The following is a 72,089-nucleotide window of genomic DNA, read 5'->3' as shown; positions in this document are numbered from 1 at the left end:
GAAAGAAAAGTTTTATAAGGATGTGTTCCTAGGAAATCCCACCTATTTGCATGGGAAAGTGCTTGCAGTGATCTGATAAAGCAAGAGAACTGGGCTCCAGAACTTTTGTTCAGAACAAGTACGTAGGCCATGTAGACCACTTCCCCGGCTCAGTAGGTTGCCCCCCAGTCCCCTTTCAGTGCAGTGATAAGTGCTTTAAAATACATGTAGGCAGATTCTTTAGATATAGTCTACAGAGATATAGGTACATCTGTGGTGTATTTCTATTCTAATGTTGACTGTCCTAAAGAGCTAGGATTATGCAACTGTACTTAACAACTCAGCTGAATACATTTTAATTCCAGGATTTTTCTTATGATGACCATCTCAGTTTTCCTTTGCTTATATTTATCCTGCCTACAATCCTAAATATTTCCTTTCCCCGATCCCTCTCTTCTTGGTATTCATGTCACACAATTATTTTAGACTGTTAACATCTTTCTATTTCAGCATCCCAAAATTAAACCAGATTTAGAATCTTCTCCCATAAATCAAACACAACATGAACAACTAATACATTTCTTAAAGGTGGCTGCTCTCACAGAGCTGGACTTGAGAGGCTGACAAACTCACAGCCTAGGACTTCACAAACTAGGTCAAGCAACTGTAATTTCAGCTGTGCATTTCCTGCCTATTTTCCCCACATGAAAACATACATTAATAAATTGATGCTGAGAAACTCCAAAGAGCAAAACACAGAGTTTAGCCAGCTAAAGAAAAGGCAGAACCTCAATTTGAACACGCAAATCTGAAAATGTTTTTACCCTTTGATTTCTTATACTTTTTTTGTTTTGATAACAGAGGGAGAAGAAATCCCTCAGATGCATGATACTATAGAAATTTGCTTCTCTGCAAGTGTGAAAGCACTATATCATAAGGGGAAGGCAGGAGATGTCTTTGCAGGTTCCAACCTACTATTTCATATTTATCATGTAGACTCCTTGGATTAAGAAGCTGGCATGTCTCGAACATATCCTACTTGCTTGAGTGCCATGTTATTTGAAAGAAACATTCAGTGCTTCATGTTTCTTCTGTATTACAATAGCATTAGCTACAAACCATGCATGGAGACCCATTACTTTGACTCAGAGATATTTGGCTCTCCAGGCTAAACAACCACTAACTGTCTCAGAACAAGGACAGAAATTAAATGCACAGCTGACTCTTTACTACTAAAGGCTGGAAAACAGCATGTCCACCCTTGAGCTTTCAAGAAGGTCTATGGGAAAATAGTGTGCAGGAATAAAGGAAAGGCATGGGAATTACCTCGCAAGACAGTATGATCCTCTAGTTGCTCAGGAATTTAGAGGTGAGATGTAATTAATCACTACAACTAATTCATTGTTTAACCTTGAAAAAATCCCTAGTGATTGATTCTGTGCTCAGGTTTTCCTGCACACATATTCAGAATATAAGGCAAAGTAAGACTCACCCAGATTTTTAAAGGCCTTTAGGAACTCTCAAAGCTAAAAACCAGACTATCTCTGAGAGTACTCCACTTTTTAGGAGGTAAAGCACTAATTTAACTATAGCCACATTACTAAGTCTCCTCACACATAATTTCCAAGCTTAAGTACCAGTTGCAAAGAAGTCATACCCCAGATATGAGAGCCCTTTCTCACTACCTCATTGTTCCTTCACAGCACAACTGTTGCAATAACCCTGAGGACAAAGCCAGGAAGTCTGTGATACACCCCAGGCCATGACCATCACAGCTTTCAGCTGAAAAATTTTGAGGGCAGTCAGCCTGAAGCAAGGGACGATAAGTGACTGTCATCTTTGTTGTGGGATATTTGCTTGAATGCCAAATGCTGTTTTAAAGATTGTTATTGTAGCTCCCTTGACAGTGCAGAACTGATCATCAGCACTGAAAGTACAAACATATTTGAGCTAAAAAAAAATGTTCTCCTACAGAATGCAGTAGAAATAGGCTAGGGGACAATGCATATGAAGGCAAGTAAAAGCTCCTATGCTCTTTAAATTCCCTGGTCCCTGCCACCACATTGTCTGGAACTGAATTGGTATAAGCAATATGGTGTTTCCAATTTGAAAGAAACCATAAGCCCAAAAGATATTCACTACCACCCCCCATTCCCTAAAGACTAGCACAAGTCTTTTTCAAGAGCACATACCTTACGCTGTGTCCAGACCTTTATGTAAAAAAATACCAAAAAATAAAACCTCTTCTTATATGTCTCTCCAGAGGCAGCTCCACAGCCAAGCCCTCAACTGGGAACCACTAGTATAGGAATCAGAGTCCTTTTGTGCCTGCTGTGTTGAGGCATTGTCAATTTATACCTGCCTCAGGTTTAATCTAGCAGTTAGAAATTATATGGTAAATTAAGGAAGGCAGGAGAATTCCCTCTCAAATAAGGCTATTATTAAATAAGAGAAAAACTGAGTGCTAAATGAACTAAGCATGTTATTTCTGCCCTCATAGAATGCCAAACAGACTAGGCATTGTAGAATTCTAGGGGTTTCATTTGCAAAGACATCTTAATGCCTTCCTTTCTCAACTTTGCTAATGCTGTGGTCGGTATTTTGCTGTGCAAATCCACTTTCTTTCAAAACTTTTCTTCTGTCTTGAAAACCATGACTGGCCCAGCCACAAGCAATAGTCAAAGATCAAGTCTTTTTCCAAAGCTGACCAGCATCAAGACACATGTGTTCCTCTGTGGTGAACTGCACAGCTCTACCTGGTCTAAGAAAAACAACCCCATATCACTAGTATCTGAGGATGTCTCGTTTGCTCCAACTAATGCATACATGTATCTTTTTACTTACCAAAACCAGCAGAAGACCGATCAGGTCTGGGTTAATACAAGCAGGTGCTTTTCATTGGCTAGGTATAAGCTCCACCTTATCTCTTCAGTAAAAAACCACCAGCCCATAACCATCCTGTCCTGAACAAGGAATTCAGTTTTATGGGGAGAGCTCAAAGGGAGGGCATTCACTGAATGACAGCCCCAGGGGAAGGCAAGGATTTAGCAGGTCTGATGAGATTTCTACTTGTTCTGGGCTGCAGATTAGAAGAAATTTAAAGTAGGCCTGGCAGTGTATAAACAAGAAAAGGTACAGGTCCAGAGCCTGCTGCCATTCAAAGACAAGCAAGAAGCATTAGCCTGTATTAAGGAAGACAAGAATAAGCCTAGGGTTTTTTTCTTAATGCCTGACACCTGAAACGAAGGTTCTTCTTACATCATTTCCAAATATTTTTGATTTTGGCTTAGTGTCTGTTTGATGCAGCAATAAAGCAAAGCTCTCATATTTTGCATACTCAGAGAGCTCCCAAAACACTAATGGCAGAATCTCAGTCCCATTTATTCCAGTTCCCAAAACTGGCAGGTCAGCCTCTTCTGGGAATCTGATCATTATTAAATTAGCTGTATGAGAGCTGAACTCATTAGAAATTCAGCCCCTTAACATAAAAAGAGCATGAGATGCCTTTTCATTTGTGGGTGTGCACATGTGTTTTAGGGTAAGGAGTAAAGGCTGGTAATGTTTGAACATGTGTCCAGAATTTAAACAAAAAAGAAAAGAAAAGAAAAAAAGAAAAAGCATTGTAAGGCAGTTTCACAAGCGTCAGTTAAAAACCAATGAAATCTGTCGGCCTTATAAACTGAGGGCCAACAAAACAAACAGCAGTACTTTGTTCCCTATAAGTGAACACAGGTTCTGATAGTACCATTTGTTTTTAAGCCATAGGCTACATGCTTGGTAGGTCTTCTCTTCACTGGCAAAGCTTTTTGATGCACTATTTATCCAAGTTTCGGTTAGGGTTATGCCAATTCCACTTGATCTGACCCTTTTTCCACACACAGCTCAGCACATGCCACCCAGGCAGCACTTGTCAGCAGTTGTCCTCTGACCACCTGCTACAGAAAGACAGCAAGAGCTAGTCCATGTCCGAGCTTCACATGAAAGCCCAGAGTGCAAGGACTGCAGTTGTAATAAGCAGAACTGAGTCCCTGCCTGGCATGAGCTGGTGAAATGCAAGGAAGAAAAAGGGATTTGCACAAACTAATACTTTGAAAGAGAGTGGGGAAATACCACTCCTCTTGTGCAAGCTTAACAGAAATTCAGCAGTGCTCAGGGCCACCGGGGCCCGCCTGGCAGCAGTCTTCAGACGTGTGTTAGAGAATCTCTAGTGCAATACCAATTCAGAGAGCACTGTTCCAACTGCTGGGCCCTGATCATCTGACATCCTGCAGCTGCCCAGTTATTCAGAGAAAAAGCCAAACCCAAACTCTTAGGAAAATGCCCATGGATCAGAATGCTGCTTAAACAACAAGGCCTACCTTTGCCTTTGGCATGAAAGGTAGAGATCCATAATTACATAAATGCATAGGGAAATGTCCAGGAAAAATGTCAGACCTGGAAGAACTAGAGTTGAAACAGAAGCTATATGACATTGCAAGAAATGAAGATTTATTTTTAAGTAACAAAGTTCTCCAAAGGAACAGCTACATTTTCCTTGCTTCTCTGAGTAATATTAGTGGTGAAAAGATTCTCATCTTTTATGGAAATAAGTCAAAAAAGCTAAATTGTTATTGTAACTGTTACCAGTATCAACTAACATCCTGCAAGTAACTTCCAGAGCATCTTATTAGATATTCAGTGAGTATTTAGTATACAATGTTGTCTGAATTACCAGTTTCCTTCAAAGACCTACAGTGGCAACTTTAACACATATTTTTTCTTATTTTAAGCAGAGGATAGGCTCCCACAAAATGCCAGCTTGTATGCATCCCAAGCAAAAAAATCTCAATTATATTTGCAAATATCTATTTACAAAAGACCAAGACAGAATGGTGGCTATTGATTTTCCTACCTGAGCTGTTCAAAATCCTACAACTACTCTAAGCCTTATTTATATGTAAGTGATTTTTAAAATAGATTTTGGACTAGTCAGTGTGGTCTAAGGTTTAAAGGAAAGAGCTGAGAAACAGGAAACGTGGGAGAATTGGGTTGGATGAAAGCCTGGATAAAGGCATGTGGTTTGTTTGCATGATTTTTAGTTAATAACAAGGGAGATTGGGTGTCTCAGAAAATTCAAAAAAGGGAAAGAAAGCTTTATACAACAGAAAAAACCTCAAAACCAAAAACCTTCTTATGAAGGTAACTGAACTTGTGAATACTAGTGGAAAGTAGTTACGTGTCTCATCATTTAAAATTGGAATGGAGAAAGCCCTAGAAAATATTCTCCAGGGAACAACCTAGAATCAGAGAATCATAGAATGTTAAGGATTGTACAGGATTGCAGAGATCATCTAGTCCCAAACCCCCCCTCCCATGGGCAGGGACACCTCCACTAGATCAGGTTGGTCAAGGCTTCACCTAACAGCTCTGCCAGGGTTGGGGCATCCACAGCCTCCCTGGGCAGCCTGTTTCAGTGCCTCATAGCAAAGATTTTCTTCCTAACACTAGCCTAAATCTCCCCTCTTTCAGTTTGCATCCGTTACTCCTTGTCCTACCACTACAGTTCCTGACAAAGAGTCTCTTTCCCGCTTCTCTGTAGGCTCCCTTCGGACACTGGAATGCTGCTATGAGGTCTTCATACAAGCTTCTCTTTTCCAGGGTGAACAGCCCCAAATTTCTCAGCCTGTCTTGATAGGGAAAGTGTTCCAGTCCTCTTACCACCTTGGTGACGCTCCTCTGGCCTTGCTCCAACAGGTCCGTGTCCTTCCTATTGGAGGCACCAGAACTCTGTGCAGCACTCCAGGTGGGGTCTCAAGAGAGCAGAGTAGAGGAGCAGAATCACCCCTGTCATCCTGCTGGGCACACCTCTTTTGATGCAGCTCAGAACTGGGTTGGCTTTCCAGGCTGTGAGCTGATGGCTCACATTGAGTTTTTCATCAACCATCACCCTGAAGCCTTTTTCCACAAGCCTGCTCTTAATCACTTCTCTGCCCAACCTGTAGGTTTGTCTGGGATTGCTGTGACCCAGTTGCAGGACCTTGCACTTTGCATTGTTGAACTTCATGAAGTCTGCATCTGCCCACCTCTCAAGCGTGTCAAGGTCCTTTTGGATGGAACCCCTTCCCTCCAACGTGTCAACTGCACCACTCACCTTGGTGCTGTCAGCAAACTTACTGAGGGTGCACTCAATCCCACCAGAGATATTGAACAGTACCAAACCCTGAGGGACACCACTTGTCACTGGTCTCTACATGTACAATGAGCCATTGACCACAAGTCTTTGTGTGAGGCTATGCAGCCAGTTCTTCATCCACCAAGTGGAGACAGTGAAGTCCTGTGTCAGTTTGCAACACAATGCCTAGAAGGGCTGGGTCTGTCACTGCAGCAGTGTTGGAACAATATAAACAAAAATCTATCAGCTGAGTGTTCTTGTCCTTCCACTGATACCAACCAGTGACAAAAAAAAAAGCTGTACAAAATCCTTTTAATGTATTATGGAAACAGTAAAAACCCATTCTTTTACTGTTTTCCCAAACCTGCTGGTCTGTGTTAGGTATGGGAGGTTTAACGTGTTTTGTAATGGTTAACCTACTTAGGGCATGTTCAGATATTGTTCTCTGTGTGTGTGTGTGTGTGTGCACAAAGGTCTGATCTTTTGACAAATGCTTGGAGAGCTGCCCATTATTAAGGCAATGATTTTTTTTTTTAAAGGAGACACTCGAAAGATTCGGAAATAAGTCTGCAGGAATATGACATTCAATTATTTAAGGTAAAGAAAGGGCTAATTTTTGTAACATTCTACTGTTACACTGCTGATTCCAAGGCTATCTCTATTCTTTGGTCCTCTGTGATGCTTACCCTCCTCCTAATCTGCAGACCAACACAAGCTTGAAGGGGTTGAAGGCAAGAGCAAGGCAAGTAAAGCTATGACCTTTTGATGAGTGCTACCAATAAAGCTCATCTGTTTTCTGCTTTTTTCTTACCTTTTTTTCTGAATATTAGCTCTGTGCTCACATTTTTGTAATAACTTCCCAGTTTAAAAAAAATTAAAATAATTTTTTTTCTGTTTCCTAAATTAAGCACATATAAGTAAGTCAATCTTCAGTTGTACTTCTTACTTTCTTTGAGACTGGATTACCAGGTATTTATTAGGATTTATTTGCAACTTTAGGGATAAGGACAACAAGAATTTATTGCTTCTTTCCTGAGAAACTTGTGATTTAATCAATTATCATAGTTTTATATCACAGCAAGGCTTCTTTACCTGAGAATTATGAAGGTCAATCACACAACTTCACTACATGGAAAATATTATTTGGTATACTTGACATCTGCAGAAACTAAGCTAACATTTTAGCACTGAGAAAATAATTTACCAAACAGCCTTTCATTTTGAGTCTCTCATTGTGCAGGCTGTACAGGCATTAGAGGCTTCATCTTAGAGGTGAGAGTGCTAGCTCTGGAGTGAATCTGGTACCAGATGCTTAATTTAAATCCAATTCACCTAGTGCCTAAGTTCCAGGTATTTTCACATGATGAATTCAAGACTTTAAATTAAATTTAAAATTTTTTTAAATGTTAAGACAAACCTTTTTGTAAAAACAATAAAAATAATGAAATTGTTTACATCTCACTGAAATGCAACTTTAATGCTAGCTTACTAATCATGTTAGTATTGTTAATTAATCACTAAAATATTGTCACTTAAGTATTGTTGCTTAAACTTCAGATTTTCTATTGAGATATAGTTAACCTTATAATAATGTAAGATGAGTTTCTTCTGAAAATTTTGTCTTTTACAGCTTACCTGTCTTAACTTGGTCACAATTATCTAAATTTTTTCTTGTGTAAAATGTCAGTGTAGAATGTCCTCCTTAAATATTACACTTTGAGTGTGTAGAGTGTTAAAACATACTTCTCAAAGTCTGTTCAGTTTGGGTAACAATCATGTGAGGCTGTAGGGTTACTGTATATCACTGGAGACAGAGTTCCTGGATTCTTATGAAGGAGACTTTCACTTGTAGGATTTTCCTTTCTTTCACTCATTCCTTCATATTCTGGCAAATTTGCTCATTTAGAGATGCAGGGAGAACACAGAAGAAAGACAAAAAAAGAGTTAGTTTCAGCAAGATTCTACAGAAATAACTAGATAGAAAGTCATAATGAAAGTTCAGCTGGCCACGGGGTTGATTTCACCCATAGCAAGAAAAATCTTCTGAAAATAGAGACACACTGGGTGGCATGTATTTTCCTTTAACATGCTCTGGCTTCTTATGGAGTACTTCGTTTAAAGAATTTATCCTCCATGTTCATCAATGCCTCCATCCTTATGATTAAAAAGCTGATAAAGTCCTAACCTGTGGAAAGTACTATTACAGCTGACATGATGTGGTTTCTTTCTCAGAAAAAAATGCTCATCTGCAAGTATTCAACAGCTTACATGAGTGTTATTTTTCCTGAATACTTCTGCTTCAGAGTTTTTATGTACAATATATCAGGTGAAAAATGTAAGTCATTCTTGGTATGGCTATCTCCTTTTGTTTAAGTGTGATCATGTCTTCTTTTTTTACCATGGGAAAAATACGCGTCTGTGTGTCTCTGTGTGGATGTATCTCTATTCTTTACCACATTCTGAAATAGCAATTTAAAATGTCTTGACATTTTCCACAAAAGAAAAAAAAGCAATAACAAAAAACCCAACAACTTTGGAAAGAGTTCATGGCTGGAATGTTTCTGGGGAAAAAAAATTCACAGAAGATTATGTTTCAAAAGAGAGTGATGAATAATGGAAAGTATGAACTGTGAAGTCCTATTATATCAGTTGTATTTAGGTTAACCACATTTAATTTTTTTAAGTCCATAAATTCTTGAGAAATTTTAATCACATGATGGACTTATTTGTAAACTAAAATACTGCCCTGAATGCGACACTGATTGTTGCATTCTGTTGTGACTCATGTGCATCTCTGGTTCAGGCTGCCAGGAGTCAGAAAGCAAAGTAGTATGTAGTGACTAAATTTCCAATAGAGTTATCCTCAGGACACTCCATAGCTTTTTTTTTAAACACACTAATATATGAAAAATAAAAAGAGGGTGATATAAAACAATCTTTAAGTTTGAAACTTATCACTGTTTTCTTTCATTCTGTTAAAAGTAAAAATTACATAGTCTAAGCACACTTACACACTTAACAGGAATATCCTATATTTTTGTTGCCCACTATATTCAAAATAGGTATTCCAACAAATGTACACAAAAACCTTTAAGACAGTATGTGAAAGCCCTTTTCCTTAATAAAAATACTACTATTACTTCTGAATTTTTCTTCAAAATTACAATATCCTGTTCTCCAAATATCAGAAGTAAACCTGCATGCATGCTACATCTACATATATATATGTATTTTCAAATTGAATTCTTTATTGCATGTCAATGAAAATATAAGTCTACAGTAAACTCAAAGCCACATCAAAGTATTGCCATCTGTTTTTCTCTTCTACTGACAAGACAAAGAGGTTTAAGATATATTTAATTAAAACATGATCAGTGATTAAATATATCATGAGTGACAACATATGGTAGTAGTCACAATTAAAAAATAGTTGCTTGGGTTCCTATTTATCTGTCAAGTGAACTGGTTTATCTGCTGATCATAAATGAATGTCAGATGTAATCTAATGGCTTTTTAATAGAAGGAAGCTTGACAAAATACTGGCAGATGGTATTCTGTGTAATGATCCAGACTGCAGTAATCTCGGTAATGACTTATTTTATCTATTTACCTGGCCCCAAACAAAGAAAGGAGGGGGAAGGAGGGGCCACAAAAAGATTCAAGTAGCCTGGGCTGCTTTGGCATTGTAAATGTTCAAATCACTGAAGCAGCACATTCACTTCTGTAGTGGGAGAAAACATGAAATTGATTAAAACAGTATAAACGCAACAGGAAGATCTTCCTCCTCCGCAGTCAGTTTGGGAATGGAAACTTACCTAGTTCTCATGGACTTTTGGGGTTGTTTTTTTTTTGTGTTGTTGCTCTGAAGTGGTCAGTTGAGGGGAAATTCTGTCCTTTAAAGGAAAAACATCTCATTGCACCACTGGGGCACTCCAGCAGGCTTTTTCTCAAGGAGTGGTGATCCACTCCAAAACAGAAGCAATAACAGTAAGGAAGGCTTTGGAAGCCACAAAGGACTGCCGTGTGCCCTGAAAATCTTCCTTTTGCCTCACATTGACAGGGATCATGATACAGGACAATGATTATTTTTGTGTTTTCCCTCAACGACTCACAGGAGAAACTCTAAACAGCCATCATGAACTTTAAGGACCATCTCCTGACTTTGTCACAGTTACAGTTCCTGAAACCTGAAAAAAAATACTTGTGTCTTGTGAAATTCCATGTCAGATACTGAAAGTTCCACTGAAGTTAGAATGTGATGATCTAAGTAAATACAAGTGGAAGCTTCATGAAGATTTTCATACATAATAAATATATAATAAGAAAATTGTTGCAACTACCATTAAATAGTAAGTCCTATTGGAATAAAAAAAGGTCTGTTGGACTTTTCTTCTCCCTACCTCACCTACTGTGATACTTCTGCTGCTGAAAATAGTGCTAGGAAACTTGTTGATCTGTTGACTCGGAAATAACCATTCCAATAAAAAACAGGATGACGTGAACTTCAGCTCAGCACCAGTGTCATACAGTGTAAATTAAGATGTCACTACAATCTGCTCAGGAGGAGCTGGGTGTGATACTGGACTGTTTGCCATGGTACTGGACAACAGAGAAGCAGCATTATACTGAGTTATACAGATGGTGGCGACAGGCAAGAGAAATACCCTGAGAAAATAGCTCTAATGTTTATGTGCACTTTCAGTCAGGCATCCAGCCTTTTATCAAATTAGTCTATAGTAGAGATGTACTTCTGTTTTTGAGGTGCCTTGAGAAGCACAAGTGACAAAGTTGTGTTATTTACCATTAGGTGTGTTCAGTCTTCATGTGAACTACTGTGGACAGTTTTAGCACTGCTGTTCAGCCAATCTGTGAAGACCTGCAAGGATCACGAGAGACAATTTCTGCAGCTAGCAATAATCTGCTGCTCCTTCCATAGCAGCATCAGCTACAAGATTTTTTTTCTCATGAAGCAAGTGCTTTTCATTTACAAGCATAGTCCACCAATTTCTGGTTTGGAAGAACTGGTCTAATTTCCCATGAATCTCCGAGAAAACCTCAGAAAGATTTGTCTCATAAGACATCTGCTCAGGTCTAGTGTATGGGAGTCACTGTGCTCAGACCTTCACCCTGCTTGAGGCTGGAGCGTTGTTATGAGTTTTTACAAATGGTTGGCAGACATAGGGAAATACAAACTCTGGTAGCTAGGGCTGAGATGAAAACCTGTATGTTCACTCCCAGTCTGCAGAAAGCTTGTTTGTTTTGTTATAATCTGCCCAGAAAGCCAGTTTTAGTTCTGCAGGCTGCCATGAAAAAAATATGTTTGAGAACAAGCCCACATGCAGATGATGATCACTGAGAATACACAGATAAACAGAAAAAAATACTGTATTCTCCCGATATCTCACTTGAACTTCTGACAGCTGACATCCTGACATCATACTTGAAATGAAGACCTCAGCTATTCTGTAGCCTTAAGTAAACTCCGCAAAACCAAAGACTCAAATGGGGGAAACATCACCAATGGTATGACAGGTTCATGGGAAATCAGGTGCAGGAAGGATATAAGGAAAAAAGAACAGGGTTAAAGGACATCCAAACCCAATCAATTCCTAAAGAAGAGAAGGCTTTTAAGAAAACTTCCCCTCCTATTACCTGAACACCTAACCAGTACCTAACCCACAGTAGCTTTTCTGCAAATAACAAAAATACACATATTGAAAATATGGGATACACTGACTTACAAAGAGCATTTTTCCTGCCTGCTACTTCTTTAATTTTATGTAACAGGAACTATCTTAGAGACAACTAAAACTTCTGATGTATTCATATGTTTCATATATATGACTTAAATTGGATTCTCCTTCTCCAGTCAAGTCACATAACAAGGCTTACAAATCCTTAATCCTTAAGGATTTTGAATATGTGTTTCCATTTCACATTAGCCCTCTAAGACACATTTAAACTCATTGATTCACTAACATGAACATTAGAAGCACACAAGCATATAGAGTGAGTTGACTTATCTGTAATCAAAATTTTTAACTAAGATCTAGGTCTTTTGTTTGAAGACTATATTTGGGAAAGGTTTATTATGCCTCAGGAATTCTCTGTCAGAAAGCAAGATCTTGAGCAGTAGTCAATCATCTTGAGATATTGCTCCATAAATAATCTATTTTTTTGTTCGTTTGCTTCTACTATGGACATCACCTATTCCAGAAAAACCCAAAACACTCTCACAAATATTTAGGAGTGTCCAGAGTCTAATTATTTGTTAACAAGTCATTTATTAATGGTCCTATTTTCTAATGAAACTGTTATTTCATCGCATCTGCCTTCACCTGATTTACACAGCTGTGAAATAAGAAGTGAGAAAGGTATTTTTATTTCTTCTGAAGTACTGAATAGCTCCTTATAGCAACAATTGATATAAGGGTTGTATTCACAGGCAGACTACAGGAATATTCTCACAACTCAAAATTATCCTTTCAGTACTTTTGGGAGTTATTTTTGTTATATGAACTAGATAATCTAGAAAGAGTTATTTATTTGGTTGTTTTAAGGCCTGTAAAGTATACTGTAATGAGCAATTCTGTTTGGGAAACTAGAATGTAACCTTTTACATGGTCTTCCTTTTGGTGATTTGTTTTTTTCCTTCTTACCTATATTCACAATCAGTTTTTAGATTTAGGGTCCTATAAAACTTATTGTAACAAAGGATGACAAAGAAGAGGGAATTTCTAAACTACAATTAAATCACAAAGTGAGTTTGTTTAAAAAGTTGCTTGTTGCAGTGGGGATCCTGCAACACGCATATATCAAACCAGGAGTCCCGTGGAAAGGAAATATATACGGACAGACAGATTCTTGATAGCTGTTTCAGAGATGTTTATTTCTCCAGCCGCATGGCCGGGGCTGTGCTCAGGAACTGTTCCAGTCACGGGACCAAGGGTCCTTCTGCCCGCGCAGGGAACACAAACCAACCAATGGGAACGAGGCTGAGCAGGGGCAGGGAAGCCCCGTGTCTGTGCCCTCAGGGCCCCTCTCCCAGGGCTACACGGCAGGGGAGGGACCCCAACAGTTGCTGCACATTTTTAATTTGATTTTTTTTTCTTGTAGCTGCTATTCAGCTGTGGTTTTAATTTAATTTGATCTTTTGCCTGTACATTGAAATGGGAGTTGCATTTATAGCTGATGCATTCATAACCGATTTGTCCAGGTTTCATGTGCTGTATACAGCTTGGCATGCTTTATTCAAGCACTTTTTTCTTTTGAACAGTGCAATTCTGTGCAGACTCAAATACTGTCCTTGTAGTTCTCTGTTTCCCTCCCCTTTACCTTTCTTAAATTTGAGTAGTCAGATAGTAAATTAGTCCCACCACTTATAAGAGACTTTTCTTGTATTGCTTAAGATCTAGTCAGGGTGGCATAATCTTTTGTATTAAATATAGTTTTAAGTTTTCTTGGTCAAATGTCAAGATTCCACTGTGTATTAGCAACCAGTATTAGAATAAAACACAGAAGAGGTATATTTTCCTTTATCGTTTATTATAATACAAGAAAAACAAATCTAGAAAGCACATTTCATGGAGCACCATATTGCAACAAAATTCTGCTGGCTCTCCTGCAGTGTATTTTTGACACTTAAACTATGACACACACATAGTCAGTACACACAGGCACCTACACCACGGCGATCTTATTAACAGACCCAAAGAGACGCCTCTTTCCAGTGTAGACACACTAAGGTGCACAGAGGAATGCCAGTGTGAGGGCATCTGAACACTAACTGAGCTGATCACTCTTTTGTTAGCGATCTTCATAAGCACACAAGCCCCCTCTGTCTCACCCCAATCTCTCTTCACTGAGGACTCCAAATTGGGGCCAACTGAATATGGATTTCCCACAGACATGGTGTCGAGTCGTACAAAACTGGCCAATATTCCCTACCTGACACCTCTTACTCCTTTGGTTATAGTACTGAATGAAAGTCTTAAAAACTCTTAAATCTATACTCCACATCACAGAAAAGCCACTTTCACACATGCAGAAACATAACTTCCCTCTGCACACACCTGGATGCATAGCACAAATACCTTTTTGAGAAGCTTTGTAGGTTTCCCCACCAAGATCACCTTCCTAAAAATCACTGCATTTTGTTTTTCAAAGTGTTCAGACAGTTGTTCAACAACATATTTCATAATGTATTTTCTTCTTTTTAATATATGGGGCATGTTTTCCTGCTGCCTTAAATTTATGTCATTGTCTACACAAGGAAAGAGCAAAATTCTATAGTTTTTCATCTGCAAAAAATGTTTTACATTCCTTTTATACAGTGCTAAATACAGATGCTAAGCACAGAACAATGTAGGATGATAGCCCAGAATAGCTTTTTACGTTGCTCAAAATGAAAAATACTGGAAGTTTCCCACACTAATGTTGAGACACAGTATTGGGGTCTCTATTATATACAGTAGCCTTCCAGAATACCTTCAGGCACCTATTTTGTGAGCCTTTGCTCAACATGTATGTCACACTGGAGCACCTCAAGTAATATAGTATAGTGCCCTGACAGTGAGAATGAGACAGAAGCAGCCTCAGAGCACACTAGACCAGCTGTGAAGTACAAGGCTAGCAAGGTAGTAAAATTTCTACCTGGTCCCAAAACAACTGTTGCAAAAATTTTGGGATATTGGATACATGGCCACTTTTACCATCAATTGAGGATAATGTATGACATTTAATTAAAACATTTTCAATAATTTTTTTTAATTTTCTAAAAAAAAAACCAAACCAAACCAAACCAAAAAAACTTATGTTTCTATCAGCCTCCTAGAAAATCCATTTCCTTTTTTTTTTTCCTTTATGTCCATTTGTCTTTGAAGGAAGCCCTGCTTTCTGACTAGAAGTTTTCTGGGGAAACCCAAGGTTTTGCAAAATGCATTTCTGTCTTGATAATCAGTGAGGCTGGAATAACTATAAATTTTAGGCAGGACAGTCATATATGTTGCCAAGAAAGAAAAGAAATTATTGTGTATTTTTATTTGTGGAAAATAAATGTGTTTTTCCCATTTACAGGAGACAATTTTATAATTCCTGTATACTATGTGATAAACAGGCATCTATGAATTATAAGACAAAATAATGGAAATTAAAAAGGAGAGAATGGACTTGAAAAATAATTGTAACTTTAAATATGCAAATGATATTAACAAACTGAATTACTAATTCAGACTCTTTCCTCTGAGCTAAAGGTATGTTTCAACAGCTGTGCTAAACATTTGGCTAGCATTTCCCATATAAACAGTTCAGACTTCAAGTGTATAATGAGGAAAAGATGAAAAGACTTACTAGTTTAAGTTTTACAAAGGCTATGGAGTTGCTATGGTTTAAAAAAGTTTCAGATTACTGAAGAATAGGATATAATAAGGAAAAGATGCTGTGCTGGGTATATCAATGCAGATTTTCAATTGGATTAATGTCTACATCTTTACTCACCTGAGTAAAAGGACAGTGTAGCAAAAATAGAAGAGATTCAGAGGCAAGGAAAGAATATGGACTTGTATAAGTATATGAGTTATTGTTTGTCTAAAGAAACAAACAAAAGGTATGCAAATTTCTATATAGATTATATAATGACCAACATACAGAAGAAAAATTAGGATGTGTTTAGTGGTTTAGCATATAACAGCAAGAGAAGAGAATGACATTGAAGAGCAGCCAATTTAAATATGAAAGAAAAAAATCTGTTTTCATTTTGTTTTCTTTGATCTTAAATGGGATGGTTTTTTTTATTTTAGTAAGCCTCACAAAATATTTAAATCTCAGACCTCAAAATCAGCCTCTCATAGGGATGATGAGACATCAACAATAACTTTAGACAAGGGAAAAATAATAAGGGCTGAAGCTAATAAAAATTCTGTAAGTTAAAAACTATTGCACCTTCCCCTGAAGCATCTGATACAGTCAGAGGTAGGATACTGGATTAAATAAACCATGTCGTTTGGCTATGTTACTGTTTCTATGATAATAGGTTTTAAAAATTCAGTTATACATCCCAGTTAGTCATGAAGATCTGTAACAATCTTCCACACTGAGCTATGATTTACAGTAACAGGTAGGAGAGAATAATTATTATTAGTGGTCTTAAACACCACTTATATATGCACGCATATGTATACACATACATAAAATTGTATTCTATACATATGGATGCACATATAAATGCACACACACACACAGACACAGGCCTTCTGAGAAGTGGGGCTCACCAGGAGATCTGAGGAACACTCTTTACACCCTTCCTTCGGTGCACATTACCAACTCTGTAAGTGCATGTGTGTATTAAACAGTGTATGGAGGAAAATGTGAGAAGAATGGGAAGCATGAACCTGAGTATGGGAGAAATTACCCATGTTACTGCCACTATTTCAGATCTGTGCTTGAAAACACATTTCTGAATTCCTCCTACACTGGCTAAGTTGACCAACAGCCAAGCTAGAGGAAGTTCACAATATTAATGGGCATTGTGAAAATTAAAGCACCTATGTATTTTCTATTTTTTCCTATGTTAGTATCAACACATCATATTACTGACAATGGGCAGGAAGAGAAATTAAAAGACCTAATGTGATTTTTGCCACTTTTTCTATTTATCTGTTTCATGTTTCTGCCAAAGATGAGAGAAAACTTGGATAGTCCCATCTCCGTATGGGTTTTCATTTATCAGCTCTAATAGGTTAGCTCATTATAAATATGACTTTTCATTAGGCTTGATAAAATAATTTTAGTTTTAGAAATACCTAAACTTAATATATACTCTAAGTTCACAGTATCTCTTTAAATATAACAATCAATTCCTCATACTCATTCATATGAAAGTTCTGCCATCTTTTACACTTATTCACATTAATTTGTCCTCCCTGTTTCTCTTCTGGGAAGGTTTTCAAGAACATGAGTGAAACAGACTTATCAGCTCATCTGGTAGCAGAACTGCAGCTAATCATTTCTAAGTCTGCAAACAACTTTCAGATTAAGGTAGCTATAAACTAGTTTTGGGTATCTAAGATAGCAAAAGTCAGCACGACTACATTTAACAGGGTAAATGACAGGATAGGTTTCCATTTCAATGAGGTAAAGTTGTGCATAAGTTTCCCCATCCCCAAAATACACCTGCAAGGTCATTATCTCACATTAAAAAGAAAAAAAACCAGAGAGAAATAAGTTATTTTTTTAAAAAGCTAAAAGTGAAATTACCTTTAGGCCTATTGCTAGACAGAAAGAGATGGAGGTGGGTAAAGAAACAGAGGTGAGAACCAGAGAATATTGATAAATGTGTGTTGTTAGCTCTGAGAACCAAGGGTTTGGTTGGCTTCAGCTGAGTTTTGTCTCAGGATACATGCTCTAGATGGTTCTCAGTGTTGTGTTATAAATAGTGCAGGTATTTCAGTTTTCAAATGGTAATGGGCTTATTTGATCACCTTTGTCTTTTTGGTCCAACTCCATAGATTTTAGCATCTTTCTCAGCAGGCACAGGCCTGCACACTGGATACAAACATGTAGGTAGCATTACATAGTTAATATGCTGTGCAAAGGTGTCCACAGAGAGTACAAATACCAGCAGACAAAGGTTCATCTTGCTCTGAACAGCCAGTCTGCCTGTGCGCTGCATTGCATGTGGTTCCTGCAGTCTCTGAACAATACATTTTCTACCGAGAGGAAAATTGCCACACTGCACTGCATCTGTATACAAAGTAATTGCAAACCCCCTGCTCTTCCCAGGTTCCTTGTATTGGCCACAGGGGTGTAAAGAAGCATTTCTGATGTAAAGTACAGCATTGCCTTTCCATGGAATGCCTTCCAAGCAGAAACCCTTGCTCTGCCTCATCCCAGGACTGGAGCTTCTGAGAGACAGGTCTTATCTCACCACCCTACCTGCTTGCCAGCAGCACCTTTTTGGAGAAGCCTGTTCACCTCTTCTATCCCATAGCAAGAGCAGGAGTGGGATTTTTTCACTTGACAATGTTTCTGTGGAGCTAGATTTTTGTTTAATTTTCTTTTCCTAGTTAACATTCACTTGACATTGTTATCAAATGTGTTCTCCTGCAATCATTGGAAAGATTTTATTCACACTAGCATATGTTTTCTTTTTTTTCCCTTTTGCATCACCTTAAAGGGACACATCTGTTGACATAACTTCTGTGGAGAATGGATTTCATCTTTTGCTGAAGTTTTGTTCCAGCCAAAGCCGAACCTCTTGAAGGTTGTAGAAAAAGGGGCCTTTGCCTCCCAGGTAGGCGATTTTTTGTCTCTGCACAATGCATACTCGCTCAAATGAAACCCCGTAGGCCACATTGGCATTGTTGTCCATGCAGTCAGCCACCACCTGGCACTGAGGTGGCAAGGAAAAGTGCTCTAGGAGCTGGTGAGCAGCTGCGCATCTCTCTTCCTGGCTTCTGTGTTTCTTAACTTCAAATGAAGAGGGAGAGATTCCAGGAGCAGCCCAGCCATCTGATGGGTGAGCTTCATCAATGTAGACCAACAGAAAGTCAGCCACACCAGAGAACTCCTCCACCAGCTTGCTGAAGGCTGACAGCTGGCTTGTGAACGGTGGTCAAGTAGCTGAGCCAAAGTTGACCACCAGTGGCCTCTCGGAGTTGGCAAAATCCAGAAGGTGGCATTTGGTTCCACACTTGCCACCAACATTCTTCCAGCTGCTACTGCTGCCATCACTGTCCTTGGCTATGTGGATTACACTGGAGTTTGGGGCTTCTCCTCCCAGTTTGACCTGTTGGCAGAACAAATTAAAACACAGCAAGTTAGTGTGACTTGCTTGTGCAGTATCCTTATGACAACTTTTTTCAAAATAGTCACCTGTTCAGAGTACACCTAACAAGTCACATAGGGACAGAGCAAATCATCAAAAGCAGCAGCTTCAAAATGATTGTCTTGTCCAGCTGCACTCACAGTTCAGGAAAATGTGGCATGCCTGACAAGTATGCTACTTCATTCATGTTAAAAAATTTGATAAGAGGTCTGTCCTGTCCACTACATAAATGGTCCTGTCCACCCTTATGTATTTGGAGATTTGTATTTGCTTTCAGACAGACTACCTCAAATTTCTTCTAACTTTCCTCTGCGAGACATTTTTTTTTTCCACTGGCCTTTTCCATGAGCTCTCTCCACTTGATTCATATTGTCCTTGAAGCTCACTGTTCAAAACTTCAACAGTGTTTTTATTAATTTTCAGTATAATCAGACCATTACTTCTTGTAATGAAGTAGCTCACAGACTACACCTGTTTATATATTCTAGATGTTTGCTTTTTATGAGACACCATGACTGTGTCTGCAAAACAGTAGCCTGTTGATTCAGATTAGCTAGTAAGGTGTTATAAAGCTAGGTCCCTTTTCAGCCTACAACCTACAGTTTAAGCCATTTTTCCAATTCTCAAAAATCATTCTGCATTATATTCCTGATCTTCACAACACCCTCAGTGCCCCTCAATGTTGAGAGATTTGCAGATTTGTATATCCTCTTCCATCCTGCAGTCCAAGAACAAAAATACTCAAGAGTACCCAACACAAGAGATCTCTGCAGATGCCCACTTAATATATATAACCGTTTTGACAGTGGATCACCCAAGATTGTGCTCTCTAAAATTTCTTCTAACCACTTTGCAGTAATTTCATCAGTGATTGAGTGACACATTTCCCTCTACTGCAATATTTCTTTACAAGATGGTTGGGGGAAAAAAAAACAGCAGGAATAGGGGAAAGTTTATATGATGGCTGAAGTAGGATGAGGTGAAAATTAACTGTCTCAGCTCCAACTTCAGATCTAACTAAGACCCAACAGACAATGGTGGAAAGGTCATTTTGCCTGACCACTTCTATTTGCAAGTCTATAGAAAAAAGAGACAGAAGAAAAGAAACTCAAAGGAGGGAATGCCAGAATAAGGTGGAGCCTGCAGAGGGCTCCAAGATTCTTAGCTGATAACTACTATAGAACCACAAAACATTATTGCATAATAAAATTAATTTTTAATGAGCTCTGCCACAGCAATTCCTATGTCTCTGCCTTTAACACCAATCTCTAGTACAACAATGCAATTATCCTTTTGTATTTTCCTGACTGTTCTATCTCAGTCCCCTATTTGATTATGTTCAGAAGTGTTGCTTTGAAGGAAACATACAGAGCCAAAGTCCGAAGTCTTTTACATTTTATATACTTCCTTCTGAAGCCACGCTGCAATGAAAGTCTATAGAAGTTAACACTACATGAGAACTGTGTAAAACCTGAATAAATAACTGAGTTCTGGTGCACTTCTGCTTTACATGGCGTTATAGGGTATCAGATGCAATATAGGAGTCAGATGCAGTGAGAAGCTGAGTGAACAGCTGAATACTGAACTCATGCAGTTGCTGCTGCACATAGATCCAAAGGCAAGTAGCTTGCTGATACTGGATCCTCCATTTCTCCCTCAGAAAGCTGACTACCTTGAACAAATCTGCAGTTATTCATAACTCTGCACTATTTCATCAGAATAACAATAGAAGCAAAAGTCTAATCAAAGCAAAGTTTGTAAGACACAGCCCTTAAAGCTTCCAGACTTCACAGCTATATGAGAATGTCTCACAGCATGTTGGCACCTGATTATAAGCATTATTTTGACTCCTTTCAATAGGGCAAATTGAAACACAACCATGCTGCCATTCTCACTCACTGATCAGCAAGGAAGAGAACCACAGAAAGAAAAATGGCCTGAGACCCACAAATCTCTCCAGGCCAAGCATGTGGTGATCCTGCCACTAGAAGCAGAGGATGTGCAGCTGCAGCATAGTCAAGAGAACCAATGATGCCCTGGGAAAGCAAAGCCCCTTTTGCCCCTATCCCTGTAAACCTGCTGCATCTGCAGCATTGCTATCTGTTAGAGCCCTAGTAACCATTTAAAAAAAGACTCGTGCTTCGCCTTTGAAAGCAAGAGGCTTGAAACAGCTGAGTTTAGGACCTGATGTGTGAGCATGCTGTCCACTGGACTCAAAGAAAGAAAATAACTATATCCCAGTTTTTGACAAGAAATTATCTGTCTGGAGAGGCAGGCTCAGAGACTCAGGCTCTTGCATTTAAGAAGTAGCATTAAACATCTTACAGTACTTAAGGCCACCTACACCTTAGCAGGTAGCAGGTAGTCTTTTGTTCAGCTACTGAAAATTTCTCTCTGCCATTCTGTGACGTAAGATAGGTAAGGCAGGAGTGAATAAGGTAAAGGGCTGCACTTGAACAAAGAAATATACAGGTCAAGATCATGTGGCATCCATATAATCACCCTGGGGGCTTCATTCAATCCAGAAGCCAACTAAACAATTCAGCAATTTGTGATAAATTGGTGACTGCCAATAAAAGGGTACATCTCGTGAAACACGCACATGCATATCTGAACAAACACTAGATCCCTCTTTACCTAGAAAGCTTAACTGTTCCTGCACTACCATACATGCTTTTTCAGAGCGATATTGCTCAGAACGTGCCTTTTGGGCAAAGCCTGACATGTAAGTATTTGTGCTGCACCCACTCCCTAGATGAATAATGGACCTCAGTATTTAAGAGTGTGTGCTCATCCAGTCAAAGAAAAGAAGTAATGACGTGCAATTTATCTCACAAATCGCATTTAAACAGCACACTTCAAATTTCTGATATTTGCTCTCCCTTTTCAGCGAAGAAGAAAAATAAAGGTAAAAAGAAGCACCTATAAGTCAGGAATGAATCGAACTGCTTAGGACCAAAGAAACATCTGAGCAGCTGTTTCTACATACTCCTCAGGTTTTGTTTTACAAAACTATCATGTCTGAAAATACCTAGCCACCACTCTTGAACTGGGAAACCACAGGTTGCTTCTTGATCATTTTAAGCAGAAAGAGAAGCTATGTATCATAAGCTCCACACTACCAACTCCTCACTCAGGTCTACCAAACCCTTTCATTTCCTAGGCCAGTTTGCAAACCCTGAAGAAACAGACTAATAAAATAACTTCCAGCAGACACCAACATGGGAATGCCCTTCAAGTCCTATTTAACACTGATACCAAAGATGGCAACATATTTTCTGTTCTTCAACAACACAAGTTTGCATTCTGTCTCTCATATTCCTTATGGACTATAAAAATAGATGGAGATAGGAAACAAAGTACAAAGAAGCCCTTATCCATCTATACAGCTATACATCACCTTACAGCAGTTTCTCTTCATTTCCCACAGCCATGAAGGAAGTCTCATGGCCGCAGGTTACCTATCATTTCAATTTTTGTTTCTAGGAGTGCTTGTGTTGGGTTTTTTCCCCTTAATGAGACATCCTTGCCAAGCAGGCATTCACGAGGCATTTTCTGCTCTTGTAGAGAAGTAATTAGGTCGGTGCCTTGTTCCATGCCAGTGCCAGGCACTCCAAAAAGCAGCCCTGCCCAGTCGTTAATGCTTAAACATAAATAGCAGCGGCAGATCCACTAATTGGTCTTGATGAAGCACTGACGTTCCCAAGGGACTGTTTATTTCACCAGACTCTGAAGCGATTGACAAGGATGACAATACCATCCTTGCTGATCATCTGCATTGTAGGCCTTGGCCATCTTCTTTGTTGTTATTTATTGAAAGAAAAAATAGCTCTTGGAAAAGAAAATCAATGCAATGAGAAAACAAACAAAAACACCCATGTATTCAGCCAAACTGCTTTTGAAACCTTACACAAAGGCAGGCAAAATATAAATTCTGAGAAACAAACCAGCAGAATTCCCCTCACACGCAACCCAGCATTTCCATAATCACGTACTTTTGTGCATGAGTATTTGGCCATTCAGTGCCAGCCTTCTGAATGAGGTAGAAACCAAGCAGCACGCAGGCATCCCCTCCCACACAGCCTGCATGGGACATGCAAGGTAGGCCAACCAAATCTGAGAGCCAGCCCAGCCATCAGCAGGGGCAAGCAGCAACACCAAAGCAGTGACTTGCATCATTTGTGAGAATTTTGTGTTTGTCTGACAGCCTGTTCTCAGTCTGCATGCAGAGTGAAAAGGGAACAAGATTGCTGATGCTTTAGCACACAGCCTGCAAAATGAAGGAGACTTAAAAGCAGGAGAGAAAGCCCTATTCATTAACTGCAGGCTAGAAATAGCACATACTGCTAACTTTGTTGTATATTTCCCATAAGGACTAGGTAAAGCCCCATGGACAAAACATTGCCTCTTCATTTACCTTTTCTTTTTTCCTGTTTTGCTTTTATCAGTTTCAGCATAACCTTCCTGGGATCCTGTGCACTGGAATACAGCTTTCATTCCCTGCATCAGGGATTTTCATACAGTTTGGAAGACACCCTAAAAAATAGGTGCTGCCAGACAAATAGCAGTTTGTGATATTAGTCATTTGAATATGGACATATTGTGTCGTGTTTGGGACTGGAGTGCAGCGACTGGTAATGAACTGAATCCCTGCAGCCTTTAGCTTTTTTTTGAATTCTCTGCTTTGATTTGATCCCATTCAGCTAAGTATACCTTCATCCAAATCATAATTTGGCTCTGGTTGGGGAATTCTACAAACTATTATTTTTGTTTTCTTTATTTACATGACCCAGAGTAGTGCAGTTGATAAAATTAACAGGACACCCTTGTCTGGAGTAGAGTAAAGGTGCACAAGTTGTTCATTTGTCTTGGGAAGGTGGCAACTTGAATTACTGGAATCAGAGAGTAGAGACTAGAAATGACTCAAGCTTTCCCAGAGCCTTTTATTTGGGATCGGGTATGTAGACCTGACGGAGGGAAGTGAGAGACAAATTAACAGGGCACAGTCCAGATAAAAATAACTAGTCAAATGCTGCTCTCTCCATTTAAAAGCCGCCAGTCCCACAAATGAGTATGCATGGCACAGGGAAAGCATAAAGGAGCCTTTTGCCTTTCACTCTTGAAGTTAATTTTAGTTCCTGTGATTGGGGAGCCTGGAGAATGCTTCTTAAGGGCTTTATGCTTCCCTCAAGATGGGAGCATGGCCTACTACACCATGGCCACTGGGATCTACCTATAGGTGATAGAGGCCTTCATCAGTTTTTGTTACTCAGCACATGAAGGGAATTTGATATTCATTTGGATGATGGTTTTTTACTTTTTTTTTTTACCCAGCTTTAGCACTGTATGAATACACAGTGGTGGTTTTGACAGAGAGGTAGAGCCAGCACGCAAGAACACTGTACAATCCTCTTCCTGAATAGTGCCTGTTAGCTAATTTTTTTGTGTCTATCACAGTTTTTTGTGTCTATCACAGCAAAAGGCAGGGTTTTTTGTTGTCAAAGCTTTGACAGCAAGGCGAGCACTCCTTCTAGGCAGTTTTTCACACATAAGGGTGAAAATGGAACAGTGCAAAGAGGTGGTGTGGAAGAAGTGAACTTAGATCTGCAAAATGAAGTGGGATGAGACCCCATGTGGGATGAAAGTCCTCATATTCCTTTTCCTGCCCTTTGTCTGTTTTGAATGTTTGAACTCTTAAGTTCCGTGGGACCGACTCTCTGCTCCTCTTGTTGGGACACGGCCTAGTACAGTGGGTCCCTGGCCTAGGTTGGTCCTCAGACACAGCTATAACAAACATGATTATATATTAATAATAATGACAATTTTTTAATAATAATTGCAATGTCAAGGCCAAATACCGTAGAATTTATGTTCCAAAGTTTGCAGAAGTTTTAATTGTGGTTTGGTTCAGTTTTGTTTTTCTCACTTCTTTCAAGTTTTCATTTGCAAATGTCAATGAAAACAATTCTGCTAAAGCTGAACTTTGTAAAACAGATAAAATATTTTTAATACCACACGATGTCTAGTTCTAAACCCTGAAATTATACAACAGACTTTCTTTCACAAATTCCCTTTATCACAGTCAACGGCAGAGAGATATACTTCCTTACCTTGCCAGACAAAATGAATACAAATAGTAAGTATGAAGGTTCTGTCTGTTTCAACCTTTAAAATGTTTCCCCAAAAAGCAAAGAGTTACTTGACAGCCAATGAGCAGGTAGAGGATCATGCTTTTATTTTACTTTCACATATATCTTTGTGATAATGTTGTGCAGCACACATTTAACATGTCAGGTTTGGGACTGTTTTGCTTTGCATGCTGATTTACTTTAGAGCATGTACCTACCAGGCAGGCAAAAGCAGCCAAAGGTAATTTAATTGTGCCTGCCTGAAAACCCAGGAAAATCTCACTAGGTATTTACTGAACCACTCTGCTTGCTGCTACATCCAGAGCTGGGCCTACGCCACGAACCTGGGATCCTGTGCCAGCCATTCCCCTGTGTTGGGACTGTCATGCCGGAGCTTGCTGCTGGCCCATTCTAAAGACAGTAAAAAGCTGTACAAGTACACACACACCCATCACCATCCATCACTTGAGATACCAGCATCCCTCTGAGGCCCATGACGCACAGTTACGCACATCTCCGTGTATGTGCACATGCGCATGTTGCCACCATAGGTGCACCACAGCATTCCTAAGCATTGGGCTGCTGCAGGGAGAGGCCATTAAGGTCTTCCCTCTAACTACCCTACACTGAGGTGAAGAGGGAGGATTTCCTCAAGGATAACATTAAAGCTTTCTACTTGAGACCATGAATGATAGCCCTGCCTTGCTGAAACACAGAGTTCATACCTGGCACTGGAAAAGCTCCCAGCAGCAGGGAGGCATCACTAATGGGGGCAACCATTTTTGAATGTATTTTAAAAGTGTGTTAAGACAACAATTTCTCACCTTTGGAATCATAGAAAACAGATTCATCTCACTACTAAATAAAGCATAGACCTTAGCAGGTAAAAATAAGGTTTTGCATTTTTTTTTTCAAAACTTCTTCAGCTTTTTCTTTGGATTTTTGCAGATGTGTGATACATTCAGTATACATGCTTTAAGCTAAAACAAATACCTCACTGGCATTTGTAGGAATAGCCTATGTAAATCATGGTTACACTAACACCCTCCCAAAAGTCTTGGTTTTTCTCTCTCAGCAATAGCTGTGGCTGCATTCACATCTGTATATATGTGTACATAGACACATATATATGTGTATACATACACAGAGAAATGAGAGAGTCTGACTCCTGGAAAAGTAGATTATGTATGCTTATATATGTGTACTTTTGCCTTTTTATACATATATGTATGTACATATATAGAGACAAATATGTATATATGTATAGATCTTTATACGTGCGAACATATAAAATTGTAAATACCTACACACACACATATAAAAATAATATTTAAAACATTTGCACTCTTTCAATTACAGAAAGTTAATGTAACTTGACTACTAGCTCTGTTTATCTCTGTTATGATGATTAGTTTGGTCCTAAAAACTCCCTTGTAATGTAAGACATGCTTGCCTCTTGGAAAATAATAGGAGAATGGTCTATAAATCACAAAGCTGGTGCAGTGTAGACAATATCGAGTCTGACATATATTGAACACCGAGCTAAGGAAGTAAAAAGAAATATATTATTCATTAGTAAAATTTACATTAAAAATCATAATAAAAGAGCAATTATTTTGATTCCAGGAGGATTTTAAAATATGGAGAAAACCAGTCACATAGAATGTTCCAATAAGAAAGAACACTGAATATTCTCTGCATACAATACAACAAAATTTGCATTGCCTCCCCACTGAGGATGTTAAAATCTTCAACTGTTGTTAGGTAATCTTGCCTATGAAGTAACTGTCCTCACCAAAAAATCATGTGCAATGATACTTAATAACAACAAAAAGCAGAAAAAAAAGTTGAAATTTGGATATTAATAAGGTTTTCTAGACAATGAGAAAGTAAATCAGAATAGCTGTTTTGAAATATACTCTAACCATTACAAGACCATATCTTGTACACACTATTCCTTGAAAAAAAATCAATTCTGGGACAGTGCATGCTTTCAAGGCAAAGATCCTTTCTTGTAACAAATTTACCTTAGTTCTGAATATAGTATCTACTCACAGTGTTTTTCTGGAACAGCTTCCAATAAATTTTTCTTTGAATAGAAATTTTACATCAAGTACTTTTGTGAGAAATATTATGAAATGTACTCAGGAAGATTCTGTGTGAGTGACACAAAGCATAGTAAAACCAAGCACAGTTAGTTCTTTGAGCCAGTCTTCTGCTAACTGGCAGTCTAGCTTTGGTTATCTCAGACATCTGCAATTCTGCTAGTCTACATGAAAAATAGTGATTTTTCTTATAAATACTACTCAGTAGAATGAGTTTGAGTACCTTTTTAAGTAATTTGCTAATACCTGGCTTTAGCTGGCAAATTGGAGCAACAAGCAATCACGGTTATGGTATCGGCTACATTTTGCCATGCTGTATAGTGCCCTGATTCCATAATATTTTCATTTCTCACATATTGTCTCAGATTAAGGTATCACAACTGGGTAATTCAAGTCAGGATTTAGAAAAGGGCTAGTTAAGGAAAAATATGCTTTGTGGGACATTCTTTGATATATTTCACTATTTCTCATGTTTTTTAAATATGTTACAAAGCACAGTATGTTTCAACCTTTTTCAACTCTACTAGTACAACTTTTCAGATGAAACTTTTTCCTTTTTCTTCCTTACAGAAGCAGCAGAAGATTCTCATCTGTTGTGGGGGTGATAAGACTTCTTCCAATATTGCTTCTCAGTTTATTTTTTCCCCTTTATAATTTGATTTCTATACTTAACTATCTTTCTGTGACAAACAAGAGTTTCCAAAGATCTGCTGTCCTTATGGCCCATAATTCTATTAAGTAAAACAGTCTTTCCATGAATCATTGGTCAATTCATTTTGTCTTAAGGACAGCTGCCATGAATGGACTTTTTCCTCTTTTTGGAACAAGGTGATAAAATTTGGTTATGTTTTATATGCATTTCTCTGCTGAGTTCATTGAGGCCCAGAGTTCATTCTAGGAACCTTATGGCCTGATTGACCTGAACAACCTAGGTGATTTGACCATGATAAGGGAGAGAATAAAATTACCAAAGTTCAAGTTATGAGTTTCATTGCCAATACCAAAAATAACACAGAGTCATCATACCTGTAGCTTCCACAGTTAACATCAATGATACTGAAGGAAAGCCAATGCATGACTTTGGAAGCTATAGAAATGCATGCAATATCTTAATTTTTAAAAATTGTGTGTAATTTAAGCAAAAAGAGATTGAAAATATCTCATGGATTTAAGGTTTCTTACAGTTTCACAACTTCTCCACACCCCAGGCCACACATAGATTGCAAATATGAGACCTCAAAACTTGACTGTTGCAGTCGTGCTACCAACTTCCACTGGAGCCTTGACCAAGTCATATGTTAACTGTCCTGCCTTGCCTTGTCTTTAAAATGGGAACGATTGTGTTCACTGACCCATTTAACAAGGCCACTGTAAAATGTACTTACTTAATGTCTATGAAGAGAATAAAAGCAAAGCCTAGAAGGGCTAGAATAGTGGGCTTCATTCAGCATTATTTTATTTGGGTAGCCAGCTGGATGATTCCTGGGGTGGCAATAAGAGGTTGACCCATTTGGCAAAAGCTAAAGTTATTTATATTTGTCTTACACTGAAACTTAATGTCCCCATGGCTTAGGTTTCAGTCTAAGCAGATGGTATTCCATATCACAAAGTCAGCAAACACCAACATCACCAGCTCTTCACATTTTTAGATAAGAGCAAACACAAAGGCTATTCTAGAGGTGTGAAAGTGAACTGGGGGGAAGGCAATACAAAAACAAATATTTCAGTGGAGTATCTTTTGGATAGGACCCTTAGATAGCACATGGAGTATGTTAAATTAGATGGTCTAAATAAGACAACAAATTAACAGACTAAGCACTGTTTTGAAAGCCACAGAGCTCTGAATCCAGTTCTTCTACTTACTAACTGGGTGGTCTGTGCAAGAAATTTCATGGGTTTGGGTCCACCTTTTCAATCTATAAAAGGGAATTCTAGCTACCTCATGAGACCTGGGCAGTTCCACCGGGTAATGTTTGTAAGAAATCTTAAAAGGAAAAGTATATGTTGCATAACTGTTACTGACTTTATTAACTTAAATCACCAGGCAGCTGTCCGACAGCTAGTCAAGTTCATTTTTAATCTCTGACATGTCCCTCTGTCACTGCTTTCATGAAGGAAAAGTGCCACTATTTCAATTTGTGAACAGTTTTACTATTACTTGGATGTCTCCTCCAATATAAAAGTTAACATATGAGTAATAGAAAATGCCAGTGTAATGACAATGATTCATTTCTATATTTTACTCTAGGTAAAACAACTCTAGTTATATAGCTAACCTCTATGTAGAGCTCTATCTGAAGATGCAGTCTTTTTATAATATCTGAGGATCTCACATAATAAACTACAACTGCGAAAACATCTAGAGTATTTTACAATTACTCTTACACGAAGATCTTGAAATACTTTAAAAACATGAAGATTATTATTCATGCTGTTGGGGAAACTGAGGCACACCTAAACTAAGTGACGTGGCCAAGGCTGCACAGAGGGTTAGCAGGGAGTCAGCAGCTCCAGAATTTCATGAATTCTTAACCCCGACTCAGAAGTACCGCTCCTTTCAGCTTATACTTCTCCCATCAAATTTAACATCAGATAGGAGATAGTCTGCACCACAGTCATTCCCTTGCCTTCCCCGCTGACGAGCGGGATGCTCATCCCAGCTCACCCACCCCAACCCCACCGTCCCCATCCCCCCGTACTCACCTGCTTGTAGGCGTCCAGGAGGAAGCTGTTCCAGACGCAGCGCAGCCCCTCCGAGGTCAGCATCCTCCGCCACTCACCGCGCCCAGACTTAGAGCGGCTCAGAAACAGAACCATGTGCTTCAGGAGAATCACAGAGTCATAGAGCGCAAGAAAGAGGCAATTGGAGAAAAAGACCGGCAAGATCTGAAGCGTGATCAACAAATCCACACTTAGCAGACCCATCTTCCTTGCTGCTTCTCCTCAGCCGGATACCTTCAGCTCTCTTTATTGCTCTGTACCCTCATTTAAAAGAGTAAAGTAAAAGGCATTTCAAAAGCCTCATTACCCCTTTCACAGCTGCTGTCTTTAAAATAAGCAGAGATAGTTAAGTATGAGCAGGCTGGTTAAAATCATAACTGCACGATACTCATTCAACTGCAAGCTGCTTATTTTTCAGATATTTAGATGTTAACAAAAATTCTCTTAACCAGGAGACCTGATTTTGCTGAAGAGAGAGGCAGCTGTGTTTCCAGTTCCCTGCAGTTACAAAATTTAAGCTGAGACTGTTAATTGTTAACTTTCCTGCACTATCCCATTGTTTCCCAGCTATTTAAGCACTGAACAGACCTCTCATTTCTGTGTCAGTAAAGCTAGCTCCCAGGTGCAACAATACTCTTAAAAAAAGGTTTATGTACATAAACTTTCTGTTCCTTCCTCCCTGCCTCCCTCCCTCTCTTTCCCTCTCTGCCTCCCCCGCCCCCCCCCCCCCCTCCTACTCCGCGTCTCTGTATTCCTGCCTTCTTCCTCTCGCACTCTCTCTTTGCTATCTGCCTATGGTGCAAAGTGCTCTCCCCTCTGGAGTCCTAGCTTGCTTCCCTGAAGCCTTTTATACATTCCCTAGCTAATTGCTGCAATAGAGAAATGAAACCCTAATCTTAGTAAAGATCTTGACGTCAATGTAAAAGAGGGCTTTACTTTGGCCAGGACTGCAGTGAATAGAAAAAATTAAATTCTCAAAACTTTTTTTTTTCCCTTAAGAGAGAGGAGAAAAAAAAGAGACACGGAGAGCAAGGGTGGAACTTTGCTTTCCTTTGAAAAGGAAAAAGAAAAAACCCAATATGCTTCTGAATGTTCTTACAAAATGCTTCCAAATTTTGGAAGAAGTATTTTCATGTGACATGGAAGGTGACACAGCAACACAGACTTCTGTTGTTGATAGGTTTTCTCTTATGGTTGTTTTTTTCCTTTGTCCTTTTGTCTTTTGTAGGAAGGTGTGTGAGTGGATGCACCCCAAGAAAGGGAACATTTCTGTACATTTTTCTCCCACCTGCCTGAAGTACATATATAGTGTTTAAATATCTTTTGTTGTTTTCTTGGTAGGTGAACACCTATCACTGACTTCATCTACTGATATGTAAGAGTAGGAGATAAGAAAGGAAGAAAAGTAGTTTTTGATGGATTTGGGTTTTTGAAGCTAAATTTCCCTGCCTAAAGAAGTATATGCTTCAGTCATAAACGCTGTTAATCAGCAGAGCTTGAAGGACTTTAATATACCCCTATGATAGCTACTTACATCCACTAGTCTACTAAGGTTAACTAACTTTTGGTTAAATCTTGTACAGAAAAAACAGAAATTTCCTCTGTTAGAGCCATTTGTACTTTAACAATTGCAAGTATCCCCTACAGCCCCACATTGAAGGTTTTTTGTTCATTTGCACTTCTTTTTGTTTCACATTTTTAGTCCAATACTTAGTCCTCTTTTCACATGAGTTTTTGGGGAGCTACAGTACATGTGTTTGTTTGGGGGTTTTTTTAGCATGGTTCTAAATCCCTTAGGTAAATATTTCATGCATTTCCTGTTGCAGACATCCATAATTTTGGTTTTTAGTGGATGTGTTCACTAAGTTCTTACGTAGGCTCTCCTCACCGGATACATTTCATTCCCAGAGATGCCAGCATGATATCTAACCTCTGTCAATTCACATCCTTGATGAGGAGTACAAGCTTACTTTATTAATATATCTTAGTCTTCATCAGTCATCACTATCCTTTCACTGCTAGCAAATGCAGAAGGTAGACACCATCAATCTTACCTAGTCTGGGGTCTTTAATTTTCAGACATTGTAATATCACCTGGCCTGTCATTATACAAGGATGTACACCTCTAGAAAAGCCATCCCGTGTCTTGTCTTGTTCTCACAAGAAAACTTTGTTTAGGTAGCTTAATTTCAGGCATTTGCAAAAGATATCACCCAGACAGGATATCTTCCAGCAAATGTTTACTCATAGAAATAACTCTAAAAGTTTGCACAAATTAAACCAGTGACCTTCTGCATTACTAGCATAAACAAAACAAAAAAAAAAAGATGGAGTTTCTTATTCAAACTATTTTTAAGTCAAATGTTGGTGATGACAGTGTTCTGTTGCCATAGAAGGATTGCAACCTCACAGATCTGGCTTTATTACTAAAACTTGCAAAAACACGTTATAAGAAGGCATTTATGTATCCCCACACATGGATGAGTCAGTGTGCTCATGTCATGTGAGCACAAGACAGGAACAAGGGTCTCCAGAGCTGCTAAACTAGCTTACTGTCTGACCTCGGGCAAGCATATGTAATCACTTGATTACAAGCACTCTTAAGCCTAAGCTACCTTTCTGTAGATCCACCACTAAAAAATACATGATTCTGTCTGGGAAGGTCCTCTTTCTTTATTTTGGGAAGGCCTGTTAAACGGCAGGCCTGGAGATTGTTGATGACAGTGCCAGATGAATCATCAGCCATTGTTTCTGAGAACAGTTTGCAAACAGCTCTGAGGACAGTCCAGCTCAAACGCTTCCTGTTCCCTGGAGGTAAAGTCAGGCAAGAACATACCCTGGGAACACAATGTATTCTGGGTTCCTGTGAAACAACTGCCCCTACCCACAGCATGCTTCATGGGTGAAGAGGTTGTTTGTAAGACAGCTGGAGACTAGACAGCTACAGAGCTTTGAAGTGCATCGGGAGCTGAGCAGGAAGCCCATGGAGCACTGGTGTGAGATGGTAGTTCGTATTTACTGTGTCACCTTTCTTGCCTATGTAGCAGACTGTGTGTATAGAGTTAAACAAAACTACAACAGATTGTGTGTTTGGGAGCTTCAGTCAAGAAATGGATGATAACTCCCTAATGCAACCCTAAAATCATAAATCTTTTGAGTAAATAAATGTAAAAAGATCGTTTTTCTCATTGCTGTCTTCAGAAGCAGCCTGTCTCTGCAGGGCACAATGCACTACTAGTCAGCTTGACAGGAGAGTCCAGCAGCCCTCAACAGAGAAGGAAAGCTTAACTCTGCTTTTTGACAGTAGTTAGTAGTTGCTCCTTCTTGACTGAAACAATTGATCCCTGTGTTTATTTCTCTCAGACATCAAAAATACAAGGGAAATCACTACTTGCCTCTTTTGTGAAAGTCTGGTATATAGAGCATAATCTCACTTTTGAAGCGTGAAGATGGTAATGAAACAAGAAAGGCTAGATCTTGCAGACCTTGAGACACTAAGAGAGCCTTGAAGTCTTGAAGCCGTTCTTCTTGAAGGAAAATGGGATGAATTTGATATATGAGGAATAATTAGGCAGGATTCAATTCACGCATGAAAGAACTGAGATAGGGTTCAGCTAAAGCTCATTTCAGTTACCTGCTCTGCCATACCTTCCCATATAATTTGGGCATAGCCCTACAATGTACCTCAGTTCTCTTCATCAGCAAAAGAAAATAAAATCCTCTCATAATCTAAGGAGCAGTCAGGTTCAGTAATGGGAAATTAAACATATCATCCATAATTTGTCAAGGTGGAATGAGCAAAGCCAACAACATTAAAGCATTTACTGTTACTAAACCTTGTATGTGGCTAAAGTCAACAGTATCGGTATAGATGTTCATATTTTGTAATGTTTATAAAAATCAGTGCCATCAAAACCGAAACCGTACATAGCATCATGTTTCATTCCAGTTTCAACCACAGTAGCATGAAGATTAGGGTATGAGTCCCTAGTAAGTTCGTTTACTGCACCTCTCTTGATAACTCTACCTGGACACAGAAAATTTGAGGTGGAGTTACTAAATCTCAGGCCACGTCCTCTAATCTCATTTTCTAGTGGATCCATACTAGCTTTCTGTATGTCAGGGAGTGTATTTTATAACCTTCACCTTTTTGTGTAGGTTTTTACTTGCTTGTTGCTTAACTACCTGTGTAAGCTACAGTGGCACTCAAACACACCGTATCAAGACACTAGAGTACAAATCAAGTAGACTGATTGATATTTTGGTTACTCAGACTTATTTTCTCCAACTAAGTAAGACTATTTTGAATGCAGTTACTCTTTGCAGCACAGCTGTGAAAGAGTACCTCTCAGTGACAGGCAAGCAAGGCTTCTGCTTGGGTCCTACCCCCAGGAGGTTCATGGGAGAGATCATCCCAAAGGATTCAGCACAACCTGCGTGCCTGCCTTGCTGCTTCTCATTGCTTTCACTGCCAAAACCAAAGAATGAAGCTTTTTGTTTCCGAGCTAGTTAGTGTGTCCATGAGCTTATCCCTGGAGAATTGCGCAGCTGCAGAGTGATATGGCTAGAGATGGGGAAGAGAAAAGTTTCACTCAGCCTTGCTGCCCTGCGCAAAATTTGTTTATTAAAGCCAAACAAGAATTTGTGCCTCTCATAAACCTGCATTTTTTCTCTTTGCCAAAAGAGAAAAATCACTCCCATCTCTCAGCAGCAATTCCCTCACTTAAAATGCCATTGAGCCTTCATTGTCTATTTACACTTTTTGATTAGGACCAGCAGCATGCTTTCTTAAAAAAAATAATATGTTTAATGAAAAAAGCATTTTTTTTTTCCCCCACAAGTTGCAGTGTTATCTGAACGGATTATCCATGGTGTGGATTCTCCAGGCCTTACCTGCCTCCATCACTCCTGGCCACATCACCATGTCTGAATGGAGCATCGTTCATCCCCAGCCCCATTCTGCCTGCTTAAAGCTGCCTCCGTTCTCTACAGGAATTTGCTTACCAGCATTTCCAAGGTGAGCACACTAAATCTATCCTTACTGCCTAATTTATTTACCTTTTGTATAAGCCTTGTTTTTGTTTTATTTGGGTTATTCTACCATTGCCATTATGCCGCATAATTGAGAGTTGATTATTTTGTGAAACTGGCAGCTGTGAGAGGTGTTGATTTAATACCCCAGAGACCTGATCCCTTAAGTTTATCTGCACTGCAGCTGAGTACAGGTAAGAAGAATGCAAATTGCCCACAGAAGCAGTTCTCCAATGGCATGGAGTGAAGTCCCTGAAGTAGATAAAGGAAGTCAGTCTCACTGCCCAGTCAGTCCACAAAGCAGGGCTACAATTAGAGTAATTTCATCCAATAGGTGCCAAACTGGGACAGTATTCAAATGAACTAAAGAAAGAAAAGGCCATATAATTGGGTCACTGCTGGATAAGGAAAGAAGATAATATCATTTTGGCAAGTTATACCTAGATATACCAGGCAGTAACCAAGGTTGTCTTATAATCAAGACACAATGGTTCAGAAAGATCGAAGTACACAAGGAGAACTGGAACTGCTAATGCCTCTGCAAAACCTGTTCTATAAATTTCAAAGCTGTCAGTCTGGTACCTTCTAAGGGCCTGCATTCATTGTATGATGGCAAAATGAAAAAATTGACTCATGGGTGTGGTTGTATAGTAGTGTCAAATTTGAGACTAGAAGAATTCCTCACATCCCTTCACTAATGATCCCCAAATTTCTATGCAAAACAAAAATCATCTCCCTGTTTCAACAAAGCTGATGCTAAAACACATCTGGCTGAGTCAGACCTAATTTTGGAACAAAACAAAACACCCTATCCACCCTAAAAGATAAGGTAGTTTCTTTAAAGAAAAACAGGGAAGCTGATTTATTAATAAAGATAATCAAAAGACTTTGTCAGGGCGGAGAGAGAATCTGTATAAAATTTTATCATCTCTGTAGCCATTTCTAAGTAATTTGGCTCAAAGCTCTAGAAAAGCCCTCCAGCCCCACCTTTTCCAGTTAAGAAGGGTCCATTTCCTTTTTCCCAGCAAACCACTGACCTTCTTCTCAAGAATAGCCTCTTAGATGCATGAGATTAGTAACTGTATATATCCAAATACCATCAATATACTCAGCCTCAGATCAGACAACTTTGAATTTTTTTTTTCAGTAGGATTCAAATTTCCTACCTAACTTTGCTTCTCTCAGTTTTGTCAGTACTCTATTACCATCATTTGTATGCCTTTTAAAAATCATGAATTTGCAGCCAAAATATCCTAGAAGTTTGCATCTTCTGGGAAATCTATACATTTGTAGCTCATCATCCTCAGCAATAAGGAAAATACCTAGATCTTCTTGGATGAGGCAGTAAGGAGTTCATGGGCAATTTATTTCCCTAAGTGAGGATATGGAACTTCTTATATCAAAGACTGAAAGCCAAGGTTTCTTTTTTTTGTTTCAATGCTTTCAGTATTCATGACAGAAACTACAAATCTTTGAATGAAACCATATTGTAGGTGTCCAAATCTCCTTGCAACAGCTTGGTTTTATACATTCAAGTGTATAAATAACAGCTTTCAGGCCATTTGAAGACTGGCATTACTTTAATGAACTCCTTCCGTTTCATGGGTTTATTAAAAACTGTAAAATGTATATGGGACACATGAACAATATTGCTCAAAGTCTCCTTAGCCCCAGGGCTCTAGCTTTTCCTAGACTACTCAGATCATCTGCTCATTCTGGGTTTTCTACTATATTTTCCTCAGTTTTTCAAACTGTCCATACAGAACATTTTCATTGCTACATTACAAATAGTTCATTCTATTATCCAAAAACAACCTAAGTGATAATGCAAGAAGTGCCCATTGTGCTTCTTATAGAGGGATGTTAAATATGTATAAATTTATGTGCTTTTTTTTCCCCTCATGACAGTATTTTCCAGATCTCTGGCAGTTGAAGAAATGGAGGAAAATATTTCAAGTCAGTCACTTGATAAACCCACTATTTCAATAATGTTTCATTTTTTACATGAAAACCTGCAAATTTCTGAGCTGTATTTCCACAGATAATAGGGATGCTAGACAGGATACCTACTCAACAATGTGAGAAGTAGAAAGTACTCCAGAGCTTTGTACTGTAAGAAATAAGAATACTTTCTGTCTCCCACTGACACTGACTTCAGACTTACTCAGACTTCAGCTTTATTGAAACTTGTGCTTTGATTCTAGTAAAATTTAAGTTTTCCATTCCCACTTTGGTTCTTTTGTTGTTTGATTTTGTTTGGTTTTAATTAATTTTAATCCCATTACCCTTTTTTGTTTAGAAATCATTTAGGCCTAGCATGTTCTTTCAGTCTTCAGTTTCTGTGGTTAGAAGTCTGTGACACTTGTACAATCCCATGGCTGCCTCCATCCATCTCCTACCACAGTTCCCCACATTAGGGTCAGTGATTCATGCTCATTTCTTTATGGTTTGTTCATTTCACTATTAAATATGATGTTTAAGTTAAATCGTCAACTATGCTAAGCCCTGAATTAGTATATATTATAGAAAATCCCTGCCCTGAAGAGTTTCAATTTAAGTACAAAAGTTTGAAAGAATGAAGTGGAGAAAGGGGCAGAGCCTCAGAGAATTTCAGCAATTTGCAGTCACAAGCCAGAACTTGAATTTCAGGGTCCTGTAATTCTTCTATTTCAGTATATCTCTCTACTCCTTTTATCAAGGCAAAGAATCATTCCAGCCAGAAATAGAAAGAAAACAGCAGGTTTGATTCTCAGGTTCTTATTTACTTGATGCCGCCACAACTAATGTTCAACAACAGAGGGTCAAGAAAAGAAGATTTTGATGATTTAATATTGGATTACCCTAAAAAAGCAAGTTTATAAAAAGGGGAAACTCAACTTTAAAAAAAAAATCAAAACTTTGTCTTAGAATAAATTTAACGCAAGTACAGGGTCTATGATATTTGCTTTTTATGCCCTCACAATGTCCTTTGCTCTTTATAGTTGCCTAAATATCTGTTGTGAGGTCTGTTGTGCCACCTTCCCAACCTGAAGAAGGAAAAATCTTCCTTTGGGAAAGGTGAAGTTTTTACAGATGATGAAAGCCGCTTGTTCTAAGGTTCAGCATGACAGACCATTTCAGTAAATGCTGTGAGCATGTACCCAGGAACATTAGTTTTCATTTCCTCCTAAAAATGTTTGAACAGGCATTTGAAAGAAAATGCAGTGATTCAGAAAGTTAAATATAATTCCCTTTACATCAGAAGAATTATGGTGGTGGAAAGAAGAATTTTAGATGGAACAGTAGATTAAAATCAAAAAACCTGTCCCCAGTCAGCAAACAACTCACTGTGTACATTTAAATAAGCCACTGAAAACCTCTGCCATGCTTTCTCTATATACCTATTTTTACTTAGAGAGTTATATCAAACACTGGTTTTTATGAAACTTAAGTGAGGTTTCCAAAGGTTTGAAGCTTTTTGCATCTTCAGAGGAAAGATGTATAAATGCCAGATATTGCTAACAGCAGTAATCAGAATAATGCAGCAGAGACACAAATTAATGCCATTCACCTGTAAGGTTTCATTATACCTTTAGTTACCTAGGCAGTAATCTGTTATTCCCTCACACTCATAGTACCAAGAACCTTATCAAGTTTTTATGTGATTTTCTTTATGAAGTCTCATTGCTAGTGAAAAAAGGGCCTTCATCTTCACTGTGTACAGGTAGGATTAACACTATTAATTTAATAAATAACAAAGATAGACTATATCCTATATGTTTCCATATATTTCTTCTAAAAACTCCAAGAACAGAAGTATTCTTCTGGTCCTTCTGTTACAACCAAGCCAAAAGACAACTAAGTATGGCAAGTATTTTTGTAGCCTAAATAATGCCACATAGCATTTACCTTAGAGGTAGCCACAATATTATTCTACCCCACTCCTATTAACTCACAATCTTTCCTTACAGTAAAGTTCAGGTTTTTACATCAAAACATTCTGAATATACGTGGATAAGGTATATATACACTGAGAAAAACAGATATATTGACATATCTAGTGGTAGACTTTTATATTTATTACTATAAATTATTCAGTGGAAAACTTGACAGATTGACTAGCAATATTCTAATCTAGGGTGCTAGCAAGATTCTAATTTCACATGAAAAAAGTTAAAGTTCTGCCCCTTCCTGACAAAATAAGATCATTTTCCTAAAACCCCCTTAAAATATCTTGCAAAACATTGAAGCATGCACACACCTAAATTTAAGCAAGGCATATTTAGTCCAGATAGAAACTTCAAAAGCCTGGATTTTCAAATGCACTTGAACAGAAACAAATTTCTTATGACAGCATTAGCTGAAGTGTCCCGTTCTTGAAACACATATGTGCAGGCACAATGCAAGTGCCTTGTGGGTGTGTTCCAGTTCTGATTTCCCACTGCCCTGTACCTCCTGTGACCACTGACACAAGTTAGGTGTATAGTTACCATTTCCCAAGGGTGTATCTGTTTGCATGTATGGGGTCTGTAAAAAGAGTGGAGCAATGACAAATCATGTTCATGTGTCCGTGCTTCCAAATGGGACCATTACGATTAAGTGCAGCATAGCAACTCATAAATGTATAGTTTCCTAAAGAACAACTGGCCTCTACATTGGTTCAGTTAGTGCTCATACACTATCATCATTGCTGTAATCAGCAGTAGTAGTAATTTGCCTCGTTTAAAAAAAAAAAAAAGTCGAAGTGTTTTGTAATATTAGTTTTCCTTGAGAACTAAGAAGCTTAACAGCAGCTAAGTCATAGCTAGTTTTACGATAAATGTAAAAGATAATGAGTTGAATAGTAATGACACTTAGCACTTACGTAGCTTTCAAAGTGCTGTACATATACTGAATAATCCATTTTAATTAAAAATGCCTTGAATATATTACAGTACTCTTGAAATAAGTGAGAAGCGTTGGTCATTACTTTAACAAGGGAAAGGTATGCCCCCAAATACCTTTATGTCTGAAAACTATTAAGAAACTTACACTGCAACATCGCTTAGGAAAAAGTAATGTTTCACCACATGGAATAAGCCTTTGGAAAAGAGTGTAACTACTTACACAAATAAAGCAGTAAAGTCAAGACCTAAATTATATGCTACAGTTTTTTCCTTTTTTTCTCTTTTTTTTTTTTAGTACAGAGACTTCAACCTTTCAACATACCAGGCAAAAAGTCCCACTGACTTTACCAGGAGAAGTCTCGCAGCAATTTTTATGTGCTTTCCAAGGTGTTTGCCTTCCCTGAATTGTTCAGTTTCATGTCAGCAGTGGTACTCATAGCTATAAAACAAAAAACTTTTTATTTTTTGTGCAAAACCACACCTTACTATTTCTAAGAACAGTGTTCTCAGCACTCCTGCCCTCAAGAAAAATGCTGCACTTCCCATTAGAGACCTTAATTTTGTTCCTTGTAAGAAGGAGGTGGACAGTAAAAGGGCAGTATGCTTCACCAACTGAATTTCAAACCCTCATTTTACTTGTTTTTTAACACCTTGCTAGGAGTTGCTCTGCTAGGGTGACACTTCCATACCTGTTGCCATTCTCCCCATCATGCCAGCCAAAATGTCTGGGCTGCATGTAGCAAGCATGCAAGAGTACACTTCAGTTTCTCACAGCTAAAGGCCTTACCAACTTGAGTAAAAATTTTCTGTCCCTTTTCCCATACAACTATTCATCCTTCCCTCTTCTGATACACTTTTTGCTTTCATAGCAAATCTGTGTGGACTTGGGATGTATCTCTCAGCTTTGCTTTTCACTTTCAAGCATACTAAATTTTAATCCATAAAGCATTAAACTCGCAAAGGCAATTTTTCTAGTACAAAATAATTTTTGTAGCTAACTGATCAATGCAGTGCTACAATAATCCCAGCCAGTCATTGCTGTCTCTACTGAAAAGCAGGAAAAGATCCCTCTGGTCAGTGAACTCCATTGATTTTCCTAACCATTTTCAGCAATCTCTTCCAAAGATATTTTAAGTAAATTTATATAAAACATCACTTCTGTTTCTCAGAGGCAAATCAGTTTCTTCTTATTGTGGTCTCAGAGGTCTCTGGTGATACTCGGTTATCTGAATGTATTTAGCAGACATTCTGTAAGTGTTCAAGAGCAGTGAAATCTTGATTTCTGGTCAGCAGATTTTATGAAAATGAACATGGAATTACTCCTTGCATCTAAGACCTTATAAACTTGTCTGTGGAAAAGGTAGGAAAGTGTACCACTTAGGTTATGTTCTCTTTCAAGAAGCTGGTACAGAAGAATCATAGAATGGTTTAGGTTGGAAAGATCCTTAAAGATCATGTAGTTCCAGCCCCCTCTAAAATGCCTGAGTCAAGTTCAAGCCCAGAGCCTTGGCATTTTGCATGGCTGGAAAAACAGAACTGAAAACTTGAATAGTAGTTTCTTCAGGCTATGGTCATATGAAAATTACTCCTAACTGTGTGTAGACAAGCCATTCCACCAAACAGATATTGGGACAGAGAAGAGGGGAAAATGGGATATATTCTAGTACTTTATGCTTCCAAATTGAAAACATGAACCCCTTTTGTCCAGTCCATAATCTGCAATGGACTTCCTTACAGATTCTAAGATGCCTGTATGTCTCACTGTCCCCATCTTACAACATCGGCAATGACTGACTCAAATCAGAGCTAAAGAAAGATAGAAGTACTGCAATTACTTTTCTTATGATGAAGGGGAGAAAAGGGAATCAAATTTGTCTAACAGTTTTGAGACAAAATATGTTAAATGTTTTTCACTAGATAAAATTTACATTATCTGCATATTCTTCCTCTTTCACAATCTCTAATGAAGGCCAGGTCTGTTGCAAGTTTAGCACCTCTCCTCCAGGCACCTTGTGGTTAAAACTGCTGTAGAGCTATAGATGTCCTCTGTCATGGGTGGCCTGTATGACCTTGAGTGAGCCAGAGCAGATTTCAAGGAAATAATTCCCTGTACAGAGGATCAATTTACAGCCATCAGACTCAAGTCCACTTCTACTTTGTCTGTTCTGATTTTGCCCTTTGGACTCTAGCAATATTTAATACATTGATATTTCTGAGACACTTTTGTACTATAGCATTTCCAGCCATAAAGGCAGACAGTTCTGGTGGGGTCACAAGCAAATTAGAGCAGTCTCTTCAAGATGTATAAAGTTCAGCCATAGTTCACAGTCACAGAGACTGCATTTTCCAAAGCATCCTGTGTAATGCAATAACATGAGCTTCATCAGCCAGCAACAAAGATGTCACTGTGGATGTTATTTCTGAGAGGCAATGATAATTCACTAGTATTTGCGCAGATTACTGAGAACAGGTGTGCAGCAAAGTTGATTCCACTCATTTGTATTAATAGGTATATTAGGGTATTGTGTCTTATCACGTTAATTAATTAGAGTGGATTGAATTAAGGAGTTGACCAGCACCTAATAAAAATTAATGAGGGACCATGCAGTAAAAAGTAATCCTTTATGCTGTATCAGGTAAGCAGTAAAAGTGGTAAGCAGGTAAGTGATAGCTGAGTGAACTCCCACACCATGCAGGGAAGGCATAATTAATCAGCTTTTAAAAATATTTTAGGCATATTTGAAGGTATGAACAACAACAAAATCAACAAAACCTCCAATTTCAGGTCCTGCAGATGGGCAAAAGATGTAAGAAGTGAATAAGCATTCCAGGAGCCAGGAAGGACACAGCTAGACTAGCAAACCTGGCTTCACACATTTTGCTTTCTTATGTTCCACTTGCTTACCCAGATAAATCCTTCACACAATCTAGAATATAAGAGAGTTAGCTCAAACTGTTTTGGGTAACAACAGTACAAAGCAAGTCACCTCCCCTTGAGTACTATCTTTTTTTTTTTACTAGTACATTCAAACTTCAGTTTTGAGTCATTGTCGTGTAGTCTACCTAACACAAATAAAATACTGCTTTAGTAACATGTGTTGAAACACTTGAACCATAGAAATTTACCTGCACAGGCAGAGACCTGCACAGTCCACCCCTATGCCAAAATAGGCTTATTCTCTACAATTACTCTAAAATGATTGTCTCAATTGGTAGAGATTTCAAGGCACGCGACTTCTGCCCCTTCTCTTGCAGAAGATTTGACAAACCTACAGTTTCTAGAGTTCAAAGGATTTTGACCTCTATATTTTCTTCTCAAAAGATCATTCCAGGAAACCTTAGTTTTGCTGAGGAATGCAAAATATGGCAGCAACTTTTCCCCACTGTTTATACAGCTCAGTTTCCTATAGGTAGCTACACAGAATCATAGAGTGAAGAGCCCTCAAAGATCATAAAGTCCAATCTCCTTGCTCAAAGCAGGGTCAGCTAAAGCAGGTTGCTCCAAGTCTTTTCCAGTCAGGAGCTGAATCTCCATGACAGACATTCCACAACCTCTCTTGGCAACCTATTTGACCACCTTCACAACAAAAATGGGTTTTTCTGTTAAGTGGACTTTCCTGTGTTTCAGTTTGTGTGTATTGTCTCTTCTCTTGTCTGAGTCTTGACTGAGAAACTCTGAGAAGAGTCTCGCTTCATATTCTTTAACCCCTACCCATGTCAGGAACTAAACACATGAATATAGGTGACAATATGACCCATATATGCACCCTTGAGTTCTCTTTTCTGGGCTGAACAGTTCCAGCTCACTCAGACTCTCCTAGGATAAGAAATGCTCCATTCCTTTACTGAGCTTCGTGGTCCTTGCTGGACTTGCTCCAGCATGTCCACGCCCTCTTGTACTGGGAAACCCAGTGCTGGCCACAGCACTTCAGGAAGGGCCTCACCAATGCGGAGTAGAGAGGAAAATCCCCTCCTTTGGGCTGCTGCAAATGCTGTCTCTCAGGCGGACCAGGAGGCTGTTAGTCCTCTGTGCTGCAAGAGCACATTATTGGCTGACGTTCAGCTTGGAGTCCACCAGGACACCCAGGTGTGTTTCTGTCAGGCTGCTTCCGAGACACCCAGAATTCCTGGTGGATGGGGCTATGTTCTCCTCGAGGTGCAGGACACTGTACTTCCCATTGTCAAGCTTCATGCAGTCCCATTTCTCCAGACTGATGATGTCCCTCTGAAGAACATAACCATCTGATGTAATATCACTGCTGAATCTTCCTTTGGGCAAGGAATATGCATTGGACCATGCAAGTCTATAATACAAATTCATTTGAATTATATATGAGATCACACTTACCTTGGCCCGATTTTTGTTGCTCTACTGGCAAAGAAAGACCATTGCAAAGTTTTGCTAAATTATGCTAGACCTTTCAAAAGCCTGTAATGAGGAGAAGGGCTCTGCTGATGTAGATGAATCCTACACTTACAACGGCATAAGTACTCTTTTGTTCATTTTTAGGTCATAATAACAAACCTCTCCTAAAATTGCACAGAAGGGGCAAAAAGCAAATTGTTTTCCAAAAGTTCAGGAAACTAGGAGAATAATGTGTGCTAATCTTTGGCTCACTTTGTGTCTGTGAGTAAGCTTTTCATCTTCATCTCTCCCATTTGATACAAATATCTCCCATTTGATACAAATATGAAAGCTGATGAGAAACAGTAATCTTACTGGAAATTTTACATTTAAAATCTCATTCCCTGACCATCCTACTCACATCCTCCACTTCTACAAGGGGTCAAGTAATTTTCCCAATAGTGAATGCCTTTTATTATTTTTTTTTTTTTTAGCAGCAACATTTTCTTCAACATATTTGATTCGTATTAAGGAAGCCACCTGCCTTTATTACTCAGCTCCCTTAAGCAGCAAGTTAATTATGCACATAGTAGTCTTTTGCACCCACTGCACCCTGAAGGAAGTATAATGTGTTTGTATATTGGCAGCAAGGGAAGTAGTGGTGGGTCAAGTGATTTATTATCAAATACATCCTACAAATATCCAAGAGACACTCAGGTAGGACCACTACAGACTAGTCTTGGGGCTACTAAAGGGCAGCAGTTAAGCAACACCATACAATTCATATAAGACAGAGAGGCTTCCCACACACAAAAAAAAAAAAATTCAAACCAACTATAAAACCAAAACGCTCAGGGTTCATGTTGAAGAGAATGATTCAGCTTTTTTACCTCTTCAAAATACAGAAGACTTATTCTTTCTGAAGTATTTCAAATTGAAGAATCATAATTTTGTTATGAATCACTAATGCTATTTCCTGTGTAACACTGATGTTTTCTTGGAAGACATTCATCCAGTTATCACCCAAACTCAACTTTGCTTAATTTTTAAGACCAAACAACATACTAACTAGGATGTCATAATAAAAAAATATATTGTAATGATAGAATGAAGTGGCTCAGAAAATATATACCAGATCCTGTTCAGGACGAATCTCATGGTGAATAAAGGAAACTGTTTCAATGGTATAGAACGAACAAGTAACAAAAGTGCACAAAGAACCTTCTACTCTGAGGTCCTTGTTTACAAGGCGTATTATGCAAAATACTCTTTGCTCTTACAGCTTACAACCACATTATGTGACAGAGCATTTGAGGAACATTCTGTGTTCCAGCATAATCACATGACCCAGACAGATATGCAAACAACTCAGTTTCAAATCACGCTGTAAATCCCATATGCATCCATGATAAGCAACATCAGAATCATGATAGGAGAAACTATCAGGCTTTGTTTTTGGACTAACACTTTTAAAAGAGGTGACTGGAAAGCTACAGAGTGCTTGGGCAAGTAGATATGTCCCTAGGGTTGGTATAAATGTGATGTACACCCAGAGTTCATTGGGAATACCAGGTGGGGAGCCTACAGTCAGCCTCGCTGTTATTCTTGCAGGAAAATAACACTGAAGGCCAGTAATTTTAGTCTCATTCTGCTGTAGATACCTCTCAGTATAGTTTTGGTACCCCTTTTACTCCAGTGGGTTGCAGTAAAAATATCCTGTTTCAAGATCACATAAGGTACTCATGTGTGTCTCTCTCCAGTGTTCAGCCTGCTGTCATAATTTAGCCAGCAATAACAGCAACAGACAGCCACCACTTCATTTCTAGAATAGCAGCTTCCAAGCTTTTTTTTTTCTGGAAGTGTCTCTTTGGGCTCACTATATGCTTGTAGTTCTGAATTTCACTTTTGCTACTAAATTTCCAGTTGGCTCCTGACTTCTTGCATCATTGCTATGATCTTAGGGTTTGCAACTGGCAAGTTCAGGAGTTAACCTCCAAATATTCAGGGTCAGAAACAAAGAGATATCTGATAAAGACTTGACAGAAGTCTAAAATTATACTGGAAATAGGAACAAAGTAAAGCTCCTGGGGTATGCTGATGAAAAGGTAAAGCCATAACAGCTCATAAACATTCCAAATTTCATCTGGAAATCCCAATTTCTAGTACAACTGTGCCCTCTTGTCAGCACCTTGCAATCTCAGGATGGGTTAATTAATAAAAGCTGGTTTATATATTTGCTTTTTTTGTGGAGAGGTAAATGATGTTCAGAGTTCAAAATTCTGACCTGGCCCTTCAAAAGAAATATAATTAATAATCTGGCTACATTGGAAAACAACGCTCTGGAACCAACCAGGTGCCTTCTTGGCACAGAAGTCCTTTCATGATAAAAATCAAGCTGGAATATTTGGGTGGGTTGGGTTTTTTTCCATTTTGTTTTAATAAGTCAGTATGACTGCAAGCCAAGATTAAACAGTGAGAAAGAGACAAAGTATTTTACCCAGCTTCACAGTGCCTTCAGGCTATGCCAGCTACAATACCTTTCAACACCATTCTCTGTCCCATTGTGAGGATTAAAAAATAAAAAGCCTTTTTGGCAAAAGTGGTTGAGTCATTAAGGATAAAACAAATAGTTTTTAGAGAGAGGAAAAAAAAAAAACAAGTCATGGTGAAACTACCTGCAGCTAACACCACCTGCTCCAAAAGAGCAGGGTCATTGAATCCATAAAAAGTATTTGGGGCAATTGCTGTCCAAAGGCAGTCTCTGTTTTACTGTATTGTTCAGAAACACTGGCTTTTCTTTGAATACTCAGGCTTCTACAAAAGGCAGGCAAGCCAGACATTGTTCATATAGACTAAGGGATTTCCTTCTATCTCTGAAATATAGAAAAGTATAGTGATCATGTTTACCGGAGGTGTTCCAGTTTATCTGGGAATTAGGCAAAGCAGACCTTTAGGGAAAGAAAACCCTGTAGACTAAGTATATTGTTTGTACTGACTTAAAAGTATTTATGATGATGCTTTATTTCCCCAAAATTAATCAATCAGAGAATGGATGACTAAAACACACAACAACTAATTTTATGCAGTATGATTTTCTTACTGCAAGGAATTATGAGTCAAGTTATAAGGTCTAATCCTAGCCTTGACAGGCTTTAGTTTATGTGTCTTACTAGTTGCATTTTGTGGCCTCTCTATCCATTTATCTAAGTTTTCCTAGTGTAAAAATGGAAGATTAGTTTTCATTAACTACTGGATTTTTTAAATTGGTTTTAAATCACTGCTAATCTTTTGCTTTAACTCTGCCCCTTAGCCTTCTGTTGCCTCTGGGGATACAGAAGTCATTTCACCACTTACCTGGAGATTCTTCTGCCTTTGTTTTAGAGATCATATAGCCCTATTTCTTCTCACTGCTGTTATTTCTCTTCACTGCTGTAATTTCTCCTCACACAGTGTTTGTGCAGCACCTAACACAAAAGGAGCCTTCATCTACAGCCATCACTACCATCACAGCAGCAACCACCACAACAGCAGCAACAGTGTATATCACCATGTAACTTGCTGATCACTTGTAAAATATTTTCATAATTTTCACTGAATTTCTTCCTTCAGAGTCAATAGAAATAAAATGCTTACACTATAATTTAACAGGATAATTAAACTCAGACTAAAGGGAATTTTGATTTTTTTTTAAATTATCAGAATATTTATACCATGTTCTGCTGCCTATGTGGTTCTCATCTGTGTATCCTGTCTTACTGCTAAAATCTTTTTGATGTGGACAACAATGATTGTTTTAATTTATATAATTAATTTCTTGTGTTCAGCATAATTGAAGTTATTTTAATTAAGTCACTTGCATATCCATTGGTTAATGGCAGAATGTCTTAGAGAATTTTTACAGTGATAGAAAGAAGAACAGTAAAGTAGGAGAGGGGGTGGAGAAGAAAACACCCTAACACACATGGGAAACAAGCTCCAGGGCATTGTCTCTTCCCTGCCTAGGCACTTCATCATGATTTGTTGAGATTGTGCAGAGAGATAGCATCCCTCAGCCTGACAAGTCCCAAATTATTAAATTTTTGCGTTTCTTATTTTTCTTTCCATGTGCCCAAATCATGACACAGGTGTGAGAGAGAGACTCAGTGTATGTCTATGTACACAAACACAGTATTAATATGATTATTCATAGTTGCATCACAGTAGTACTGGAGTTACAGAAAAATCAAAGTCCCTTCACCCACATTCCCTAGGCCAAAAGTCCTAAGTCCACAACCCACTGAAAGCAGGGAATATAAAGTGTTGGCTGAAGGAAGCTTGTGGCAAGACCAGGAACTAACCCTAGATTTCTGGTGGCCCATTCAGATGCTTTGAAGGTGACACTATTTAAGAGAAATAATAAAGTCAAATAGGAAAGAAGGGTTAAGTATGATGCTGTGTGAACTCAAAGAGCTTAAGTGAAGGTCACAGGGCTCAATACTTGAAGAAGTTTAAGAGTCCAAGGATTCAGCCTTTAGAATTAATTTTTTTTCTAGGAGCTGGTTAGTCATGTATTTGTTGCTCAGACACTAAAAGCTAACCAGCACTTCTAGGCTGAAGAAGAATTCTAATTGTGGATTAGAAAAAGTACAATTTCTCCCTTTCCAATGCAGGCGAAGACCATGCTCAAACTGAGCTTGAATCCAGCACCTGTGTATTTAATTTTCATCTTGAAAAAGAGAGACTATGTCATGCTGGAAAAATTGCACACTTTCTGCACTTAAAATGGGAATGATAATACTTCTCTGTCACTGAGGCATTGGAAATATATACAGTTTTGAGACACTAAGTTGTTAATATAAGTGGGACAAGATCTCCAGTGACAGTATTTTTACAAATTTGAAGTTCTATACACAGAATACAAAAGAGTAGTTCAGACACCAGAGCACAAAAAAATAAACAAGCTTGGGAATATAATGGAAAACAGCCAACATATGCATGCACCTTCCTTGTCCTCCTCACACCTTCCAAGGTCTCTGGAACATACTGTGCAAACACATTTTTCAATTGTCAGCCCTTCACACAGAGAAAGCCTCCTGTAGTATTTAAAGTTAAAAGAATACTGAGTGGTTGAATAAAATTTCAAAGCTCATGAGAACTCGTTCAAAACTTATTTCTTTATCAGTATGTGAAAGAATGAACCTCTAAAAAACAAAAAAAATCAGTAAAATGTGATCCTGTATATCCAAAATAATTTAAATATATTATTACACTTACCTGAACTCTTCAGTTTATTAGGAATATCTGGTATTGCAGATCATTGCCTATTGAGGGAGTCCACTGCTGAAGTTTCTGAAACAAAGATGAGATACAACACCTATTTCCTGAACATACATGCTTTTTGTATCTATAACTTTACTCTGGTATGTTATGTCGGGGGAAGGAAAAAAAATAAAAAGGTTTGAAAGGCAGTGCTGCTTTTAATTTAATTAATATATCAATTTAAATAAAATAAAACTGCTTCTACTTTCTGAGAAAAGGCTTAAATAGCAAACTTGATGGAAGAAGCTAATGAAAACATATGTCATTGCCTTTACTTCTTCATTCTAAACATCACAGGTCAAACAGAACAAAGTTTACCTGCTACTTATATGCAGATTATGCCTATTAAAGGTGGTTGTGGTCTCTACCGCCACTGACCAGAACCTGGTTTTATTCTAGAATTTGTAACATCTGTCTAGTTTTCATACCAGTCTCTTCCATTAACTCCTTACGAAGCCTTTTCCAAAAATTCCTTTGCACACCTATTTCCCTTTCAGCAAAAAGCCAGACCAAAATAGAAAATTATTACACCCATTGAAATGGAATCAAATTGTCATGTCTCAGCCAAAGTTGAGAAAATTGTATTTTTCATTTGCAGTTAGAAACTAATTCCACAAACAATGGCCAATTAACTACTTTCTATAATACTGCTGTGAAGCAGTGAAGATTGAAAGAGAGGAACAGAAATTCAAAGCCTTGATGGCAGGGCAGGAATCTGTTAAGACATTCCTAGTTATCCCTCACTTTTACCTCCTGACCTTAAATTAGTGTCTGAAACAAGAGATGTTCTGTTTTCATCATCCACATCAATTGGGTTTTATTTTTGCTGTTAAGAGGACTGTATCCATAATTTTCAGAGGCAAGAGACAAAGCTACATGAATTCACAGTCCTGCCTCCTTTTTTTTATTTGCATTTAGCGTCTAAAGAATCAACATAAAAAGCCCAGAGAGCTAATCACACAATGGTCAAAGGCTAAGGAACGCAGTTGCCAGTGTACACTTCTACTGCGTCCACAAATCCTCATGTATACAGATACCTTTTACTGTATACATTGACTAAAGCCTTGTACACAGAAAAAGCAAAGTACACAAGAGTCCTTTAAACAACAACAACAAAAAAACCCAAATAAAACCACTAAGTAAGTTTGCCAATATTAAATTTGGAGGAGTTGTTGACTCCCTGGAAGGCAGAGAGGCCCTGCAGAGAGACCTGGATAAATTAGAGAGCTGGGCAATCACCAACTGTATGAAGTGTAACGAGGGCAAATGCCAGTTTCTGCACCTGGGATGGGGCAACTCTGGATATACAGACAGACTGGGGAATGAGAGGCTGGAAAGCAGTGCCACAGAAAAGGACCTGGGGGTCCTGGCTGATGACAAGTTGAACATGAGCCAGCAGTGCCCTGGCAGCCCGGAGGGCCAACCATGTCCTGGGGTTCATCAGGCACAGCATCGCCAGCCAGGCAAGGGAGGGGATTGTCCTGCTCTGTGTAGGTTATGGGGTTCAGGGGTTCAGTCGGGACGGCCGGACGTAGACGGTGACGGATGGAGACGAGAGATCTCTATAGGCAGGTCTCGGGACACAGTCGGTTTATTGTAAAGGGCGTGGGTATTGGGGCACTGCTCAGAGCTGGTAGACTCAGCTCTGAGCAGGCCCAAGAGAGCAAGAGAGTGAACGGGTGAGAGAGAGAGTGTAAGAGCGAGAGTAAGAGCAAGAGTAGAAGTGGAAGAGAGGAATGAAGTGAGAATGTCTGAAGTCCTGGTTACAATACAATAAATCATCTTCTGTACTGAATATTCTAATTGTCACTAACCAATCTAATACAAGATACAAATCCTATAGCATTTACATACAGCCTATAAGAGTTCTTATATTACCATAGAGTGTTACATCTTAACTTCTAAAAACTACTCTTTGGACCCCTTCTGCTGAGCTAGTAGGGTCTGCTCTGACCCTTGGACCTGTTTGCAAGCAGAGGGTATTGTTCCATCAAGAGGGGATTACTTCAGTCGGCCATACCATTGTTTTCTAGTTGTTCAGTAACTAAGACTTGGTATTTCAAAAGTGGCTTTCATTTCGATGTTGCCTGTAGTTTTCATATTCCCAAAATCTTTTGTCAGGCAGTCATATTTACAAGGCTTTCCTGTTTCATCTTCCCCAACAGCTCTGCTCTGCACTGGAGGAGCCTCACCTCGAGTTATGGGGGCAGCTTTTGGCAACATGATACAAAAAAGACATTAAGGCATTTGAGAGCATCCAGAGGAGGGCAATGAAGATGATGAAGGACCTTGAGGGGAAGCCATACGAGGAGAGGAGACTGAGGGGAGACCTCATTGCAGTTACAGCTTCCTCAAGAGGGGAAGAGGACGGGCAGGCACTGATCTCTTCAATCTGGTAACCAGTGACAGAATTCAAGAGACTGGCACGAAAATGAGTCAGGGGAGGTTGAGGTTGGATATTAGGAAGAGGTTTTTTACCCAGAGGGTGGTTGGGCACTGGAACAGGCTCCCCAGGGAAGTGGTCACAGCACCAAGGCTGACAGAGCTCAAGAAGCATTTGGACAATGCTTCAGGCACATGGTGGGATCCTTGGGGCTGTTCTTTGCAGGGCCAGGAATTGGACTTGGTGATCCTTGTTGGTCCCTTCCAACTCAGGATATTCTATGAACCTGTGATTCTAAGGTCAGTATTGTAGTCTTTTGGCTCGTTCAGAAAGAACATCCCACATTTTAGCATAGAACCAGGTAACAAAATGGTGAAAGAGATGCTCAGACAAGACAGGTAGAGGTGACACCATGATAATAAAATAAGGTGCAAAGAGTAGACAATTTGCATAGCTAGTCTTTGATCTCAGTGGCTCTCTTCCTGAATAACAACAACAGCTGTCCTCCTCTGTAGGTGAGTTAAATCAAGAAATGCCCTAAGGGGGAAGACAAGAATCTTGATTTTTAAGAAGCTGTGAAAAAAGAAAACAAGTGGTGACATGGTCCAAAAAAACCTAGAAATATATAAATAGCAACATTCTGACCCTTATGCAAGGATGGGCTTGTGAGTACAGCGTCAGAGAGAAGAAAGAAGGCTGGTTAATATGATCTACCTGATTGACTAGTTTTAATGGTGTAGCCAAAGCCTTAAAAACCTCTGACACAAAAATAAAGAAGGACATGCTGGACTCCATTACTTTCACCATAAAGCTGTCAATGTTTTGCCAAAGAAGTCGTTCGTTGTAGTGACTGCAACCTTGGCTCAAGTAAAATGACCTCAGCAGTGTCACAGCAGCTATACACCCAGCAGAGAAGAATGATTTGCAGTGAAATACACGCAGGATAAACTGGCAGCCCTCAAGGGGCTGATTATAATCCAGAGTGTGTCGTTCTGCAGTATAAGCAGTACAGGACAGACCCTTTCAGTCTGTTCTTGCTGTCGTGCACTCTCAAATTTCCTGGGGTTCCCTGGCAACACTGTCTATGTTTGTTCTCGATATAGGTGGCCCTTATACACGTAGCTCCATGGAATACTCCCAGCAGTAATGACTACTTTCCTAAGAAGGGTGTGTGGAATCACACGTGAGCTTGACTTCAGCTGAATTATTTGTGCATCGAAAGTTAAACACATGCAGAATCATGTTTCCAAGTACTGAGTATCACAGCGTAGAGAAAAAGGCTCTGTTTGCAGCTCTCCTACTTGTGCAGTAGGAGGATAGGATACACACTTCACAACAAGTACCAGTGTCCCCTTTTTAATTTGGCCAAAATCAAAGCTCTTCTATCCACTATATTATGAAAGGAAACATAGCTGTTTTGTGGAAGGAAGCTATTATTTCATCTTATACCTGCAGGAAGCAGAAAACTGAAAACATTTGAGGATTTTTTCCTCAAAGATTTTCACAGAAGGTGCTACTGTCTCTTCTTCTCTCAAAAAAAAAAAACAACTCCATCTAGATTTTCTTGTCTCCACGACTCTCAACCTCACCTCAAAATTACTTTTTAAACACACGCTTTTTCAGGCCCGTGTTTAGTAAAAAATAAGTAAGTGTTTAAATATTTTCTTTAAAATCAAAATTACCAAAGGATAATTGATTCTTGTTTATAAAAAAAAAGAAGAATGTTAGAATAGTGAATGCAAGAAACAAAGCAAAAATCTCTGCATTTTCAGGTATTAAAAAAACCCAGACTTGCACATACATGGGAAAAACAACAATTACAGAGCCACAGCTGTTCTCACCTGAGTGCCCATCCTCTCATTAACTCATGAGGGAATTCTATTATCTGGCAACCCAGAAGCTATTTACATACTTCTGCATTGCTCTGCTTTCTTTAGAGACCAAAGGAGGAGCAACCTTAAAGCTCAAAATCGAAACAAGCACATAAGGAAATATTTCTGCTTTACCGTGTCAGCCCTTTCGCCTTGTCACCACAGGTGAATGAGGAAAAGGTGGCAGAAGCAATGAAAAGATAACTCTTTCTTGGCAAGATATAATATTGCCATAACCAAGGACAACACTAAATAAACCCAGGTCTATTTCTAGCTGGAAAAGGAAGCAAGTCCCAATCTTAGAGCATGTGCTCTTGTGCCTTGCATGTTCATTGATCACACAGGAGTAATATATTCAATGTGTCAAAATTGCTATTCCCTATTCTACTGGTCCCACTTCCTATCATCTCTCTATTTTCCACACTCAGATTGACTTCCAAAGTGCACTCCAGTTCTGCCTAAAGCATGACCTGCTTTGGCTGTAGCCTTCACCCACCTGAAAAGCCACAATTCACCATCCTTCATCTAAGGAGAGGTAATTTTGTGGACATACCTGGGAGTTTTCTCACTCTTGCTGATTTACTCACAGCCCTCTTCAGAACACCAAAAATATCTGACAAAGTTCAGCTATTTCCTATTTTTGCACTTGCTCATTAACTTTCCTTTGTGCCAAAAACAACATTGTGGATAGACATAAATTTTTCTTATAGTTCTGTTGGCTCTCTCCAAGTTTGTCTGTAGTCACTTCTCCAGAGTTAATCGTTTCCTTCACAAAGTCATTGGATAATACTGGATTTGATTCTCACCACAGTAAAATCCTATTAAAAACCTGTATATTGTATTTTCAGTGTCAACATAAGGAGAAATAGCAGCATTTGCATTTAAGATGGATGACTAAGGAAAAAAATAAGAAAACTTTTTTCTTAATTTTGCTGTTCTTGGCAAAATGCACAGCTGTGACTCCCCAAATTCACAGGTTTAAGTTTTATTTTCTTTAAAAATACTTGAAAATATATCTTTTTCTTCACATTAATTTTAAGCCATAATACATTTAAGTATTACCAGATTCTATAGAAAACATAAATCCTCAAAGGAACCTCTGATGCTTGGTCATGAGGGGATTGGGGTAAAAAGAGAGCACTAACAGTTTATAGGATGTTGGAGATTTAACTTTAGGTTTTTCATTGGAATTAGGCAGATGGCTCTGCACACTGGGTTATACCTGCTCTGCAACTGCATTTCATCTTCACTAGAAATTCTATTCTGGATCTACAACACCTTCTGAACAAAATTATTGCAGAATGTAGCATAAGTCTGGAAAAGTTTTGATTACAAGAAATTAATTTGTAAAGTAATTTCTTCATCAGGGAGCAAAACATCTCCATTTTATTACCTGTTCAAGAATATTTGTGAATTCTAGATTATATATCAGAGTGAAATACATTGAAACTACCGTTAATATTTCTCCTTAACTATTTCACATACAAAAAATTACAACACACAGGAGATACATCATAACTCACATCTTCATCTTTTTACTACGCCAATGGGCTGTGCTGATAGACTTGACTTTAATCCAACTCATTTAAATCTTCTGTGACTGTTAATTCTTATATTATCATGAGACAAAGTTCACCATTCAGCCTTTTTTGTAAAACTACAAGATACTTTGAGAACCAGAGGACATTAGTGAAGTGGCATGAAAGGTACACAGTAAACAACTATTTCAGAAAGTGCTCAGAAGGGGAAGAGACTTCCCTTCTGGTTTATCAGACCCGTGGTGAACACAAACCAATTAACTACTGAAGTGCTCCCGGCCCTTCTGAAGCTCCACAGGGCTGCAAGGTAGATAATCTACTCTGGGTTAACTTTATTCAAGCATTCCTTATTATACAGGAAGAGCTCAGCCAGCACGATGTACAGCTTTGCATAGCTACCTCAGCAGCCATGGTTTGGTGGAGGCACAAAGCCAACTAAATATCAGAAAGATCTATGATACCTTCTGCACTATCACTGATTGCAAGGCACTGCTCAATACGTTTCTCTGATCATCTGAAAGACAAGCACAACTTCATGCCAAAAAGGCAATTACTGAACTGACCCCAGATGTCTCCTCCCACTCTGATTTTGTAGGTACACAGGTGAGCAAGGATTAAATGGTCATGGGACCCATGATATCATCTCAGGAATTGTTATCACCTGCTCTCATTGAATAACAATGTTTCATTTGGCAAATATAATTTCAGTAAATAAAAAAACTCTAGTTCCTCTGCTATTTTTTCTTAACCTTTTACCTCACCATTTATGGAAAGTCCACAATGATGACTTCCTTTTCTTCAGATCCTTCCCTCAACCCACTCTCTAACCTTCCTAAAGGGTATCCCACCTGAGGGTTGTCAATGTTTTCTGGCAACTCAAAAGGACTCCATACTGCCTTTTCCTAGAAGGTCTTGGAAAAATTCCACTTTCTACCCAACAGGCAAACACAAAGTCCCATCAGTATTGTCATATTATGCCTCTTTTTGTATGACATACTGCTATCCCTGATCTCCAAATTGTGGATTTTGCCTACTTTTAGCTTTTAAGTTAAAGGGAAAGTGTGTTGTTTTGGATCTTGGACAGTTTCAAACTCACAGCTGATATTTAGCAAGATAGAAATAACAGTCTGCATTTTCATTGTATAATTATGGGAAGAATGCACACAAAAGGTCACAGTCTATTGCCCTGCATCTTAGCTCAAATCTTCAGCTGCCATAGGTTTGTAGAAGCCAGAATCAGCCTCACTCAAGGACAGTCTCCCTTATGAGGTCCAGTGGTTCACAGTGAGTTCCAGACAGGACTCCATTCTGGAGCAGTGAAGTGCCTTTCTTTGAGTATTTCAGCACTTCCTCTTCTGTCTGGAACTTCTAAAACATCATAAAGAAGGAATGTAGCAGTGGCTGTGAAAGCCTGACTGAAGCTTTTTACCTAAAAATTACTTGCTGTGTCAATGCTAGCTATATTTGCTCCTTTTCTTAGAGCTCAGAGTATTTGAAGATGTGGCTACACGACACATCAAGAACTGGAAATAAATTTTTATTTTAAAGCTTTGGGGGGAAAAAAGGGCCAGAAAACATTCCCCAGAACTAAGGCTCAAAAGGCAATGAAAATTTCCCTTACTATTTTTTTTATTACAATTTTGTGCAATGAAATAACATGGCCTTAAGTCATGCCAGGAGAGATTCAGATTAAATATTAGATAAAATAAGTTGCCTAGGGAGGTGGTGGAGTCACCATCTCTTGAAGTGTTCAAGAGGTGTCTGGATGTGACACTTGAGGATGTGGCTTAGGGGTGACTATGGTTCTAAATTGACAGTTGGACTAGATGATCATGGGGGTTTCTTCCAACATTAAAGTTTCTGTGATTCTCTGTGATTTGTGTTTATTCAAGCGTCCACAGTCTTTGAGGACTGATGCAGGAAGGCTGGGTGTTCTGAGCCAGCAAGGGTGTGCTTACTAGACAACCAGTGAAAATTTTAAACACACTGTTGTGTGTGTTTAGTAGGCCTTCCTACTGCCATGGCCCACATGGCCCAAGAATGCACTTTGGCATTAGAATGGAAATTATCTACATATGTATTAAGACACTGACAACTATGTGTGTGTGCATACATGCTTATCTGGACATACTTATTTTCCATAAGACAGGTGCTCACAACTAAGTAATGGGTACATAATATATATTTCTAATGGAGAAATATTATTGTTTCATTAGGAAATCCCAGAATGTCAGGAAAGTATGTTGTAGAAATATCTGTGCATTGGCCCTATTCTGAAATCCTTTTTTCAACTATATTTGTCCACTGTTAGAGGCATGACATTAAGCTAGTTGGACCTTTGATTTTAAAAAATATTTTCAGTATTTCGTTGCAAAAATTATGACATATGGTGAGCAGTGAAACACATCCAGCCCTTATAGGAGATGTTCTTGGGATGATCAGAGCAAAAGTATCAGTGCTTGTACATGGATACCCCAGTAGAGAAAAATACCAGAAGGACTTGGATCTACTTAATTCAAATTCTTTTTTAATTGAAGAATTCTGTCATTGAATAGCTATACACTGCAATATGTAAGAGAGATAATTATTTCCTCTTTACTTCTCCAGTTGGGCAATATAGCACAGAGTATTCAGCCCAGATTTTGAGAATAGTTACAATGTGGTAAAAATGTGGTAATCAATTTTGATTTTCTGAGAGTGTTAAAAGGAAAATAAACAAGGTTTTACATTAAGAAGACTATCAGTTATTTCCCGTTCCTTGGGGCACTCACAATTTATTTCAGAAGGCAGAGAAATAGCTTTCTGCTTGGTACCTTTGAAAATTATTAATTCACCTAAGGATTCCAGCTGGACCTAATTTGAGTCACCAGTTAATGTGGTCATTTCTGTTTGTATAAGTGGGAATGATCAGACCATCTCACGTGTTGGATTCTGGTCTGCAGCACATCATAGTATATTTCAAAAACAGTATTAAGCTTAGCTCTATAGATCCCTGACCTTTCTTTGAAGAATATTTGCAGGGATGAAGGAATAACACAAAAAAGGCTTGTGATAATGGTACTTGTGGCAAATAGTACAGGGATAAAGCAGCAGGAAATACTCGTTTCACCCTTTTGTTGTATATTCCTCTAGCTGAAGCTCAAGAGAGGTGCAGATGCAATCTGCTGACCAGCTGACATTCCCATATCAAGTTTCTTTTAAAAGGTATCCTGCAGACCCATGCCAGCTGCTGCTGTCATGACTTTTTGATAGTTATCCTTCCAAAGCCAGGCTGTTAATTCAAAAATCTTCAGTTTTGACTAAAGTATAGAATTGTTTGACAAATACATTCATAAATTCAGGGGTAGGATTGCAGAACCTCAAGCACCAAGCAATAACTAAGAACTTTTAAATACCATTACCTACACTGCTGTTCCATCCTTGTTAAATTACTGGAAGACTGTTAAGGTATCTACTATCTGTTACTGGATTATGTGAAGATTTATTTCATGCCTAAATGTGAACAAATAAATTCATCTATACTGCCTCTTCATTTTTAAAGATTCAGTTAAATGTAACTTGCCTCTTGCAAGTAGAATTTTTCTATTTTACACAGAACTTTTATATTTTTTCATTCACAGAATTACACTAGTAGTATAAAACTGAAAACACTTTCCACTGTACAAGGAGGGGAGAATTTACACCCTCTTCATCTTGTCACTGCTTCTTCACAACATCCAGGTAACTATAAAAATACATATTTCTTTCTGTAGGCATTTAGACTTCAGGGTATTTCCCAGTATAATCTTATGCTGGTCTCAAAGTCAAGCATACATATTTTGAGGTAGCTTTTTAATGACTAACAAATGTCAAAGAGAAAAGGTGTACCTATTGGCTGTCATGAGGATGACCAGTCTACTTCCATAAATCACTAAATGACTAAACCAATATTTGTAAGGAGTCTATCACTTTGACTATGTACAATTTTCCTTGGAAAGCACAAAGATACAGCATTTACTACTCATGTTTATACAGACTTAAAAACTATCTCCGTGACTATTTTAATGAGCCAGCTGCCAAATAGTTCACTGTGTTGTAATTATGCTCTATTCTAGTTTAGCATTTTGTATACCTTTGTATACATTTCTATCAAGACGGTGACTCATCAGTAACAGATTAAGTAGTGAGACAATATTTGTAAATTGCATCCATACAGTAGGGACAAGATAAAAGAGAGAAAAATACACTAAAGATGCAAAATTCAGACCTGATTAATATAAAACTTCAGACTGGAACTGAAGTTCAAACGTGTGCTGGAAGTTAAGCTCTGGACAGAAAGAGAATATCTTACCTAAGTGTATCAAAAATCTCACAGGCTGTCTTAGGAAAGTTTCAGCTCATAATTACAAAACCTCACAAAATCCTAATATTTCCACTTTCTTGATCTATCACACATCTAATTCATATAAACCAGCATCATGCTGCAGAATTACGAGTCACATCAATGTATGCTAGTCTGGAAAACTGTATCCTTTTAAGTTTTTACTCAATCAGAAAAAACATGAAAGCAGGATAGATCTGAAGTGGTTAAATAGAACTGAAATGCCATTCTGCCCTGTTTTCCTGCCTTGGAAATGCCCTCTTCCAAATTCTGCTTGAGCATCCTGCCCTTAGCAAAGTCCCTGAAATATAGAACTGAAGGTTATAAGAACATCCTCATTTGCATCCCAGAACAGGTCTTCGAAGCTGCCATCACTCTTCCACTTTCAACTGAAAACACTGGCTTTTTCCTTGCCTCTCCCTCTGGAATATTTTAATTCTATAGCTATGTTATTTAACTTGGTAAAGCATTTGTTTGGGGTAGTATGTGGAATGAAAGACATTATAGAGGTTAACATTCTATTCTATTGCCTCTTACTTCTCTGAATAGATAGTATCATTGACACAAATGGCTGAAAAAAAAGTCATGAGAACTGAAGATGTGTGGGCACTGAAATATTTCAAGAATTGAATAATGCTTTCCCTTCTCTGTTTAGTCTGACAGACAACAATGTGTCTTGAACTCTTTGGGACTGAATGATGGAGAAGATGAAAAAGACATTTGAGAAATGCTTTTCTTATTCCAAATGCTTCACTTTGCCTTTTTAAGAGTGTGTCCAAATTGGGCATAATGTTTCTTTTATTAAGGGAAATGTACAAGCCACGTAAATAGTCCTAGCTACAATCCAGTTCCATCCTTCCTGCCCTGCAAATAATGACTGCAAGTTTAAACTGGTCTTTGGTTCTTCAGGAAATGTTATTTTATTGTAACTTCTAATTGTGAATTACAATTATATTTGTAATTGGAGAAGCCTGTGGTTTTTCTTAGCATGAGGAAATCTCTAGCATTTCTAGTAGCCAAAAACCTTCAGGCTTCTAGGAAATATCCAGATTTCTTTCACAATGTAAGCTAGGGCCAGAATATGAAACTCCTCCTTGAATGATGACAGCAAGATCCTGCTCACAACAGAGAAGAATTTGCCAGTGTAATCTTCTCAAAGCTGAGCTCTTAATTTTGTAGAAGTTCACAAAATAAGAAGATAAACATTTTATTTATATTTGTTTGTTGCAGCCCTGGTCTCTTCCAGTGCAGACCATGGTCTTCATAATGTGGGCAGTACGAGTACATGGTCCCCTCAGTGCCTGGGAACTCAGCAGCTGCCTGCAGCACCTCGTGCCCCAACTTTCCTCCACAGAATGCCTGCAAGGTGAGCCAAGGGCAGAAGGTGTGGGTCTTTTCCTCATTCATTGAAGATACACAGAGAAGCAGCCAAAATGACCCACAAAAGTGACACTTTACCAGCTGAAAGTACAGCAACAATGGCTGGAGATCAATCATTGATGGATGTACTAGGTTAAGATCTCTATCCTACGTACTCAAGTAGCAACTTGCTTTATACCTTTCTTAGCATTACATTATACATTTTTTAGCTTGTTCTATCTAAAGGTAACACACTACAATATGATAATGATTTTTGTAAAGATGTGTTCAAACTCACAAAGATCGAAGGACTTTGAATTAGTTAAAATCTCATCATTTTCATATATAACATTTGCCTGAGTCACACTAAACCGATATCTTAAGTTTCTCACAAGCTTAAGAATACAAATAAATGTTTTTGGAATACACATTTTCTGTCTATTTTTCTAAAAGCATCTTCCCTGAGCTTGCGGATGATGAATGAAATTGACACTTGCAGTGCCGTCAGCTAGCCTAGACAGACCCAGATGGATGTGTTGCTCTGAAATCTCATAGTCCAGAAAAACTGCAGGGATTCCCCATGAAAAGGAATCTGGAAGTCATAGGAAACCTGCTAGAGACAGTAGTCTTAAGGTCCTCTGGCTATCTGAACTCAAGGACTTTCAGACATATTATAGTAAATTTTAAGAAAAACTCCCTATAGAACCTGCAAATTTTAAGATTAAGAAATTGGAAATGTCTGAAAGAATATGTGAATTTAAATTTCAGAACAAATATATTGTGCCCTTGATAGGTCATTTATTATACTGTAAAGAAGGACTTGGGGATATTTGGTGGATGAGAAACTGGACATGAGCAAACAGTGTGCACTTGCACCCCAGAAAGCCAACCATATCCTGGGCTGCATCAAAAGAATCCTGACCAGCAGGGCAAGGAAGGTGATTCTGTCTCTCTATTCTACTCTCATGAGACCTCACTTGGAGTGCTGCATCCATCTCTGGATCCTCAGCAAAAGAAAGACATGGACCTGTTGGAGCAAGTCCAGAGGAGGGCCACAAAAATGAAGCACCTCTCTTGTGAGGATGGGCTGGAAGAGCTGGGGTTTGGGAAGTCCTTACTGCAATCTTTCAGTAAAGGGGATTTATAAGAGAGATGAGGACAGCTTTCTAGTAAGGCCTGTTGCAGTAGGTTTTTATACTAAAAGATGGTAAATTCAGACTAGATATAAGGAAGAAATTTTTATGAGTGTGGTGCAACCCTGGAACAGGTTGCCAGAGAAATTGTGGATGTCCCATTCCTGGAATCAAGGTCAGGTTGGATGGGGTTCATTTCAGAGGCAGTAGGACTAGGTGACTTTTAAACGTCCCTTCCAATCCCAGCTGTTTTATGATTCTATATTCTTAGCAGATCTTCCACATCAAAAATGTTACAGAAGCCTAAAACGCTACAAGTTATTTTAAGAATCCACCTTCAGTCTGGCTAAGATTAATTTCCTAACACCCTACAATATATCTCAAGGAGGTAACTATTTCACAATACCCTTTTTCTGTAGAAGTGGCAGCACTGTATTTGCAAGAGTTACATGGAATCGCACATCACCTTGCTTGAGAGATGTCTGAAAAAACAGCTGTTTTTCCTTTGCACTGCAGCATGAAACAGGGACTGAGTGAGTCAAGTTATAGAAATTTTCCTTTCTAATAAAATTGAGGTTAGACATGGAAAATTATCACATGAACAAATGAGAGCTTGAAGCTTAATAGAAACATTTCAAAGAACTCAGGGAATTTGCCCATCCTACTCCTGAAGAAAAGTGACTAAAAAAAAAATAATACAATTGTATTTTCTTATGACCCAAGAAATTGTTTTAAAAATCCATGGGTTGGGCAAATCTTATTTTTAAACAAAGACATTTCTAAAAACTTTAGACAGGTACAATATTTTAGACACTTGTTACTTGCTACATGTGATCAGTTTTAAGTAGGCTATAATTTGTTTTGATATGCCCATGTACACTTCTGACAACTTAAAAGAAATTACAATCATTGTCTCTGACATTTCAGCAGCATTAACAGATTCTAAAAGAAATACTATGTTTTTATTTAAGAAACATTTTGTCCCCAAGAAGGAAATCATTTGCTTTAAGGCAGGGACTTATAAAACAACAAATCTAACACTTTTTTTCTTGTCTGCTCCCCTAGCTCCACAACAAGCCATGAAAGGACTGTGCCCTGGAACAGGGAAGACCCTACCCACAGCTTGTGCTTTAGTGGTGGCATAGGCCTGCCCAGTAGATCCAAAAAGCCTTTTTCAAACTTTTAATGTTGTAAGTCTTGGCTTCACAGTAGGAGCGTGAGACCCCTTCCAGCAGGGTGGGGAAGCCCAGTCAGGCTGCAGACCTGGAATGTGCAGCCCTACCCTGAAAATGCTCCTGCAGCTACCTAACCCAGAGCCACAGATGCTGCTTGGCAGCGTTAAATCTGGCCACGTTCAGAATCCAGGTCAGGCTCAAATTCTCTGAAAGTTTGTTAAAAATGAGACATTTTGGACAACACATTCAAGACTCAACAAAAAGGCATTTTAAAAGTAAATTCTTTTACTGTGCAATTCACAACAAATACCAACTGTGAGTTAGCTCATTACGTATACAGCAAAGGATTGAATTTTGGCTACCTTCAGTAACTCAGTCTATTGCTCTTTCTAAAGAGAATATCAGTCTCTAGCGAGATACTAATTAAGCTTCTTGTTTCTCTTGATACCTATGTGAGTGTTATCACATTATCAGATTTTTTTTTTACAGTCACTAATAGGTATTCTCACAAAAGCCTCTAACACAGGGAAAATAATTATCGCCACTTTGAAGCCAAAGTATAAAACAGTGTCCGTAATGTACGTGGTTGGTACAGGGTATTTGTTGATGCACCAGAGAATTAACCTGATTTTTGAGTTCCTACTCCAATCTGCTTTGCTGACCTTAGAACTTCTGTTTCCATCTTTTTTTCTCCCTTACTGCAACAGTACAGTCTCAATGCCACATTTTTGTCTTTCAGCTGCATCTATTTGAGTCAGTATCCCAAAACAAGAACAAAGTGGTTATACTGCAATGTGAATTTTCAGAATGTTTATCTGGTTATAGATATATGAATGAAAATAACGTATGAGCATATAAATAGAAAATTGGAGCTTTATTGTGGCTTCTTTGAAAGCCTGGAATGCATCTCAGAAGACAGAAACGGAAACCAAAAAAAAGTCTTTATTCCAGCTGATAAATGTTTGTTCTCTCCATTTGTAAATCCATGGCAGAGAAGGCTGATGAAACAAGCCCACCAGCAGTGGCTAAATATATTAATTTAACTTTTATTTTGAACATAAGAATATTTTTTTAAAAATCCAAAACTGGGTTTTTAAGGTGTTTAATTAATCATCATATAGATGGAAACAGCTAAGAATTATGAGTGTTAAATGCTGAATTATTCTGAGAATTAATATGATATTTAAATTTTTTTTTGCCAGAAACATTAGATTTTTTTCTTTTGTTAGCTGAATGTGGATTTTGAAATAGAATTAATTCCTACAGAGCTGCTTTTGAGGGTCAGAAAAATATAAACTATGGCCTCAGACCATCTTGTGTTACACAGTGATTCCCCAACAAAGAAGAGCCACCTCGAGGGACTTTCCAGACCCTTTTCCTGTGATTGTGGGTTCAATTATCCCATACACCACTAGCAGCATCTCCAAAACCTAGAAAAGTTTATTCTTGTCCTCAGTTTGAGACTAGAGGTATAAAGGACATCCAGAAAAGGTAAAAAGCCAAAGTGCTGAGGTGGATCCCACATGACTTTGTAGGTATTTGCACTTTAGTAAGTTCAGTACAAGTTTAATTCCCAATTCTATTCTCCCAAAGTCTTTTGGGGAGACAAGGACATCACTGCCACATGTGTGGGGTGGGAGTGTTTATGGAGCTCCAGCACCATCCCTCCTCAGCGACCCTCAGTGCTCCACTTGCCTGTAATGCAGATAGGATATTTAGAAGCAGAACCTTTTGTTCTAGGAGAGGAAGGGCTACAGTAAGTCCTAATCCTTTGTTTTTGGCATCACAAGAGTATCCACAGCAACTAAATGTGATGTGATACAGAAAGGAATGTGACTTCAAGTGCCAGCAGCTGGTGAATGCCTGAGGTGCAAAAATCCTGTTGTCATGTGGATACCCCCAGCAATGCCATATGCATGAAGCAAATGAAATACACACCTCTAAAATACAAACAGAAAAAGGTTGGTTTTGGCAAGTGTCAGTTCTGCCTCAGACTTTCGTTGCTTTAGCCACCACAACAAAGATGGCAACAAAGTCCCCAAGGCACCTCTGTCAGTCACTGGATGGCTATTTATTTGTAAGGTAAGTGGGAAATAAAAGTAACTACATCAAATTTCTTCATTTCCCATTGTGTTTTCAGAGTTCACTTATTATCTGTGTTAAATAAACAATACAGATGAGAAAACCAAGGATAAACCCGAAGTGTGGAGAGCAGTAAACTACTTACAAATTAGCCCTAGAACTTGGGATTTGGGAAAGTTCTTTTCCCAGACTCACCTCAGATTTTCCTTAAGAGTATGACAAAGACCTTTTTGTTGTGTCTTTAGAATACCTAGCACAATGGGGCCCTGATCCATGACTGCAGCCTCTGGGCATTGCCACAGTACAAACAAATAACAATAGCTTGCAGCCAAAGACATTGCTGGGAATTGCTTAGTAGGCAAGCAAGCTTCTTATAGAAGTGTGTGCTCTGAGCACTTGCTCAGTTCACACAGCCTGGGTTTTCAGAGCACTCTTTGTTGAAAAAAGCAACTGTTAGAAATATTCTCTTGACCCTGAATGAGGGCCGAGAAGATAGAAGATATTAGAGCCACTTTTCTGTACATATTATATCACTATATTTATATACATATTATATCAAAGTATTATATCATTCTGTATATATTATATCAAAAATATTCCGGGATGTGAGTTTGGTGTGTGTTTGACCAAGGCCTGCTCCAGTGTCACAGCACTTATGTAAAACACCCATGGAGCAAACACACAGTAGGAAATAATTACACTACACGTCTACTTATTTATGTAGTGCATAAATAGACACGACTGGGAAAAAAAATCTGCTGTTTAAGGCATTGGCTGTTACACTGAAAACATGTACCTGTTTCCTGGCACTGGCACAGATATTTGCATTCCCTTTGGCAATTTGCATCTTTCTTTTCCTCCTTAAAACAAAAGGAAAACAAGAATACTTCTCCTGCCTCACAGGCATCATAAAGATTCCCAAGCACTCTTAAACATTCAGATGCTGTGCGATGAAGCCAGGGAGATACGCAGAAATTTAGACAAGTCCATCACTGAATTTGGGACGAGAACTCAAGTTGAAGTTATACAGAAAATAACTCTCAGGCTGTATTGTTTCCACTGCATTTTTCCACCTAAATATGGATGGATCTGGCTTCAAAACTTTTATAGCCTTTCAGTAATTCCCCAGCTCCACTGAATTTTGCACTTCTTCAATAGTTAGAAAACAGTGCCAGTTTTAATGTGCGCAGATTGTGTGAAAGCTGAGCGATTATCTTGACTTTTGAAAAATATGGCTGTCCTTCTGTGTCTAGGTCCATGACCACAGGGAGAATATGCAACATATATTTTCCAGGTCATTAGATATATTACACATCAAATCTAACACAAGTTTTTTAGTTAAATCATATCAGCAAAGCCCCTTTTTGGAGTGCCTTCGCTACTGAGTGTGAGCCAACACAGACAGGGTAGGGCTGCACTCTGGTTCTTGCACTTCAGTTTTGTCAGTTTTTCAGTTTTTCATGTGAACAAAACTCTGTCTTGACATTAGATTTTAGACCGTGACTCTTGTTTATTTCTATCTAGAACAAAGTCTGTAGACAAAGTCAATATGTTTTATCAGATCAACTAGCCGCCAAGCTTTCAGGCACACAGGTCATTCTTCATGCCTCTTTTTTCATTCTCTGCCATTGTAGGCCTCACCTGACTTAGTCATTTCTTACAGGCAAAAAAATGCATCTCAAGAAAGTCATTCCCTGTTGCTGCATCTGCCATCCACTGGGACAAAAAGACAAAAACATGGCAAACATCACTTCCCTATGAAAGAACTGGAGAAATGCTGAGATACAAGCGGGCCAGCCTGTCTAATGGTGCACACAGGCTCAGCTGCATGATGGGGTAGCACCGTCCTTGCTCTAAGCACTGTTTTTCCCTTTCACGTGCAAGAAATTTCTCACATGAAAAACCATGAGCCTTCTTTATCCTGTTCCCTCATACATCAAGAATTTCTTTAAGTCATATGGATATATACAAAACATTTTTTTCCTCTCTTACCAAAAAGGACACCAAAGCTGTAGTTTTATTTCCAAGTTAGCTGTTTTCCCACCCATCCAGCAGTCCTCCCTGTCTCCAAATTATTTCTTTCACAATGGAGGTATCTGACATGATTGATTTTTGGGGGGTATCTTGCCTTCCTCTGCAGCTCTCCCTGACATTTCTGTTCTGCAGAGAACAATTCAGGTGTTTTCAGAATGTTCAGGCAGCATATGGTGACCCTGCTTACCAGCAGTGCTACATCCAACCACAATGGAGATGGGTGGTGGTAGAAGTGGGGAGTTGCAATGGTACTCCTGTTATGTAGGGGGAGCTGCCCCACTGGGGAGTAGAAACTTCTGGCAGCATTTCTGCCTCTGATACTAGAGGCAGGATATAAAATAGTATAGGAAGAAAGTAAGGATCCAACCTGTCTCTTGAATAGGGGATTGAAGGGAGCTATGTCTTCCATAAAGACATAGGGGTAAAAACTGGCAACAAATGCAGACACTTAGGGGGAGAATTAGAGTATAAGAGCAGCTGTAGCAGTTTAAAAGACACAGCACCATTAATGATTTTTTTTCAGTCAGACCCAATTACAACTGTTTACAGAGTCCTTTCTCTTTCCCTCAGAGGCTTTGGCTGAATTCCCATTATTTCCGGGACCAAGCCCAATTATGCCACTGACCACAGCATTCTGACTGCTTATTGCAATTCCATGGCAAGGACAGGGAACTCCCAGAAACAAGAAAGAGATTGATTTGCTCCATGCTGTACCTGGAAACAGCTTCCAAAGCAACATGTAATGCCAAATAACTATGCCTCAGAGTAGCCAATTAATTTGTGCAATTCTAGATTAAAACTAAGACCAATCCTTATCTTTTCTTTTTGAAAAGCATTTTTTTTTCCAGGTAAAAAATATTGGCAGAATTTCCCCTTGGCTGAAATTTCAGAGGCCTGTATTTCCATGAACACCGTGCCAGGAGGCAATTAAAAGATGGTGAGATGGGGAAAAAGGGTGTTAGGGGTGAAGTAGGATATAACAGGTTAAACTTATGAAGCACTTGTACATACCAGGGAAACCATCAGTTCTTAGAAAAATCCCATGTTATCCCAGGTCTGACCCATCTCAGCAAATGTGCTTATTCACACTGGCAAACAAACGTGTTTGAAATGTACTGCAAGATGATTTATTGACATATTTCATGCCATCGTTTCAGTTTATATCAGCATTCAGACAGGCTGATCTCCTCTTCTACTCAAGATTATTATCAGCTTTTCTGTCATTATAGGTACCATAAGATATTAGCAACCAAGGAAAAAATACACAGGACAGAATAGAAACTCTCCCTTGAAAAAAGCAGTTGAGAGTCCTATGTGAGTATAAGGCAGTTCAGTAAGTACAGAGCAAGCACAGCAGCATGAGACAGCTGCAGAAGGAATGCTCTGTGGAACAGATAGCATTTCAGGAGGGCTTAGTCACAACAAAGTGAGGTGAGGTTTGTAAGAACTAGCATTTCTAAGTGAGCCCTTTGGCAAACTCTGAAAAGAAGACACTTTGAGGGACTAGGTTATGAGAAATGCAACCACCAGCTAAAATTAACCTAAGTATGTGCAAGCCAGCAGGAAAGTAATTTTAGTTTTTATGCAATGTATAAGAAATGCATAAAGATCTTTGAGCACATAGGGCAAGTATGGGAACATTTGATAGTTTTCAAGTCTTCTAATCAGATTAAAGAAAATATCATCACATTAGACATGGATGCTTTTCAGATGGGCGAAAAAATGGGCATTTGCCAATTAACCATATCAGGGACTTTTCCTCCAAACTTTACCTAGCTGAAGTTAACTTGGTGATTTGCCATACAAGGCACAGCACTTTTGGGAAACTATTACTGTCACAAGCATGGTCAGGGCTTCACAGTCAACTTTAGCATCTTAAAATCTAGTGTCATCACACACTTTGATTTTTCTCATCTTGAAAGCTGGTTTGACAAAGTTAAATATGAAGATGGAAGCAGACAATATCTTCTCTTCCATGACTATGTCCCAAGAAAGTTTTAAACTGTAACTGGAGCATGCTTTGTCTTCCACTGGGTTTTTTTGGGATGGCTTTTTTTTGTAGTTTCTAAATCTCGTTTTACTCACTCAGCACTCACCTCCTCCTGTTTTTGTCTGCACTCAGAAGCCAATACCCTAAACAGTCTTAGGTCTGGCCATCATAAAACAATTCAGTCAGCCCAGGATTCAGAGCCGAATTCAATGGAAGTCTAGGCCTTGAAGGCCTAATGCTTCAACAATTAATCATTTTTTTCCAGAGATTAGGAAATCCTCTGAAGAACCCTAATCCAACTAAACACTTAAGTAGGTGCCCTACTTTCAACATGAGTCTCCTTTGTTGAATGGAACAAAGAAATACATAGGAACGTATACTTGAAGGCCCCAAAAGAAACCTGAAAGATGAGGCAGGAATAAGGTACAAGATTCTGATTCCTAGTTGCACATGAAAAGTATTCATTCACTAGAAGTTTCTCAAATTACTTCACTAATAAGCAGCACTGAAAAGAAAAAAAATATATATACACAATAACTTTCTATTGGCTCTTGGATGTAGTTGGGCTAGATCTCACAGAAAGCTGAAAAGAACAAAGCCTGTCATTCTTTGATGAATTCTCACCTTTTTCCAAAGAGAAGCCGCAGTTTCTATAAATAACAGGGATTTATTTTCTCTGGCCTGATTTTGAGGATTTCCAGTAGACACAGGAATATTGTCATTATTGTAATCAACAGTGACAGCAGCACATCAGTTCAGTGGTAATACTACTGAGGTACTGAGCTCCTACAGCCTAAAGTACAGTACTTCTCACCTGGATGGGCTCATGCGTTCCACCATTACACATTATGTGGCCAAGTATTTTGTCACATGGAAACTGCTTGAGATGGAAAAATATAAATACCCCTTCTCACAGTTGCAGAGAACTGGATATTAGTTCACTCTACATTTGTTCCTAAGCAAAAATCAAGCTATTCATGTTGTAACACTCCCCCAGGTGACTATCTGGAAGTGCTTTTTATCTGCTATTTTATCTGCTTTCTCCACATCTGTATTCCTGTCACTTTCTTTTCTCTCTCTGTGACCCACCTTTCCTTGTCCTTCTGCTCTCCTTTTTCATCACTACTTTTCGCTTCAGTTAAAAGCAAAGAAATACCCTTTTCCTTTCGTGAAGCTGAGCTTTTGTACATTTTGTGACCAGAGACTCCTATGGCTAAAGCAACATTCATGTGCCTCCGTAACTGCAAGGCCAAATACTTCAAAAGAATTTGAAAAGGAATTACCAGCTGTTGTGGTTTAGGAATGGTATTCCCCAATTCAGTGTTCCCAGTGAAACGCTCCAAACCATGCACTGCTCATCCACTCTCCACCTCCCCTTCCTCCTCCCCCTGTGGTGGGCTGGAGAGGAGAATTGGAGACACAAAAGGTAAAGATCACAGGTTGAGTTAAGAGTAATTGACTGGAAACATCAGTGAGATACAAAAATAAACAGTCACAGCAACAACATTAATAACAGAGAGTACAAGAGACGTGAAAGTTAACACACGAGTGCGCACTAGATGGAAAATGTCAATACCTAACTGCTCCACCACATGTCCTGAGTGGAAGGGACCCCTTCCCAAATACCCCCTGCACACGGTGTGAGGTTGTATAGAATAACCTCAGCATCCCAGCCATGCCCCTCCTGGCTAGTGCAAAAATTAACCTTCTCCTGGATGGAACCAGGACACAGATGGAGATGCATCTTTTCAGCTCAAGCACCATGGTAATTAGACTGATACTAGCAGTGTCAATTCCTTTATGTACCTTCTTTTCTTTAAACAGCATTATAAAATTGTGGATATTACTAATACCTGTGGCTTCTTTTTTTTTTTTTTTTGTCTAGGTCACTATATTTTAGGGATGTTTACCCCCACTTTATCTCTCATTTATTGCTCTAGTGCTGTTTTACTGGTATCCTGGAAGGAGCACCTTCTAATACCATACTACTGCCTGCCTGTCTGCCCTCCTTCTCCCTCTCCCTGTAGCTTCTTTAATCTGTTTACTTTATACAGCTAAAACCAAGCACAAGCATTTATATCTATGTTTCAGGTGATTATATTCCTGTTTGCATTTTTGCTTTTCAAAAGCTTTGTGAATCGGTTAGGGGTCAATTTTTGGGGCCAATAACAGACAGGTTCTAGACTGACCATGGTATTTCAGGTCAGAAATATAACAATTCATTTAAAAGATCAGTTCTCATAGTAATTCACCTTCATAATAAAACCCTGAGACAATGAAAGACCACAAAACCAAATACTGATTCAACATGAGACAATGGGTCATTTCAGGTTTAGTGACTCTTAATTTAGGGTCTATAAAAATATAGAGTTTAGTGACTTTATATTTATTCTTCAAACCCCCATACATATGGTGGAACTTGTTTTTCATGTACACTGTAGAATTTGTATTGTATGTGTTGAAAGACTCTTTTTTCTCTTCCTGGTAGTGGGGAATCTGTGTTATTTGCACATTGCAAAACTTGTTCCACAGGTATGTTGTGAAATTTTATTGGGTGTTTCACAGTTTGTGATTGATGTCATGTAAAAGTTGTCCAGCTCAGCTTTGTATTTTACCAATTTATGAGTACTGCATAAATGTGATTTGTTGATTGATTTTCCTGGGATGCAAGGCTAATACTACCGTTTAAAAAGTCAACACTAACTTGTGCTTTCCTTT

General features: G+C 38.7%; 1 protein-coding gene and 1 long non-coding RNA gene across 3 annotated transcripts; one reads left to right on the top strand and one right to left on the bottom strand.

Moving 5' to 3' along the window:
* Positions 1-13,654: 13,654 nt before the first annotated feature.
* Positions 13,655-30,778, bottom strand: DIO2 (iodothyronine deiodinase 2). Of its 2 annotated transcripts, none has more exons than XM_048307571.1 (2): positions 29,890-30,772; positions 13,655-18,914 (listed from the first exon to the last, which is right to left on the bottom strand). In XM_048307571.1, exons 1-2 carry the CDS (start codon positions 30,109-30,111, stop codon positions 18,297-18,299), a joined length of 840 nt encoding a protein of 279 aa, XP_048163528.1. In that variant the 5' UTR covers positions 30,112-30,772; the 3' UTR covers positions 13,655-18,296. The 2 variants fall into 2 exon arrangements, with proteins under 2 accessions (XP_048163528.1, XP_048163529.1); XM_048307572.1 differs by having other exon boundaries at positions 18,283-18,914; positions 29,890-30,778.
* A 2,910-nt stretch (positions 30,779-33,688) lies between these two features.
* On the top strand, positions 33,689-61,385 carry LOC125326919. Its single transcript, XR_007204070.1, has 2 exons — positions 33,689-34,924; positions 60,829-61,385. It is a non-coding gene; the product is annotated as an uncharacterized LOC125326919 (long non-coding RNA).
* Positions 61,386-72,089: the final 10,704 nt, after the last annotated feature.

This window comes from Corvus hawaiiensis, chromosome 6 (genome assembly GCF_020740725.1).
Source record: "Corvus hawaiiensis isolate bCorHaw1 chromosome 6, bCorHaw1.pri.cur, whole genome shotgun sequence".
Lineage (NCBI taxonomy): Eukaryota > Metazoa > Chordata > Aves > Passeriformes > Corvidae > Corvus > Corvus hawaiiensis.
The sequence above is the reverse complement of the archived record's forward strand: the minus strand, read 5'-3'. Positions and strand labels throughout refer to the sequence as shown.